The sequence below is a fragment of the Budorcas taxicolor genome, chromosome 2, assembly GCF_023091745.1.
Source record: "Budorcas taxicolor isolate Tak-1 chromosome 2, Takin1.1, whole genome shotgun sequence".
NCBI classification, from domain to species: Eukaryota; Metazoa; Chordata; class Mammalia; order Artiodactyla; family Bovidae; genus Budorcas; species Budorcas taxicolor.
Window position 1 is genome coordinate 133,992,784 of NC_068911.1, and position 51,191 is coordinate 134,043,974.

Genomic DNA, 51,191 nt, shown 5'->3' on the forward strand with positions numbered 1-51,191 from the left:
GTTATTTCAAATTGACTTTATTCAACACATTAAGGATACTGTAATTTTTAATCTATTAAAACCTCAACTAGGTATTTCATATCACATCTTGATTTTCTCTCAGCTGCCTAGAATAGAGCTTTCTGCATGGTAAGTTCTCAAAAAACATGAATTAACATGGCTTAACAGCAATTTGAAAAATTAAAGTGTGGGAGAATCTCCCAAGGGAGAAATGAAATAATTACAAAAAGCCTGAGAAAGTCATGTACGTGACTATCCCTTGGTTTTTAGAAGACACACATCTGTAATGAGGCAGACTCTCATGACTTGCTGTCGTCTCTGACAGCTACTCAGGACTAAGCCAAAAACCTGGAATGTAGAAAAACACATTCTGAACATGCTACTGGCTCCAGGTTTGAATTGACTGGAGCTGAAGTACAGTTGAGCCTTGAACATCGTGGGGATGCTGACCTTCTGCACAGTAAAAAATCCAACTGTAACCTACAGTTGGCTCTGTGTATGCTTAGTTTCCCTTTTTACATCCGTGGGTTCAACAGACCATGGATCATATAGTACTGTAGTATTTACTACTGGAAAAAATCTGCACGTAAGTGGACCCACACAATTCAAATCTGTGTTGTTCAGGGTCAACTGTAGACTTCTAAAGTTTTGTTAGTAATTGTTTTAAGTTAAGCAAAATCTATAAACCCTCCCTCGAATTGCCTGATCTTTTGTAAGAATGAAATATTCATGTATTAAAATGACAAATACAATACTAATAAAATGGCTAAAACAGGGCTAAAAAGGTACAGAGGATGCTGGACAGATATTTGCACTATGCAAACTTGGCATAATATTTAGAACTCTGCATAAGGAATTCAGTATTATGCCAAGTTTGCATAGTGCAAATATCTGTCCAGCATCCTCTGTACCTTTTTAGCCCTGTTTTAGCCATTTTATTAAGAGAAGCCAGAAGAATCTTTCAAGGTTTCAGGTCTGTTTAATATTGCCAGAAGCAAGTAACAGCAGAAGTTTGGAGCCTTAGCAGTCAAACTGATAAAGCTTAAGCTACACTGATGTTGAAACAAGTTAGTGAAGAGGATATAATTCTGCCAAGATCACTATCAGAGCTGTAAGATGCACTCATAAAATTTTTGAAGCACTTCAAAATATTTTTAGTAAAAAAATAGCACTTTATGGGACTTCCCTGGCAGTCCAGTGGCTGAGACTCTGTGCTATTAATGTAAAGCGTACAGGTTCTAGCTCTGGTTGGGGAACTAAGATCCTACATGCTGTATTGCATTGCCAAAAGGTGGGGGAAAAAAAAAGGTCCCAGAGAATCTGGGAGTTGTAAGTAACAAAACAGTACTATAAATGAAAAAAAAAAGTTCTATCCAAATTGCTTTATTACTAGTAGACTATTCACACATATTGCTTGCAAACAGTATAGACACAAAAAATATAAAAATAAACCAGTAGATAAATTTAAGGGCAAATGCAGTTTCACAGTAGGTCATTAAAGATTCTGTATACTTTTTTTATATTGTAAGTTATTATAAACTAAATATATTAAGCAAAAAGAAAAAAAAGGTGCAAACCAGCAAGTATCATATGCCACCATTTGTGTTTTTAAAAGGAGAAATATAGACAATTACCCTTAGATGTGCATAGAATACCTCTGGAAGAATGCTTAAAATGCTGTCAATGGCTGCCTAAGGGACTGGATTGGGGAATGGTAAGGAAACTCACTTTTTACTGAATATCCTTTGGTACAATTAAAACATTTTTGAATGCTATTCATGTACAAATTTGTTTAAGTATTGATCAATAATTATGGTTAAGACTAACCCCCCTTATACATGGATTTAATATAAAATTACTTCATTATATGACACGAAGAAATTATTTAAAAAATTCTGAGCATTTTGGGAAATATTTTCATAAAAGGGGTTTACAAGATAAGAAATCAGTGAAATGCTGATGCAGTATATTACAGTGACAGAGAATTTAACTTCCAAGTATGAAACATTTCAGGGAGTATATAAAGACTATCTGCTGACTCCAGTGGTCAAGGTTAGCCTTTTTTTCTTTCCTAAGAAAAAAGGGTTGTATATTTAGGAGGCTTGAAATTGTCACTTTAAGAAAAAATTGAAATGTCTTACAGTGAGTTTTAGGTGGGCCTACTTGATAGAGAAATCAAATTAACTTAAAGCCAGCCATTAATAAGCTATTCATCTGCATGTTATTCAAGAAAAGAAAAAAATGCATTGATATACAAGAACAATTAAATTTTTCTGTTGCCTTGGAAAAAAATGACTAAAATATAATTTCAGGATTGTGTTTCTCTAGCCTGGCTTCTCACTCATATCGTGAATGTGATGGCCTTAGCATTAGCTATCTCAAGGAGCATGATCTGTTATTGTTCATGTGCTTTCTGGGATGCGCGTACACCCTATACACTTATTACGTTTTTCCCACTTTCCCAACCGAATAGCATCATGCTCCTTCCTCTATTAGCATGTAGCCTAAATCCAAAAGGAGAAAGCTGAAAATCACCTACTTTCCCCCAGTCCTATACCTTTTATTAAGCCATTTCAGAAACAGTAAAAGGATGATCTGCCTACTCCATTATACGCTTCAGTTCTGACACGCAGAATAGCAAATAGAGCATTTACTTTATGCCACTGTCTGTAACTTTCACACTCTGGAACAAGCACATTTGCAAATACAGTGATAAAAGGCCCTCAAAAAAATTAGGAGCATCATCTCTGGTATAAAAGAATTCAAAAACATCCAGTTCCACAGTTCCCTGAGCACACTGTTCCTTCAGCAAGAAGTCTCCAGAGAGGTAATGAATGAAAGGCACGTTTTCTCCAATTTGAGGACTGCTGCATAGTACTAGGATGGTATACCAGCCAGGCTAATCCCGGTTCTAGGTGATGACATTACCCCTCCCCATTTAAGATCTGTACACTGATGAGTCTAATGTTGGATGTAAACACAACACTTTAGAGGAGTGGCAGCTGGGGTATAACTCTTCCACAGAAGATTCCAAGAGTACAGGAGTGCTTTACAACTCCTCTTCTTCCTTTTCCAGGAAATCAGTCAGTATTCCATTGTCAACAGGAATTAATAAATATTCCACTCCATCAGTTCCCTGAAAGATGTGAGAATACCTGAATGTTAGTCATTTGTAAGAAATGTATTTGAAATATACATTTATTTGAAATGTTAAACAAAAAATGGACTTGATTTCATTAATACTTTACCTGAATAAAGAAATATAAAAGACAAGGGCAGCCAAGGGACACACAGGGATATATAGCTATTAAATACACTGAGTTTATAGTTAAACCACTTTATAGTGGAAAAGACGACTAAGGAATGAGACGGTGGGTATTTCCTGCTCTTTCTAAAACACTACACCACTGATACCTCTGTTCTTTTATTCCCTTTTTAACTGGATCCTTCCTATTGGCTACAGGTTCAGGTATCTCCAATTTCAAAACAACCCTTACTAGACTCCTCATTTCTCTGCAACCATCATAAACCCATGGCACCTTTCCAGAAGAGCTGTCTATAAATGGTGGTCTCCATTTCCTCACTTTTCACTCAACCCAAGCCAACCGACCTGCCGCCATCGTTATCATGTCACACCAAGAGAGCTTTTGGTTAGGCCACCAAGGAGTCCCATTTTCCTAGATTCACTATGCATCTTCCGTCTTTGTCTTTTTGGCCTCTCAGCAGCACCTGACACTGCTGGCCTATGAATGTGCTTCCCTTCTCGGCTTCTGTGACATCTTGGTTTTCTTCTTGGCTATCTGGCTGTTCCACCCCTGCAGGCTTATCTTCCATTTGGCCATTAAATATCACAATTCTAGGCTTAGTTCCGGGCCTTCTAATCTCACTATATGTTCTCTAGATTGTCTCACCAAAGCCAGTTTCCATTATAATATAAATATGTAGGAATCATAACCTTTTATCTCTAGCCCAGATCTTTTCTCTGGTATCTTGTCCCAGGAATCCAAATGCCCAGCTGACATCTCCACTTGAAAATGTCAGGAGAACCTCAACTGGAGTAAGTCCAAATATACTAAGACCATGAACTCATGCTCTATCTCCCCAAAATGTTGCTCTTTCAGCTTCTCATCCAGTGATGCCACCATCTCTCTGGTTAGGGAGGAAAAAAACAGGCCAGAAACCAGGAATCACTCTTGACACTCTCTTTTCCGTTGGTTCCCATATCCAGTCTGTCATCAGTTCTTGTTAATTTTGAGTCCCAACCACTTTTCTCTTTCTAACCTAGTCCAGAGTGCCATCATCTCACCCAGGCTACTAACAGCTTCCTAGCTGGCCTCCCTGGAGAAGGAAATGGCAACCCACTCTAGTATTCTTGCCTGGTGAACCCCACGGATGGAAGAGCCTGGTGGGCTACAGTCCACGGGGTCGCAAAGAGTCGGACACGACTGAGCGACCTCACTTCACTTCACTTCACAGCTGGCCTCTGTGTGCTAAGGTTTGGCAATGCCCACCTTCCGCTGCCCCATCCCACTCTCCATACCATTGTCAGAACAATTTTCTCAATGACTTCTCATTATTTCAGAATGAAACAGGATTGTGTCATGCTGGCTGCTGTTTTGTTCCAGAGCCTCTCTACATGCTGCTCCTGCCTAGAACGCTCTTCCTTCCCGTGATGACTGTAAATCTCCTAGTCTTCCTTTAGGTCTCAGCGGTCTCTTCTGATACACATAATTAGGCCAAATCCACCTACTGTAATATGTCCTTTCAGAACCATGTCCCTCCTAATCACAGGACCTAACCACAATTTAAATGTTGCATGTATGTTGATTATTTGACAAATGCCCATCTTCTCCATTAGGACATTAAGCTTTATGTGCTCAATACACATAGACTGGATTACTGAATAGAGAAAGGAAACGGTTATCTGACTCATTTCTATTGGCCTGTTTGTTGCTCTGAACTAGAAGTCCTAAGTCTTCTGCTCCATGCTGAAGTGGAGTACTTCTACCTTCTTCCTACAGAACTCAAATGGCACACTGCCTAAATGGGTCCTTGTGACCCACCAAGGCAACCTCAGTTTCATAACAGGCATACTTGTCCTTATGTAAACAAGAGACGCTATTCCTGGCATACAATGTTATAGAGCAAAGTCTCACCTTCTTTGTTCTTATAAGCTTGTGGTCCCTAAATTCAGTTAACTGGGCCCGAAGTGTCAGATCACTATTGACAAGGAATGCCTCCCGACACTGCTGGTAAAAGTCTTGAAAACAAAGTCCTGGAGAGTTCAAAAGAAGATATGAACGTAAGTCAGTATTTAAGACATGACCCCATATATGCATACCCATGCTGAAAAACACAGGAAAAAAGTGCTATTACCCGAGTATGTCAGAGCAGTCAGTAAATGCTGAGTAAACACCTCTTGAAGAAGCAAAACTAGAGAATACTTGGTGTTATATACTGTGGCTTACGTTTTTTAATGAGAACTGATTGGTTGAAAGCAGTCAACTGTGGCCAAGGATAATATAATCTCATGGGCAATTGTAAACAGCGTGAGTAAAGTTGACTTTTTTAAAAGAGGGAACTAGTAAGTCAAGTGAGAGCTGAATTTTTTTTTAAACATTTTTTCAGTCTTTATTGAATTTGTTATGATATTGTTTCTATTTTATGTTTTGTTTTTTTGGCCACCAGGCATATGGGATCTTGGCTCCCCAATGAGGGATCGAACCTGAAACTCCCACATTGGGAGGTGAAGTGTTAACCACTGGACTACCAGAGGAGTCCCCTGAATGATTATTAAAATGTGTTTAACAGATTATTTTCATTCAAGTTAAAGAAAATCTGAGTTGCCCAGTATATGAAATATATGTAGCTGGTAGACACACATCCATAGTTAGCAGAGGAAATTTAAGAATTATACTGGATTTGTTTTTCAATTTGTATTGACAAATAATACAAATAGCCTGCTCAGCAGTGTATCTGTAGGGTTGCTTGAAATTTTTCGATATGGCAGACACAGTGATCAAGGAGCAAACCATCTATTTACTGCTGTGAAACACTGCAGTGCTATTATTAGATTCCAAGACAAAGAATTTATGGGATGCAACAAAGGTCACGCAATTTAATATCATAAATATTGGATACCAGTGTAAGAAGGGTTATCCTGGTTATCCAGCTGATACTTTATTAGTAGCCGGAAAATTCCCCTAAGGAAAAAAACAAAAACAAATTGAAATCCAGAATGTTAACATCCAGCCGAAAACAGTTAATAGTCAAGTACACAAAGACTGTGAAACACTCAGCCTGTTTATATTACCTTCCTTTCCTTTTTCAAAGAACATCATATCCTGGACTACTTAAAAAGACGCATTTTTACTTCCTTTTAAAGAAAATCTAGGAATACAGCTGGAATACAGCTCACCTTTGAACACCATGGGTTTGAACTGCATGGGTCTGCTCACATATGAAGCCTGGCATGCTGCAGTCCATGGGGTTGCAGAGTCAGACACGACTGAGGGACTGAACCTGAGCCGCACTTACCTATGCGTATTCTTCAACAGTAAACACTACAGTACTACACAGTCCCTCGTTAACTGACTCTGCAGATGCAGGGGAATATGGAGTGCTGACTATGAAACGTTAGACACAGATTAACCCCCATGTTGTTCAAGGGTCAACTTTTTGTTAGACTGGAGATTAGCTTACTATAGAAAACCTGGAATATATAATAAAAACTAAAGAAAGAAAAAAAAAACTAAAGAGAAAAATATTAATTCCATAACCCTAAAATTATAGCCACTAACATTTGATGTGGAGATCATATTTGCATATGCTGCTTTCTCAAGTCTTTGTGGAATGAAGTACTGTGAAAACATAAATTCATGCATTTATATATGGTATACACCATTTTAAACCATTTTTTCACTTACTTATTTTCCCATGTCTTAAAATTCTTCCTATCAGTTTTTAATGCCTGCTCATTTATCATACCACACATTTACCATTTTCCTACTGGTTTTGGATGTTCACATTACTTCCAATTTAAATTAATAAAAAATAACACCACATTAAATACAATTGTAATAAATATTCATTCATGTTTTTGGAACTGTTTCTGTAGGAGAGTGTACCAGGTAGAATTACTAGGTTGGAAGCAGTGTTATACAAAACTAAACTTCCCAGAAGTCCCTGGATATGGCAAAAATTTTAAACCTTTGCATTTTCATTTTTATTACAGTCTAGAAGATAATTTCTACAAGCACACTTTGGATCATCTCAATGACCACTTTATAACTTAGTACACAGCTGAATTTGGTGAAGATTTTTTGATCAATCACATTCATACCAAGTACAGACTAAATGTGTATTGGAGTGTAAAGGCTGAACCAAAGCAGCACCGGAGGCTAGCATATAGACATTTGGGAATGCCAAACTAAAAACAATTGCTTTAGAGCAGTCAGTGTCACGTTGAGAGTATTTGCACTGCTGGATTCCCAAGTTTATACGCAGTAACTTGCAACAGTCCATTAGGAGTAACCATAATAGTAAAATTGAATGAACACTTTTTCTATTCCCAATTCCATCAAAAATTCTGATTAGATATCCATTTAACATACGTGCTAAGTTGCTTTAGTCATGTCTGACTCTGCGACTCCATGGACTGTAGCCTGCCAGGCTCCTCTGTCCATGGGATTCTCCAGGGAAGAATACTGGAGTGGGTTGCCATTTCCTTCTCCAGGGGATCTTCCTGATCCAGAGATTGAACCCACGTCTCCTGCATTGGCCGGTGGGTTCTCTACCACTGAGCCATCTGGGAAGTCACTTAATACATATTTCATTGTTAATGCACTGATAATCTTTTAAGTGTACAGAAATAGCTTTAAAGAATAATAGAATTCATTAAAATTAGCATTTGAGGGTTGACATCACAAGGGAGTCTTGTGATGATAAAGCTGCATATCTTGACTGTGGTAGTAGTTACACAAAGTTACACATGTGACCAAACGGCACAGAGCTAACACACATATGTGCAAATAAGTGCACGTATCAAAACTGAAATCTGAATGAGCTCACACCGCTCTGCAGTGTGAGCTACTGGCAGGGGGTGGTTGGGAAAGAAATGCTCTGGACCTCCCTGTACGTTTCTCTGTGGCCTCCCTGTGAGGCTACTGCTGCTGCTGCTGCTAAGTCACTTCAGTCATGTCTGACTCTGTGCAACCCCAAAGACGGCAGCCCACCAGGCTCCCCTGTCCCTGGGATTCTCCAGGCAAGAACACTGGAGTGGGTTGCCATTTCCTTCTCCAATGCATGAAAGTGAAAAGTGAAAGTGAAGTCACTCAGTTATGTCCAACTCTTAGCGACCCCATGAACTGCAGCCTACCAGGCTTCTCCATCCATGGCATTTTCCAGGCAAGAGTACTGGAGTGGGGTGCCATTGCCTTCTCCAGTGAGGCTACTAAAAAGCCTTTTTCAACAGCTTAATTACGCAATTTATTTTTTGCTGGCTTATGCTATATACAACTTTTCTTAGCCTTTATTCACTAGCTCTTATTAACTCATATATGCAACTTGGTTAGGCTGCTGAAGGGTTTCACTGGAGACACTATATACAAAGATTTTCAAGGTTTAACAGTATGAGCTTTGGAACCACATAGATAGGAATCAAAATCTCTGTGCCCTTTACCATTCACCTTAGAGTGGTTATGGAGATCAGAAAAGCTATTTCGTGTAAAGGGCTCTGTGTCTGAGTCATAATGCTCAATATGTAATTAAAAATAACTATCACATGTAAGTAAAATCCATGAAAATTCTACTGTTTCCTCAACGATGACCACTGAGATGTTCTTACTCAGAAACAAAAAATCTATTAAAAATGCTGGTACCCCTGCTTTATTATTGGGCAATTTGAGACTACTATTGAGTAGTCTATCTAATGCATAACCCAGTACTAGCGACTATCATTATCACTGATAATATTTCTCTTAATCCTGCAAACTTAGTAAGGACTTTAAGCACTGCCATTCAAACCTAACAGGGCATATCTTAAAATGTGTAAAGTTTTTTTTTATAAAAAGAAGCAACAGTTTTCATTCTTACCTTGCATTCGGGGTAAGGCTTCGTAAGACATGAATTAGGGAACTAAGTGGTAGTGATCCAGACTGTTTAACCAGAAGAGAATTCTCATAGGAGGTTTCTTCAGTATAATGACTGTATGTAGTAGTTTCATACCAGAGCCAGTTATAAAGACTCTGCTTTGCATGATCCCACACTAGAATACATGATCAAAAAAAATAAGAATGACTAATTATTTTCATATGGTCCTGTTACTAGATTTCACTCTAGGAAAGAACAAGAAAGCATTAAATAAAAAGTGAATCCTGAAAATTTTCATGTTTGCTATTTCACCATCTAAATCAGTACCTTACAATCTAATTTCACTGTCAATCACCATCTGAATCTTTATGTGTATATTAAATGCAGGTTAAAATATATTAACACTACCAAGGCATTCCTTTAAAAAATTTAATAATTTAGCATTTTGTTTTACACGATTATCACAAAATCTCTGAACTAAAGGCATAAAATAAATATTGCAGTATTACAAAGAACAGTCAGAAAGAAACCAAAATAATAGTTGGGTCTCCTCTTCTTCAAGAAACTTTACCATAAAACATACCCTTTACTATCTAAATTTTTATTTCCAAGAATTATGTTCTAAATCAGATTGAGGACACCTATATTTTTGGCAACTGTGTCTTCAAACATGGAACAAAGGAAATGTATACGTAAAAACAATACAAATGCTGTGACTTACAACATTAAGACAAGTAATTTTCAAAGACTGTTACCTCAAGAAGAAAAAACAGTAACATTCAACTTACTGAGAGGAGCATTGAGGTGATCAATAGATGCTATAAGGTATATATTACGTAAAGATGATAACTGTCCAATAATTTGCTGGCTTTTGTCTCCTCTCAACATTTGGCTATCCAAGTTGTGAATAAGCAGAAAGAGTTCTAAAGAAGAATCTAAAAGGGAAGAGAAGTCAATTATTATTTTCAGTGAGTACTTGTAAAGACCCCACCACATGCAAGGCTTATATATTGAAGAACATATCAAAGTAATACAGGACAAAACAGCTATTGTTAGGGGTATGCAATTTATTTGAGAAGATATGTCAGTCACTCATAAAACAGGCAAGACATTATTATACTCTTAAAAAAATGAAATTCATTGAAAATCAGTAGACTATGAAGCAGTTAAAGACAACTGGAATGGTTAACACTTGAATCAGTCCATGAAGTAACCAGTTTTCATAAGGCATAGGAAATAAGGCAAGGTACATGTTAGATTGGGAGGTGAATCTGTGGATGTTGAACTGCAAGGGGGGAGGGATCCCCATCCCTAAAAGAGTTCACATTAAGCATTAAGAGAGAATATAGAAAACCTCCATTATCATAAAAGCCAAGAGACGAAAACAACAAGAGAAGGGGAGAGGCCTACGATATTCCTCAAGGCACAAAGAAGGTCAGAGAAGTAAAATATAAAAGCCAGTGAAGGTAAAATTTGAATAACTAAAATGTTTATGATTTACATAATTATAAATATATTTAATATAAATTATAGATTATATAATACAGATTATATACTACATATACACATTAAAAATGACTCAGGCACCAATTTTAATGAGCATACAAATAATATCAAAATCATCTATTAAATCATTCAGTTCAGTTCAGTCACTCCGTCATGTCTGACTCTGCGACTTCATGAATTGCAGCACGCCAGGCCTCCCTGTCCATCACCAACGCCTGGAGTTCACTTAGACTCACGTCCATCAAGTCAGTGATGCCATCCAGCCATCTCATCCTCTGTCGTTCCCTTCTCCTCCTGCCCCCAATCCCTCCCAGCATCAGGGTCTTTTCCAATGAGTCAACTCTTCGCATGAGGTGGCCAAAGTACTGGAGTTTCAGCTTCAGCATCATTCCCTCCAATGAACACCCAGGAGTGATCTCCTTCAGAATGGACTGGTTGGATCTCCTTGTAGTCCAAGGGACTCTCAAGAGTCTTCTCCAACACCACAGTTCAAAAGCATCAATTCTTCGGCACTCAGCTTTCTTCACAGTCCAACTCTCACATCCATACATGACCACTGGAAAAACCATAGCCTTGACAAGATGGACCTTGGTTGGCAAAGTAATGTCTCTGCTTTTGAATATGCTATCCAGGTTGGTCATAACTTTTCTTCCAAGGAGTAAGCGTCTTTTAATTTCATGGCTGCAGTCACCATCTGCAGTGATTTTGGAGCCCCCCAAAATAAAGTCTGACACTGTTTCCACTGTTTCCCCATCTATCTGACATAAAGTGATGGGACCAGATGCCATGATCCTAGTTTTCTGAATGTTGAGCTTTAGGCCCACTTTTTCACTCTCCTCTTTCACTTTCATCAAGAGGCTTTTTAGTTCCTCTTCACTTTCTGCCATAAGGGTGGTGTCATCTGCATATCTGAGGTGATTGATATTTTTCCCGGCAATCTTGATTCCAGCTTGTGCTTCTTCCAGCCCAGAGTTTCTCATGATGTACTCTGCATAGAAGTTAAATAAGCAGGGTGACAATATACAGCCTTGACGTACTCATTTTCCTATTTGGAACCAGTCTGTTGTTCCATGTCCAGTTCTAACTGTTGCTTCCTGACCTGCATATGGGTTTCTCAAGAGGCAGGTCAGGTGCTCTGGTATTCCCATCAAGCATAACCAATTACTCCATTTAATTGTTAGTCGCTCAGTCATGTGTGACTCTTTGCCACCTCATGGACTGTAGTCTGCCAGGCTCTTTTGTCCATGGAATTCTCCAGGCAAGAATACTGGAGTGGGTTATCATTTCCTTCTGCAGGGGGTCTTGCCGACCCAGGATCAAACCCAAGTCTAGTTATTGCAGGCGTATTCTTTACCATCTGAGCCACCAGGGAAGCCCCCAATTAATTGTTAAGCAATGACTAAAGGACAATTGTTAGGCCCTAAATAACTTTATTTTTATTCTTCTGAAATGCTTATATAACCAAAACATTCATACCAAAAGAACAATTTTTTTCCCATTTTTCAGATTTTAGTATATGAAATTATTCAAATGGATTGGTATTTCCTCAGGATAAAGAAATAATACTTTATAAACATATTAAACAATATAAAACTATGAGATACAGATGTTCAAATTGGCTGGAAGCACTTCACACTAGCCAAAAAAAACTGGAAAATTATTCTGAAGTAGAAGGTTTTGGAAAAAAAAAAAAAGGGCTTTGGCTATATAAGTTCAAGATAGCAGGAGCAATTCTTTAATTCTGTTAGTTAAGTGAAATTCACAGAAAAGGAAAGGAGAAATTATTTTAAAGAAATCTAAATCAGCAATGAGAGAAATATCATTATTAAAACTGCCCACATTTTTGTGTATACTAGTACACAAACAATAAGTGGATGCTCAGCTTCACCCTATAACTACAGAACATCTTCACATTACCTTCTTTAAATTTATTTGTTATCCACTCTAGCTGATCCAGCACACTGCGGAAAGTACCCATATGATCAAGGACTTCTGTTACAGAATTCAGGATCTATGTCATAAAAGTGCAAGAGATATATCAGTTATAACTTATTCTGTCATGTAGGATAAAAACAACTAGCAAGTCAAACCTTTTTTTAAAAAAATAAATTTGGATTTCCCACCAAGTTTGAAAAATTACTTCAAAAGTCCTACTTTTTAAGGTAAGTAGATTAAGTAGATCTAATTTATTTTTTTGCATAAGTTATTACTAAAAGGAAATAGGGAAGCAAAGGTGTAAAGATAATACAAGCAGGGTAGTAAAAATACAAAACAAACCCAACAATATGAGAAATATTATAAAACTATAGATTTATCAAATGAAAGAGGGTCCAAACATTTAGGACATTTTTAAAAAGGAGTATTATATTGGTTAATATCCAGAGCCCAAAAGGCTTAAATTCATTTTCAAATGATGAAGAGAAATGAGCATCTGGTGTAAAAATGATCAAAGAATGATAACTATTACTTAACTTTTCACTATCTTTAAAGTATCAAAGTGACATAAAAGCATAATGAAGTTGAAGTTTTCCATAATCTTATCCTTCAGAGAAGTGTTGTAGATAGTCAATGTAGTAAACAAAGCTAACATTTCCCTAAGATGTTAATACATTCTCAGTTACCAAATAGGAAATTCAAGGATGGGGATTCAAAGCTAGAACCCTCTGAGTCCAAACATGTGATCTTCAGCACCATGCAATTCTACTAGTGTAAAAACTAAAAACAAAAAATGAATGCTTCAGAATATGAAATAGCATTCTCTTTAACATGACGGTATGGATTGGCAGGGGATATGATGTTACTCCTTTTTAAAACATTTTTAAAACTTACTGATTTCACACTGATTCCAGGAAAGAAGCCATTGATGACAATATGTATGCAATCCTGCAGCATGGTGGTTCGAAATCTTTCTAGTAAATCTCTCTTAGAACCCAAACCATAAAGCACAATGTTGAACCCCAGGCTGTAAGAAAAAGAGCACTCACGAAATTGAAGTTCAGTACTTATTGCCAATTTTATAATCAACCAGTTTCCTTCATTTAGGCTTATCAAGAATACAGGAAGAACTGGCATGGCTAAATAATGATTAATATATTGATTCCCAACATACATAAAGAAAAAGCACAATTTTGTTATCTGTACACCAAGCTTGTAGTTTCAACTTCCAGTAGCTTTCTCTCTAGCTCCGATTGTGGTTCAGTGGCCAAGTCATGTCTGACTCTTTGCGACCCCAAGGACTGCAGCACACCAGGCTTCCCTGTCTTTCTCTATCTCCTAGAGTTTTCTTAAACTCATGTCCATTGAGTCTGTGATGCATCCAACCATCTCATCTACTGTCACTCCCTTCTCCTCCTGCCCTCAATTTTTCCCAGCATCAGGGTCTTTTCCAATGAGCTTGTTCTTTGCATCAGGTGACCAAAGTATCAGAGCTTCCTATAACCTTTCAAGTAATAGGAGGAAAGAGAGAACAAAGCACTAGGTATAAGAAACTAAAAAAATTTTAATAGGCTGAAGCAGAGTTTTAATTGAGAGATTAAACTGGAAAAGTAAGCAGGGACCAGGTCACAAAAGGTCTTGTTAAACCAACTAAGACATTAATTGAATTTTATTCTCAGGAATATGATCATTTAAAGTTAGTAGTCAGGTGTCAAGTGAAAGGTTTTAAGTAGGAAAGTAACATGATCTTTTTAGAAAGATTACACTGGCTGAGCTGGGGAATGGATAGGAAGGAGGGTAAAACTGAAGACTATGGACTTGAATTAGGTGTCATGGAGAAAAACACGGTGTCAAGAGCTTTATGGATCAAATCGGTTGGATTTGGAGAATGATTACACATGGAAGATAAGTGAAAAGGACTATTAAGAATAACTCAGTTTTTTGGCATTGGCAACTATATGATTAAGTGATATTCACTACCCTAGGTAGTCGGGGCAGGTGGAAATGATGGGTTTAAGATAAGTTAAATTTTATGTATAATGAATTAGTTATAGAACTTCTACATGGATACTTTCAATATAATTCATGTCTGCTGCTGAAGTGAATTTTGGCTGGGCTAGAGACACAGTTATGGGAGTTATTCACATACAAAGAGTAACTGAAGCCAAGAGAGTGGATGAGACAACCCAGAACATCAAGCATGAACGGTCAAGTTAAAGTTCAACTCCATGATTGTTTATGGAGTATATATGAGATGCTCTGCAGCAATGCAGGATAGCCTAGAAATAGAAGAAAAGAAGAGCTAAATCCCCAAAGGCAGAGATTAGCAAGGTAAAAGCAGCAGGAAAAACAAAGCAAGGGAATTCAGAGAACCAGCAATTCTACTGAAGTAGCTGACTATGAGGTCTAGGCTGGGAAGCAAAGCAAATCAAGTTATCAAAGTTGACATATGGGAAGAAAACTGGTGGGCTGTGGGGTAGGATTAGAGTGAAGATCTGCCATATAAATTTATAATGAACAGATACACAAATAGTTACTTAGAGGAGATGAGGTCCTAACAGGGAAGAAGATAATTTTCTTACTAGCATAATCCTTTGATTTATTATTGGCAAAAGAAAACCAGGATCAACTAGGGAAAACTGTGGCAATTTCTATGTTCTTACTGCACTCACATTTTAGCATATGTTTTAAACACTTCCTTATACTAAGTTTCTTTTAAATACAAATATAAAAACAATTATAGAAAAACATTTCTATATTTTAATTTTTACCATTCTAGGTATTTTAATGAAAGTTTAAAATTTTACCTTAAGTATTTGAGAAATGATAAAATATTCTAAAAAACAATTTAAAAATGGTAAAATAATATTTATAGACCAGATCTCATGAAATTTGAAGGTTTATAGTACATGTAAATAGAATGGGATTAAAAGAAAAATACATGTTCTTTCATTTTAGAAACTTGGCTGTGAAAAACTGAAGTAAAATCTGATATATTTATCAATTGTGACAAATTGTATTTTCAAATATTTTTATAAGTAATAGTTCATAATTCTAAGAAAGGCTATTTAGTTTATAAAAGCTTTCAAATTTGATCAAACTTAGAAAAGACACATTTTCTGTAAATTGGAATTTCTGAGAAGAGTCATATAATAATATGACATTTCTACATTTGGGTCATAAAACTGGGAAAACATCTATTTTTTCAAATTTTTACACATAAGTAAAAATGCATATCAAGGTCACTGCAAAAAGAAAAATTAATGTCTAACTGCTTTGATTTTAACAGACTTATGTATATATATTATTATGTAAATATATTTATTTTACAGAGGTTTGCAATGATAATAGTACTTACTGTAACTGTAACATCCATTTATGAAATAACTGTTCATGCTGTTGATTTAGTTGTTTAAGTTCAGCAGAAAAGGAAGGAGAAACCTTGCTCAGTAAGTTGTGCAAAGTTTGCTTTAAAAAAAAGGAAGAGGGCAGAAGAAGATCACTCTCAAGTCACATACATCAAATCAATTCAAAGTAAAAATATTCCCTTACAGGTCAAGGTTAGAAGAGGCTATTAGTGGTAATATTACTTTAATCAGGTTTGGTAATGAGTGCATCTACTGAATATACATAGTATTTCAATATTTGTTTTTGTAAAATGTTATATACTCTTACATACAAACATGTAAAACGGTAATGAATTTGCTAAGTTTTGTCTAGAACCATTTACATGACAATGAACTCCAAATGTAAGGCTTTAATTTCTAAAAAAAAACTGTTACCATCATGAGATGATTAAACCTGCTTCCCAGTTTTGACAACAAATCCAGACGTTCTGGTGACTAAACAAAGCTCACTTCTTGAAATGAAAACACTAGCAAAAAGCTGTATATCCCTTTTTACCTTGGCACTACTGTGCTTTCATCATGCTATCCTTTAAGTAAAATATTCTGTTAATACTGAAGACTAGTGCAGCAATCAAGATTCTAAACACTCTAGCCTATAGTTTGTATTTTTTGCCAACAGTTTTAATTTATTCACATACTTAAAGAGAAATAGGACAAATTCTAAGTGAAATGTTAAGCAGGTAGCTTTAAAAAATTTCTCTCTCCATCTGTGCCTAATTACATTACTAGCCCCAGCACTTGCCGCTCCCCTATCCATACCGTTTGCTGTGTGACTTTGCAATGCCTCCCACTCAACAAGTGAGTCTAGTCCCCTGCCCTTTGACTTTGTTTTCAGCCACGTCATTTACCATGGCTACCAGAATGAGGCAGAAGAGACAGAGACAGTTTTGAGCCCAGGTTTTACGAGGTCTTTTTTTTTTTCCACTTCTGTCTCTGACATTGTCATGAGAAGAACATGCCTCTGGTAGCCTTCCAAGGAGGTCCAACAAGGAAGACAGATATGTGGAGCAAATCCTAGATCGGCCAACTCCCAGCTAACTGGAAGACATGAGAAATAAATGCGTCTTGACATGTGCTACTAAGACTGTATCCATCAGCTATGTCTGCAATTTATGAAAGACTTTCCTTTCTTTCATTATCAGTAACAGGTGTTTCTTTCATTCTCTGAGAGATCTTCGTCTCTAGGTCCTGTGAAGTCCTACTCTGACCCTCCACTTTCCCCCACCCCCATGCTGCTTGTATAAAAACAGATGCACTAAGAAGATGTTAGTGCCATCTCTTCCTTGGAACAATGTGGTTTCTTGACACATGTTTTCAGCTAGTCTCTGATTTGAGTTGCAATACCAATGAGCCAGGTAGAAAGAAACAAAACACCCAAAAAAACCAACCACACAGCACCATGTCATTCAGGTCAGTGGTCTACCCAATAATCTCCTTTCTCTTTTCTATAGCTTGAAAACTCTGTCAAAAGTCCTGTATACCTTAGAAAATTGCACTGAATTCTACTTTCAGGAAATAATAAAATCTTGATTCTCTGAGTCAATAACAATCTCTTATTGACTTACATTATCAAGCCCACTTTCTATCAAACATTTTCTTATTCAGATGGTTCTGTGTCTTGTCTTAGTGAGGTACGAATAAAAGCCCTAAGTCTAACTGTATGGTATTTTTTATATGACACACTGGAACCATAGTATATAGTAACCCTGTTATCTTACTGTACTGGACAGGCTTTCCATAATATCAGAAAGCAGAATACCCACTACGTTTTGCAAGGTTTTTAACTCAGAATCAGGTCAGTGTTTTATAACCAATGTGAGGTTCAATGAATATATGGGTTAAAATAACAATAGAGATTAATGGCACATGGATTTCAAAGAAACTATGACCCTGCACAGGGAACTATATTCAGTATCGTGATAAACCATACTGAAAACAATGTGAAAATATATATATAGATGTATAACTGAATCACTTTGTTGCACAGTAGAAATTAATACAACACTATAAATCAAGTATACATATGTCAATAAAATAAAAAAAGAAACTATGACCCTGATGATTACTGTCGGTCCTGAAGAAATGACAAATAAGAGAAAAACATAATTATAGTACTCTTCAGATTTTGCTGCTTATGTAGTATATTTTTCAGCTCACAATAAAAGAAATTTAGAAGTAGCCTTCATTGCAACTTACCTGATCCAATTTAGCCCTCTTTAGTTTCTGCAGTGTCCTATCAGAGGTTAAAACTTTAGAACTGCTGTGGGCTTCAAAGTATTCTTCTACTAAGTGACTCTGAAAGCGGACAAAGCAAAGTCAGTTCTTAGTTTCAGATATTTGTTTTATATCAAAACTAGATAGTAACAGCAGTGTAGAACAGGGTAAGTGAAATTCTTTATTTGGCAGTCAGTATTTTCTTTTTGAAGCAACAACACTTTGATTAAGGACCAAGCAAAATCAATTCCAGTGATAAAACTAAGTAACACTTAGGATCATGAAAGTTGAAGAAAGTGACTAGTTTGTAGTAATCTGTCCAAAAACAATTCCTAAATTTCAACATATAATTCCCATTCAGACTTACAGAAAAAAAAAGGTTTTATATATTAGGACCTTTGTTTTGCCTCACACAGTCCTAGCAAATTCTTTAATTAGTACAGGTGAAGGACTGTGAAAATGAGAAAGATATCAACACCAAGGTTAAAATAAAAGACTTGCTTACTGTTCCAGTAAGATGACTGACCACGTATTCTATTGATTTGGGGCATGACTGACCTCTATGAAAGGAAGGAAGGAATGGAAAGCTATCAAGCAGTAGGCTCTGCTCTGAGTCTTTACAGAGAACGAGAGGATAATTAGCCCTTTCTCAGGCCATGATATGTGCAGTATCCCCCAAACAACTCAACCTGGATCCAGAGTCACAGCATTTATTATATATTTACACTAACCTGAGTATATCAACAGTGTTACAAAATAAAACTATATAAAAAGGTATATACTGAGAAGCCTTGCCTTCAATTATCCAACTAATATTTACTGAAAAGCTCTTTTTCAGTCAACTGAACTGCCAACTTTAGCATGCTATGGTATTGATATATGGATATGGAGAGAGAGAGGCCAGGATACAAAGTTCAGAAATACACATGTGGGAATTTATGTGAAAGGCTGAGAAAATGTAGAAAAGTAAAGTAAAAATATTGTGCTGATCCTCCCATTTGGATCTTTTAGGTAGCTTATCTTTGAGATATTACTAATTTTTCTTTCAGGTTAAAGTTCTCTCTTCACTTACTGTTTTCTTTCTCTTCATTTTCTTAGAAGGGGTTCCTCTGCAAACAGGACCTGAAACTACTCTATTCTGAGCTTGAATCTTTTGGCTCAATATGTCTTCATTAGTGTCCTCTTCATATTCCTGTGTGACCCCTTCATCATCCTCTGAGTTGGAAGCTGAATATTCACTTTCACTGTCAGAATGAGACCGTGGAACTGTGGGGGAAGAAGTAATTGGGAAAATTGGACAGCTTGACAAGAGAGATATTGTAGGGTATTAGGAAAGTGGGGGCATTGAAGTAAGAAACTGTGACTTCTGATTTTGCCATTACATGATGATGATCTCACCAGAGCTAGTTTTGTAGGTTTTATGAACACTAGTTTCCTCATTTATCAAATGAGGCTACCAATGCTTATTTAATAAAACAATGTGAAGATTACATTGAAATGCATATAAAGAACTAACAATGCCTAACACATAGGAACTGAGGCAGAAATTTTCAATCATACCTACTATGCTCTTTGCTTCTTCCTTGCTAATAGAATTCACTGTAAAATGTGGTAATGTGCTAAGGAATAAATAATCACAGTAAATTTAACTGTCTTTTCCTTTGCCCAATACATGCTCTCTCACCCTCCTTTGCTACCAGAGTTGGCTATGTAAACATTTAACTGATGAAACCTGAAGGAAAATTTGCTGGAAGCTTTTGGGAAAGATTCTCCTCAGTTACAAAAGGAAAGCCCCTTGGTAGCTAAGTGGGTAAAGAATCTGCTTGCCAATGAAGGAAGACGCAGGCTTGATCCCTAGGTCAGCTTCCTCTGGAGGAGGAAATGGCAATCCACTCCAGTACTTTTGCCTGGAAAACTCCATGGGCAGAGGAGTCTGGTGGGCTGCAGTCCATGGGGTCCCAAAGGCTTATACCCATAGCTTAAAGCTATGGAAGCCATTTTGCAATATAAAATATCAAAACTAAAGATGAAAAATGCCAGTGATAAAGCAAAAAGACAGGAAGAACAGGAAGATCCTTCATGATACTGTTGAGTCACTACATCAACCATGAACTGTGTATCTCTAGACTTCTTGTGATGTGAGATACTTCAACATCTTAAGCAATTGTTAAAGAGTTTTCCATTGCTGCCCATTGAAATGCCATCCTAACTGACAGAGCACTCAATATATGACAGTCACTACTTTAAGGACTACTAATACATAGGCACAATCCATCCCAGAGTTGATATAAAAGTTATATTTTTAAACAAACCAAAATGACCCCAACCACTCTCTAGAAATAATAAAGCTAGTTTTATAATCATAAAGTAAGGATAAAACTAGTTTTTATACTCAATAAGTATAAAACTATCATAAAAGGTTAAATTCCAAAAGAAATAATTTTAAGCAAATCACTATTTATTTTGAAGAGTAGATATACTTCAGAATATCCGGTCAGCATGTTAACAAATATAGATATTGAAAAAGAAAAAAAAAAAGGCTTGATTTTGTGGGCATATATAGCTTAGAAGATTCAATCTGTGGTGATTGCTGCCCATGGTGGATGCATGGGTTAGAAGTAGTAGGAGGTACCAGACAATGTCTTTATCCTATCTACATGAATACATCATACATGTTGGTGTATTTATTTGATGGTTATTGAGAAGGAAAAGGATGTTCACCTTCTCTCTAAAAAAGATTCTTTTGTGGAGTAAGGAGGAAATTAAGATGTGGGATGTATTTGACATAAAATAATAATAACAATTGCACATATAATCTTTTACTACTTTAGATATTCACTAATTTAGTATTATAAATTTTATGTTGATTAGAAATGTTGCATCAACTTTATACCTTGAAAAGAACGGCTACGAGGCATGGACTTAACAATGTCAGCTAATATTGTCAAGGAGTCAACCCCAAGAAAGGCACTGATATCTTTAGGAAACCAAGGTCAACAAGAAATCTGCCCCAAAGTTAAACATTTAAAAACCCCAAAACAGGGAGTTCCCTATAGTTCCAGTGGTTTGGGTTCCACATTTTCACTGCGGTGGCCTGGGTTCAATCCCTGGTCAGGGAACTAAGATCCTGCAAACCATACAGTGCTGCAAAAAAACCCCAAAAAACCCAAAACAAAAAAACCCCAAAACACTTTTAATTTCCCCAAAGGTGGGACTCATGTTTGTTTACTTGGCTTTGTATAGTATTCAGTATAACTGAATATTTTGAATTATTCCAATATAAAACTTCTTAATAAATCAACAGAACCATTTCTAACACTGTCTTAGGCAAATAAACCAGAAAGCATGTTATTATATTGAAGAAGAATTTTAACTAACCTTAATATCCACTGACTGTTATGTCAAAGACATGGTGCTAAGTGTTAAGAGTTAAAATATAAGATATAGTCCTTGCCCTTACGGGATTTACAGTTCAACTGAAGACGTGACCATATCCTTTCCATCATGGAAAGAAATAGCAGTAAGTAGTTATAATAATAAAAGATACTAATAGCTAACACCTGTTAAGCATATATCGTGGTCAAGCACTACTAAGCACATTTGACATTCTTTATTTCAATGAATCTCAAAATAACTCTGAGGCTGGTACCACTGTTGTCCCTACTTCACAAATGAGAAGAATTGAGGCACAGAGAAGTCCCTGTGACAGGCCAAAGAAAAAGTAAGCATTCTAAGGCTAGAACCTGTATATTTAACCATTATTGCCTCTTGTTTAGATGCTTTTTTTTTTTTTTATAAAAAACTCAGTGTTAAAAGAAATACACACCTATTAATCTCTTCCTTAGCCCACGAGGTGCTGTTGACAGAAATTCACTTTTATCATTGTTCTGTTCAAAAATAAAAAAGCAACATAGTTTTAAATAGTCAAATAATAATGATGACATGGAAATTAATGATGGATCTGGGTGCAAGAAAGGCTGGAAAGAAAAAAATATTTTGTTTTCAATAGATGACATTAGAACTAGAGGAGCTACCTCCTGGAACTAGGAAGACAATGACAAATGACTTTATTGGGGGAAAAAAAAGACTGTAACAACAAAAATGATACAAACAAATTCCAAAGGATTCTTAGAGCGATTCTATAAGTTGTATTCCAGACATCTGTAAAGTATGGACTTCTATTATTATGTAAAGAAAAAGCATAAATTTATCAGTGTTTGAACCATTCTTCACCTATCAGATTAGCAGAATATTTTTTTTTAAGAGGTAATACTGTTCAGTGATGATGAGTAAGCAAATGGGATTTGTTTAAATGGGATTCCTAGAGGCCTGGCGTGCTGCGATTCATGGGGTTGCAAAGAGTTGGACACGACTGAGCGACTGAACTGAACTGAACTGATACTTATGGCAATGGGCCTTTTAATGCACAAAAAATTTACTGGTGTTAAAGTAGTCTGTGAGGAGTCTTCCCTGGTGGTCCAGTAGTAAAGAAATCTGCCTTCCAAAATGCAGGAGACATGGGCTGCACCCTCTGTCGGGGAACTAAGATCCCACATGCTGTGGGGCAACTAAGCCTGCACGCCCCAACTAGAGAAGTCCAGGCCCTGCAACTGGAGAGCCTGTGTGCCCCAGCAAAGGCCCAGCATGGCCAGAAGTAAAAACAGTCTGTGAGGACAGACACAGAGGTTTCTACTTCTTGCTTCTGTACTCTTAATTTTTTTAAACATCTATAGCGATATAACACGTTTTTCTTTTCTTTATAAAATCTAATACTTTAACACTATTCAATTTCTGCAGAATAAAATGCCTATGGTTGTATACATGGTAACACTATTGATGATAAAAGATAAAACACCCTTTTTTTTTTGGCAACATGAATATATGACACAAAATATAAGTCTGCTGTCTTGTGATAAGTCGATGGCACTAGTTATAAATATAATAACTAAATTTTGATTCAGGATATTAATAGTAGTATTATAATAGCTGATCTGATCCACGGGTTTATAAAATATATCATTGTATATTTTAAACTTTTTTGATACAGATCCTTAATTTTTTAAAAATATTTGGCCACCTTGATCCAGTACACATGTGCATATATACCTGAGTTAAATTATGATAATACTTATAATACAGAAATTTCCTGTTTTATCCTATTTCATTTTTTAAAAATTGTAGATCATGTCCTACCAAACTGATTTCTGGATTGAGAACTGAGACAACCTATATCCACAGAGCTTATTTATCAGGTCTGAGGACATCTGTGTCAAAATAATCATTTCAGAAAATTCTTGCTAAAAAAGGTAAGGCTATAAACTAGTAAATAACTTGACTGTTTCCTACAGAAATTTCTGCGAATAATTTATCTTGACAGTTTGCTCATCTGGGCAATCTATTCTCCCATTAGGATAGCAGATTACTAACCAGGGCAAACAGCTTGCTTACTTGTTTCTTATCAAATGCTTGTTTACTTATCAAAACTCAAATTTTGATAAGTAAATTTCAATTATTGTCTGCTACCCTGGACGAAACTCAGTTTAAAACCCTCTCCTCACTGTATCCACTAATCCTAAAATATTATGCCATGAATTTTTGTCTAATACAGATCAGTTTTCCATCTTGACAGATGTGCCTTAAAACCCTTGAGGCCAGATCCGATCCTCAAAGCCCTATACATATTCTCTCCCGATTGACCCCTTCTAAGACAAAACACTAAGACTCTCTCAGGGTGATGGTCTCTTACTGTGGTGGGTATAATACCACTGGTTAACAGGTTTTCTGACCATGTTTTAGGGAATCAACAAGATCCACTAAGTTGTGATCCACAACTTGAAAAAGAATGTGCTGATTTATCTAAAACACTGACTGGATTGTGAAGTGAAGTGAAGTCGCTCAGTCATGTCCGACTCTTTGCAACCCCATGGACTGTAGCCTACCAGGCTCCTCCATCCATGGGATTTTCCAGGCAAGAGTACTGGAGAGAATGAGCTTTATTCTTTTATAGTTATACAAGATATAATATGGGGGAAAAAAGCATTATCAAAGGCACGGGAGGCTCTGACATGTCTAGTCTCACACCTATACTTGCCTAAAATAGGACATTTCTGCACAGGCTATAAGCATGGCCCTGAATGTCTATACTCAAAATTTTATGAGGGGTTCCCAGAACTGAGCCGGTACACAAGTCCAGACATGTCTAAATCTATAGCCACCTAGGCCTGGAAACACTCACCACTCACATATTCATTATCCTGGATTTATCCATGCCTACCTGGGCTTGCCCACATCTAGGCAGGGCCACTTGACGAAGTATTATGAAAGAACAAAACCAGAAAAACACAAAGGAGAGGATAAACTTTTCATTACTGTCTGCTACCCCGGAATGAATTAACCAAAGCCAACTTAGGTTTCAAACATAAATGGTAAGGGGATAGATGAATGCATTTAGTGGATTTGGGGATTAACCCCCACCCCCACACACACACCAAAAAAACACATTATATATAAAAGCAACACCAAACCAAACCGTAAAATTTCCAAGCCAACTCTGCTTGATGAAAATACCCAGGGATAGTTCTGACACAGAATAGGCAGGACAGTTGGGGCCAGCAAACCTGGCTTCATTTTCCAGCTTGTCCCTTTCCTAGTTTGGTGAGTTTAGACAAGTCACTTCACTTCTCTGAACCTCACATTCTTCATCTATAAGTTAGGTATTTAATTAGCAGATACTTGTAAATGATAAAGTACTATCTAAATTAACAGGTGAAACGGTTAATTTTCATGTCTTACTTTATAACACTATGGTTTTTGCTTATTTTTAGTCAATTGCTTACCTTCAACTGAGATTTGTCTGAAGCAGAATGCCCTAAAGAATGAAACAAAAAGCCATTACTCACTACAAATACTTCATGTTCCATAAAAACCTAGTTTCATTAAAAGCAAAGTTGCAGGTTCTATCCAGAAGCCACTATATTACTGAATTCTCAATTAATTACATCTCCACTAGAGGCTGAACTGTTCTTATTAATTTTATGATTGCTCTCATTAATGACATTTCTGTAGCATTCATGTAACAAGAAAAACTACATCTTTTCATTGTTTATTTTATTTTTATTTATTTATTTTAGCCATGTCATGTGTCTTGTGAGATCTTAGTTCCCCAACCAGGGATCAAACCCAGGCCCCAGCAGTGGAAGTGTGAAGCCCTAACTGCTGGACCATGAGGAAATACCCAGCTCATTACTTTAATAGCACACTATTTAATCTAGTTGGAATGGGCTATTCAAAAACAAGTGCTCCACAATTCTCCACAAACTATAAGACTTACAAATCCCCAAAACCTTATTTCAAATAGCATTTGCCAAAGCAAATCTTCCACAAACATCTGGCTAAACTAGGCAAATGACAACAGTATTTATTGTCTCTATCAATTTGTATAAGTTCAACCCGCACAGATCTTTTTGCCCTTTACTTTTTGTATTTTTGCTAAATACACTAAAGCACATAGGTTGGGGTATTAACTGCATCTGCCGAATGCATTTTCAGAACAGAAAAGAAAATATATAAACATGCACTTAGACCAAAAATAAAGTGGTATACTTCAATGCGGGAGACCCGGGTTCGATCCCTGGGTTGGGAAGATCCGCTGGAGAAGGAAATGGCAATACACTCCAGTTCTATTGCCTGGAAAATCCTATGGACAGAGGAGCCTGGTAGGCTACAGTCTATGGGGTTGCAAAGAGTCGGACACGACTGAGCAACTTCACTTCACTTCACCTCATACTATAATTTGAAGCAACTCTGAAAGCTCTCCTTAAACAACTGAGGTAAAATCTTACCCTTGCTACACTGAGGAATGTCTATTGTAATTTCAGGATCATTCTTCATATTGAGCGAAACACTTTTTCTTGGTGTTTTCGCTAGTTCGGAAGCTGTAAATAGACAAAAGAAATACATAAAAATTTTTTTTTAATGTATAACAGATTAAGAGGGAAAGTATCTTTATTTCACTTACATAAATTAAAAAAAAAACAACTCGCTGCTACTATTATCAGAAAGATAAATAAACCCAGCCATGTTAAGAGTAGAACTGCTTTCACCTTTACTCACTGTTTTCCAAGCATCTTGAAGTCTTTCTTCAAGGTCTTGCCAAAAAAAAAAAAAAAAAAAAACCACAAAAGCAAATAAAGAGCTAACTTTGACCTTGCTGGTTTCTCTAATCATCATATTCTCTCCCTCTCCTCTCCACTGACAGGCCTATAGTTCTTCCATTTCTCTACCATTATACTTAAGGAACATCTTTGCAAGGGCATAGGAAAGAATGGCCAGAAAGTGGGGTTAAAAGTTAAAACTGTAAAGGTTTAAAATTATACTAATTTTAAAGCTCTTAAATCTCCCCAAAAGCATGGTTTACTTTATTACTTATGTCTAAAACTCTATAACACATATTAATAATGTATAAAATATGATATAGCATTAAACAGGGCATTTCTTCAACTGAGCATCAGATGAAATACCTGGCTTCTTACAGCAGGGGCCATTTAAAATAAAAAATACAAATGTTAAAGATGGTCACATTCTCTCACTGTAATAGGCACACAGGAACTGAAGGAACAGATTTACATTTCCCCAATAACACACACTGGAACACTGTTCACTGAGGAAAAAAGTATACACTATTTAAATTATCTTTTTTTTTTTAAAGACAAAATATAGTTGGATTTGTTAGGTTAAAACCATTTTACTGACTCAAACTTTTTTTAACCTAATTCACACAGCTTTATCCTCCAATCTTGGAACTGACCCAAGATATTTATGCAGTCCCCACAAATGCACTGGCTACTTTTTTCTTAACCTCCTCGGTCCTCTGTATCACTCATTACAGTTTACAAAATGTTTCTTTGAAATTATTCCTCCATCTGGATTCCATGGTTTTATCCTGCTCCCTGGCTACTGTTGGTAGCTATTCCATCTCTTCTCCACTGTCCTCATTCTCCCAAGCAATCTACCTAAGGCTCAGGCCTTGCCTTCTCTTTACACCAGAAAAGTAGCCCAAGTTTGCATTAAAGGCTGCTGATCCACAATATAGGAAAAAAAACCTTCACGTCAACAAAAAGCCACAAAAGTACACAGTAACTTAGCTGAAATAGTTTTGGTTTTAAAACATAGAATTTCTCTGCTTTTAAATAACTTTAAATTAAAAAAGGAAAAAAGGAAGAAAAAGGAAGAATTAAAGAGGAAAAGGAACAAGAGAGTCACCCATGTGTGGATATTAATTTCCGTAATAAAAAACTGGGGGATATATTTTATTTAATTTTCATTTTTCTTATTCATTTGTACTGTATATTTACACAACGAGTGGTCTGCAACATAGTCAAAATTTTTAAGTAAAATTTCTCTTTGGGACTTACCTGCGGGTGCAGTAGATAAGAATCCACCTGCCAATGCAGGGGACATACGTTCAATCCCTGGTCTGAGAAGGTTCCACATGTCCCACAGCAACTAAGCCCATGCACCACAACCACTGAGCCCACATGCTAGAGCCCTTGAGCCCCAACTACTGAGCCCGCGTGCTGCAGCTACTTAAGCCTGCACTCTCTAGAGCTCGTGCTCTACAACAAGAGAAGACGCTGCAATGAGAAGCCTGTACACCGAACTCAGAGAAAGCCCGAGCACAGCAATGAAGCCCCAGCGCAGCCAAAAATCAATTAATTAAAAAAAATTCCTCTCTGCCTAAAAATAACTTCTCATCAGATTTTATCTGATCCTATCTGAACAAACTAATTTCAATTTCGCAAGTGTTCTCTGTAGTTCACAAAGCCTTCTAAACTAACTCCTACTCAATTTCTAGCCCAACTATATCTTGGTTAGTGCAATTATATTTAATCATCTTTTATACTCAGAGTAATATCGATTTTCTGACCGATCACTTATTTAAAAATATGAAGGCATTCTATTTTATCGATATGTTTAGATGTAAACCCAATCAGCAACAATAGTTAATGAGTCAAAGAGCATCATAACTAAACACAGATTTTTGGAAAGTATGATCAGTCATATTATCCAAAAAACTATCTTTTCATGACTGCATATTTCTTTCAGATGTGGTGAGAGAAATGCCTATCATAACAATACTTAAGTTCCTCACAGTGCATACAGATAGAAGACGTGTATCACTGCAGCTTTGTGGATATTAAGTACACACTCAGGGAACTTCTGCTTGATGACTCCACTGAGGTTCCATTATTCTTTCCACTATTAGTTCTCCTCTTTCTCCAATGCCCCACTGGCCTTAAGGTTTCATTTTGGCTTTAGTGTCTATCTGCTGCTGCTGCTGCTGCTAAGTCGCTTCAGTTGTGTCCGACTCTGTGCGACCCCATAGACAACAGCCCACCAGGCTCCCTTGTCCCTGGGATTCTCCACGCAAGAACACTGGAGTGGGTTGCCATTTCCTTCTCCAATGCATGAGAGTGAAAAGTGAAAGTGAAGTCGCTCAGTCGTGTCCAACTCCTAGCGACCCCATGGACTGCAGCCTACCAGGCTCCTCCATCCATGGGATTTTCCAGGCAAGAGTACTGGAGTGGGGTGCCATTGCCTTCTCCGTTGGTGTCTATCTGATCTTTCCTCTAATAATTATTTCAGGATTTTCCTCTGGTTTCTCAGAGATCCAACATAGAATTCAGTCATTTTTACAGATCAAAAAAATTTAAATTTCTTTTGCATTGAAGTACAGTTGATTTAAAATGGTGTGTTAGTTTCAGGTACACAGCAAAGTGATTATTTTCTATTTCAGATTCTTTTCACATACAGGTTATTACAAAATATTGAATATAGTTTCCTGTGCTATAAGTCCTTGTTGTTTACCTATTTTCTATGTATTAGTGTGTATCTGTTAATTCCAGACTCCTAATTTATCCTTCTCCCAACTTTTCCTTTTGGTAAACATAAGTTAGTTACATTTCTGTTTTGTAAATAAGTTCATTTGGTCTTTTTATTTTTGATCATCTAGGGTCTCCTAGAACATTAACTGTGTATTTAACTTACATCATGAACAGTGCAGAAATAATTACATACTTATGGTCATACCAAGTTTCCCTTCACCTGGCTTGCTGGCAAGGATGCCCCTGAGGATACTGAGTATTTCCTCTACTATAGGTTAGTACCTATTTTCTTTTCAGTTTTTTGGCCTAATTGTACAGCATGTGGGATCTTAGTTCCCCAACTAGGGATTGGAATCTGTGCCCCCTGCACGGGGAATGCAGAGTCCTAACCACTGGACCACCAGGGAAATAATAAGTTTATTTGTATAAATTTTTAAAAAAATTTCTTGATGTAGATAATAAACTCTAAGAAAAACATCAATTAGTGTAAATTATTGTATGTGCCATGTTAGAATCAAAATTAATGATGCATGTAGTATCTTTCAGAAAACTGAATTTTGCAAATGTTTAAAATTTTATTATGTTCAGAAGCACAGGTCTTACCAATATAATTACTTTTTATATGTCCCTCATCAGTTTTAACACTCAACATGTGTGATTTAACCTTGAATGTTTAAATGATCATTGGTTACAATGACTATATAAAAATATGCCACCTAAGACATATACATATAGATGTTCTACTATTATAGATTATAAGTCTTTTTATATTAATACAAACAACTACATTTTGCCAGGCAGTTAATTATTATCCCTTTGCTCTTAACTTTTTGGTATTCTCAAGCTTTCATATACTTAATGGACCGCCTTAATTTTAAAGTGCTTTCACATGTTATTTCCTTTCCTCAAAACAGTCAAAACTGATGATCCCTCATGCCATAGGATCTAACTATAGTCTAGTTCTCTGAAACTCAGTAATTCACGTGTAATTAGTGTAAGTGGTAACCTGGGTAAGAAAACTATTAGAACAGCTCATTCCTAACAATTTTATATAAATAAGTTTCTCTAGTACAAACAACATTTTTCTTCTACATATAGTGTAAATTTCTTATTTTCAATAAATTCAGAATATTTCTGTGCAACTTAAGTCACTCACTTAACAAAAGAAGTAAATGTTAAGAACCTGTGCTAGATGTTGTGGGAAGTAATCTAAGACAGGGTTTCTATAAACTTAGAACCTAGCTAAGAACAGAAGACATCTGAGTATGAAAAATACTAATGACTTTAAGTATGCCTGAATATGTAATATAAAATGACATCCCTCATCATTCTTTTAGTGAAAGCAATGGGGTGATAACTGTGGGAAATGTGGTTAAACACACCTTCTTAGAAAAGATGAATAATCATTACAGAAATCAGAAAAGCAACATACCTAATTTAGCCATCTTTTCAGGGTGTTTTCTGTTCTGAAAAGGATAAACTTTATTCCCACCATCTGTAGCAGAGCCATTTTTCAAGGATTCTGAAAGAAAAAAATGCAACATAAAAAAAGAATGCAAGAAACATGGGTAAGCTTAATTAGCAGAAAAAAAAGGTAAAATTTTACCTAAAAACTTAGGATATGTACCCCTCACTGTCTTATAAAGGTTCAACAATATGTGTTTATAAATAAAATGTTTAAAATACACAATAGACCGTGATACTGTTTAAATTATAAAACACAGAAAACATGTTATTCACAGATACACAAAAATACACTCAAAAATATTCATATGATAGAAGTTCTCTTTCTCTCAACAAAGACCCTGACTTAATTTCATTCTTTAATTTTCCCTTTAAAAATAACAACTGCTAAAAGTGTCAACTGTCTAGTTAGGGACACTTTTATGACAATCTACCCTGCCTGCTAAGCCTACTGAGGGGTGGTGGTCATTTTTTGCATCATGTCATTTAACACTGGGAAAAAAAAATCCAAAAGCAGTATCACTCAAGAACAATGACCACTTACAAGTCAAGTGTGAGACAGTAAAAGACATGCACATCAGGGAGGCAGGTGGCATCGACAGGACAGAACTGGCGCACAGAGATGACATGGGGGAGACCAGAAGACCCGAGGCAGCAAAAACCCTGCTCCTAGATCCAATGCCCCTAGTGCCCAACAGTACTGATTTTGTTCCTTGATCATAAATTTTTTTTAAGTCAACTTAAGTAGGTCCATGCTCCTTGCACTGGAATATAAATCTGTGCTCTTTGAGTCTTAAGCAAATTATAATTCAAGCCTAACATTTTAAAGTAAATTATAACTTACTTAAATTTTAAGTAAACATTTTTAAGTAAATTATAATTCAAGCCTAACATTTTTAAGCATAATCTGGCAGGAATCTGGCTTAGGTATAAAAAAGCATAACATTAGCATGCCTAGTTGGAACACATTACTTCTTGGAATAATCCTTCTATCTCTTTCTGTAAAGATGATCAAGGTAATAATAAAGTGACTTGTTTTATGAAATTATTTCAAATTAGTTGAAAGTACAAATATCTTTTAAAAAACATATTTAAAGTGCTAGGTCAGTAGACTGTATCTTTCTTAAAGTAAGAACAAGTCTATAGTAGAAACTCAGTGCTTCAATCTTTCCAACTGCAGAGAAAGAATCTGAAGGAATGCTTTTCTGATGAGAAATAATATAGCACACCAGATAAAAGTGCTTTGGAGGTGGACAATGGTGATGATAGCACAATATTATGAATATATTTAATATAACTAAATTGTACACTTAAATTGGTAAAGATGGCAAATGTTGTTATTAGCATGTGTATTTTAAAATTTAAAAAATTGGGAAAAAATTGTAGCAAAATGTTACCTAACCAACAGGACTACTTTTATGTAACCTGCAGAGCAATTTCAGCTACCTGCAGAAATTTGAGGGTACATTCCCAACTCCACCACCCCTACCCTGCAAATACCTTGAACATCTTGTCCTAAAACTTCAACATAGTTCTGATCTTTTAAAACTTCCTGGTCATCTTCCTCCAACTCATTTTCTGGCTTCTTTATTATTTTTTGTGTGTTGACCAAAAGCTGGGCTCGCTCCTTTTTTATTTTAGGTCCTATATAAACATTCAAAGAATTAGAACATGACAGGTATGAATTCTTTTAAATGTAAACATTACAGTTAAATAAATAAACTACACCATTTCATTGTCATTATTTAAAAGCTGAAAAAAAAACTCGGTGTTTTCTCTTTGATTCAACAGAAATCACAGTTTGTGTAAGTTTGTGTAAGTTAAAAAAAAAACCTTGAAATTATATATTTTGGGGGCTCAAACTAACTATACATTTTCATTACAGTAGACAGTTATCTTATCACTTAACACCATTGCTGAACATTTCATATGAGGTGAGGTTTTATTATTTTTAATTTTTTTTAATGTTTAATTTTTTTAATTTGTATTTTGGGGATCTTAGTTCCCCAACCAGGGACTGAACCTGGGCCCCCTGCATTGCATGGTAGAATCTCAAACACTGGACCATCAGGGGAGTCCCCCTATTTTTAATACAGTTTTAATAGAATAAACTAAAAATTAAGGTAGTATTTACTTGCAGTCTTACTAGATCAAATACTTTGTGCTATATTTTCAAAATAGATGATTAGACTTTTAAAAGTGAAATAATACATAATTATTAAATAAACATCCCTTCCATTGTATAATCATTTAGTACCTCCTTCTCTATCAAGAATGTGATTAAGAACATCATCATCTCCCACAAATTGAACTTTCAGCATCTTGTCTTCCTTTAATTCCAGCGTGCTCGTCATTGCTAACCTAAACAAAAGCAATAAAGTACTCAAAAGTGATGAAAAATTCCTATCAACAGTCAAACATTCACATAATGAATCCATATATTTGCATAATATTTTTAAAAGTCTGTAAGTATGAAGGACACATTATTCATTATTGTATCAATATTATGTTTTTGATAAGTAACTCAATTCTTTATCTGAAAAATGGAAGAGATGACAAAGTGCCTGAGATTAGGAAAAACCCGAGCCCAATCAAGGCAACTGAAATATAATGACAGGAAAATTCTGTGGGTAAAAAAACTCTAACCAATTTATAGGATAACAACATTAATTAGAAGGGGGAGATTAATACATGAGCTTAGAAAAAGAGTAGCCAAACAAGGAATGATAGTTTGGTGGATTTTAATATCTGTTCACTAGAAAGATACAGTCTATGGGGGAAGCCTGCAGACATCACTGTGTCCAAACCTGGATCAAATAATCCTCAAGGACCTCCCTTTACTATTAAATTGCATGCTCCCCAAACAACTTTATAATTATGAATATGGCTTTCTAGGTATCTCGGTAATTAAATAGTAAACATGAATCCTCCCAATACTTTATGGTCAGCTCTTCACTGAATAAATTTCAGAGTTTGGCAGGCAAAAGTTTGATCAACTCTTACTTCGTTGACAAAATTTAGTTTCAGAACTTACAATGCTACTTATTGCCTGAAACAAATTAATAACTCCACCTAGCTGTCAGTTAATCAGCAGTTTACTCAAAAAAAGACTTTTTTCTCTCCTGTCTCTGATAAATCCTATTTATATGCTTTCCCTGACAAGAGGATCATACTGCTGTGTCCCCCATGAGTCAGTTCTTTGCACGCAGATAACTGCCGTCTATGGGGCTGCACAGAGTCGGACACTGAAGTGACTTAGCAGCAGCAGCAGCAACAACTTACTAAATGTTGCCAAGTTTTCTTTTGTAACTAGCACACTAAATGATTTTGTCTCAGTTTTCATTTACCTTTAAAGGTACTACATATTCTTCAGCTGGAAAATTCAAGTAGAGTCACCTGTTTTGGGAAAAAGACCTCAGTCAGGCCAGCAAACAGGAAAATGAGAGCAACCAAAGAAGTTCATGAGTTTTTACAAACAAGATGAATAAAGGCAGATCTTACAAAGCCAAAGTTACTATGACGACACAGTAAAGGGCAAAATGACCATTACCATTTTGGCCAGGAAGCCTCGGAGACTGAGAAGATCTAAATTGCAGAAGCAGGTGGTAGAGAGAGGCCAAAATTTTGAGTACTTATTATGTGCTAGACAAAATTTTTGAATGTATGTATTTCCATTTCATCCTCATAACAGTTCTATTAGGATCATACTTTGTGTTCAAAGATAATAAGGTAGGAGACAGATGGGCCCCCAGGCTGGACAGCTGGTATTTGTCAAATGGAGTAAAACTAAAGTTTTGTCCTAAGCCAAAGAATAAACCTGATTCTCTTTCTCCATGGAAATGGAGCAAATAAACCAGCAATGGGGAATTTGTTACAACAGAAATGGGAAAGCGTGATTTTTTAAATGCTAACAAACAAGGGAAACAAATTCAAAGGCTATAAAAACCCCAAGAATAGGTCCGTGGGAGTTAAGCAATCCTGGTTTTACTTCAGCTGTTTCTAATCTAAAGTGCCCATAACAAGCCTTGTCCTTCATAAAATAATTCCTTAGTTACTCTCTATGTAAATTATATCTTGCACCTGGCCTCCCCCGCTCCCCCTGCCAACACCCTTGTAACACTCCCTTGTAGCATTCATTTCAGAAAGGTCATAAGCTGATAACCTTGGAGGACCAGATCCAGTGTTGAGGCCATTTGAAACTTTGCAGAAGACAGAAGAATGCAAGACTGCCTTAATCCTTATCACAAACCCCTGACCATGAGCCCTGAAGACCTCTCCCTATTCCCCAGAGAAGGGGGTACAGTTGTTGAGGTGTTCCCTCTTTGCCTGGCAAAGAAATAAAGCTATACTCTTTCATTCAAAATTCTGTCTCTGTATTTCTATTTGACATTGGTGTACAGAGAGCTAAGATTTTGGCAACAATAATATTTCACCTATAATTTATATGACCATAGTAACGCTAGAGACCTAGTAAACAGGGAAGAGATCAAGAAGAGACGGAAAGAATACATAGAAGAACTGTACAAAAAACATCTTAATGACCTAGATAACTACGATGATGTGATCAGCCACCCAGAGCCAGACATTCTGGAGTGTGAAGTCAAATAGGCCTTAAGAAGTACTGCTGTCAATAAAGCTAATAGATGCAATGGAATTCCAGTAGAGCTATTCAAAACCCTAAAGAATGATGCTATCAAAGTGTTGTACTCAATATGTCAGGAAATCTGTAAGACCCAGCAGTGGCCACAGGTCTGAAAAAGGTCAATCCTCATCCCAATTCCCAAGAAGGGTAGTACTAAAGAATGTTCAAATCATCGGACAATTGCACTCATCTCCCAAGGTAGTAAAAAAAAAAAAAGCACAAGTGCTCAGTCGTATACGACTCTGCAACTCCATGGACTGTAGCCACCAGGCTCCTCTGTCCCATGGGATTTTTCCAGGCAAGAATACTAGAATGGGTTGCCATTTCCTTCTCTAGGGGATCTTCTTAACCGAGGGATCAAACCCTGGTCTCTTGCATCTGCTGCATTACCAGGTGGATACTTTACCAGCAGTACCACCTGGGAAGCCGCCATGCTAGTAAGGTCATGCTTAAAATCTTGCATGCTAGGCTTCAGCATTACGTGAACAAAGAACTTCCCGATGTCCAAGCTGGGTTTAGAAAAGGCAGAGGAACCAGAGATCAAACTGCCAACGGATCAGAGAGAAAGCAACAGAATTCCAGAAAAACATCTACCTCTGTTTTATTGACTATGCTAAAGCCTTTGATTGTGTGGATCACAACAAACTGTGGAAAGCTCTTGAAGAGACGGGAATCCCAGACCATCTTACTTGTCTCCTGAGAAACCTGTAGTGGTCAAGAAGCAACAGTTAGAATAGTATGGAACAACTGATTAGTTCAGGATTGAGAAAGGAATATGACAGGGCTGTCTGCTGTCATCCTGTTTATTTAACCTATATGCTGAGTACATGCTGGCCTGGATGAGTTACAAGCTGGAATTAAGATAGCAGGAGAAACATCAACAACTTCAGATATGTGGATGATACCACTCTAATGGCAGCAAGCAAAGAGGAACTAAAGAGCCTCTTGATGAAAGTGAAGGAGAATGAAAGAGCTGGCTTAAAACTAAATATTGAAAAAACTAAGATCATGGCATCCAATCCCATTACTTCATGGCAAATAGAAGGGGAAAATATGGAAGTAGTGACAGATTTCCTGGGTACTAAATTAGTGCAGATGGTGACTGCAGCCATGAAATCAGAAGACAATTGCTTGTTGGCAGGAAAGCTATGACAAACCTAGACATTATGATGAAAAGCAGAGACATTACTCTGCTGACAGAGTAGTCACCTATGGCTGTGAGAGCTGGACTGTAAAGAAGGCAGAGTGCCGAAGAACTGATGCCTTTGAACTCTGGTGCTGGAGAAGACTGAGAGTTCCTCAGATGGCAAGGAGATCAAACCAGTCAATCTTAAATACTCAATGGAAGGACTGATGCTGAAGCTCCAGTATTTTGGTCACCTGATGCGAACGGCTGACTCATTGGCAAAGTTCCTGAAGCTGGGAAAGATTGAGGACAGAAGAAGAAAAGGGCATCAGAGGATGAGATGGCTGGATGGCCTCACTGATGCAATGGACATGAACTTGGGCAAACCTCAGGAGATGGTGAGGGACAGGGAGGCCTGGCGAGCTACAGTCCATGGGGGTCACAAAGAGTTGGATACGACTGGGCAACTGAACAACAGCAATACAGATTTTGGCAACACTAATATTTCATCTATAATTTATATGGCCATTGCCAGTAGAACATATTCTTTTGTTCTCTGCCAACTTTCTAGTCATGATACTGCTTCTTAGTATGTGGAATTGGATTTATTAGAGAAAAAGTTTAACGCATCTATGTGACATTTATACAAAATTAAGAAATATTTTCTTTTTATCTGTACAAAATAGCTTTCTGAGGGGCTGTTTGTTAGGCATTGTATAAGGCACTTTTATGCATACCAGATCAGTAAATCCTCAGACTCCCTGAGGTAGTTAAAATATATATAACTCTCCCAACTTACAGATGAGTTAAATGAGGTTAAATATTAAATTACTCACTAAAATTCACAAATTAGAAAGTATATTAGGGCTGAAACCCAAGTTTGACTAATTCCAAAGACCCAGATCATTTTATTAATTGACACACTTCTCCTGCCATTAAATACAAACCTGTTATCCTAAATGCTTGTCTTGACCTCTGGAAACTATTCACAACATGTGTAGTCATTTTTCCACACAGTGGTTCAAATATCCAAGGACTGCTACAGTTCCTCTAGGTTTCCAATTCACTAGGTTAAACATCAGTAGTTCTACCAAGCATGCTTTTAAGAGCAGCATTCTGTTGTTTAGTCGCTAAGTCATGTCCAACTCTGCGACCCCATGAACTGCAGCAAGCCAGGCTTTCCTGTCCTTCACTATCTCCCTGGGTTTGCTCAAACTCATATCCATTGAGTCAGTAATGCCACCCAACCACCTATTCTTCTGTTGCCCCTCCTCCTCTTGCTCTCAGTCTTTTCCAGCACCAGAGTCTTTTCCAATGAGTCGGCTATGCTGTATAGAGGGTTTGAAGCAATGACAATAAACAATGCAATAAAACAAATGATAAACTATAAATACTAACAGGGAATCTGGATCAGGGAAAATAAAAGAGAAAGAAAGCGAGAAATTAAAACCATACAAAGAATTTTTAGCTCTGAGCTTCCTCTCAATCAAAAGGATTAATGTCAGTTACATAAATCTTATTAGCAAAAGTTTAGTAGTTCCTTCACGGGGGAGGGGGGAAGACTTTTAACAAAAATGTAAAAACTAATATTGTAGATAACTGAACACTATCCCAGGCAGTTTCCCTATGGTATTTTACGTAAGAATTGTCTGGGCAGAAGCAGCCTAACTTAGTCTTGTCTGTAGCCAAATGCATTTATACATAATTCCCTTTTCTAGATTTTAAGGCATCTTATTACATAGGACAGAATCACAAAATGGAAATTTCTACAGAAACCTACCAAAGGAGCCTGGTTTTGCAACTGCTTTACAACCCCTGGCCCAGGGTGACTGTGTTCAGTTAGGATTCATTTGGTGCTTCCAGGGTGGGATGACATCAAAGTGTTCCTGCTTCAGTGGTACTTTTGGGACAAGATTCCTTCCTCTGCAGCCCTCACTGTACATGCTCCTATCCCAGGACACCTTACTACTTTCTTTACGGATTTTTACAGTTCTCTCTGCAAGCAGAAGGCTCCTCAAGCCGGGAAACAGATATTCTGGTAACAGACATCCTCTGAACACTAGATCCATCACTGCTGGACAGAGCAACGGTCTTTAAAGAAGGAGCCTCTCACCCCAACAAGTATTTACTGATTTCGCTCTGGGCCTCGCGCAGCCGAGGGTTCTCAGGCCAGCGAGGCTGGAGGCAGTCTGGCGAGCGCAGAGAGGGAGGCGCAGCCACCTCGCCCAGGGTGCTCAGGCGAAGGCTGGGGACTGGGTGCACCTGGACTCACCTCAGAAGCCCCGGGCAAAGCAGGAGAGGGAGGCAGGCTGTCCCGCCGCCCCACCACGAACTGCCAGGTCTCCACCAGGAGCGGCTGCGGCCGCCTCGTGCCAGCCGGACGCTACCCGGCTGAATGTCGCCGCTGGGAAGAAGGCTTCAGCCCTAGCAAGAATGCCAAATTCTTGTAGGCAGTGCAGGAGCAGAACCGCAGGGTCACAAGGTCGACCAGGAGAGCTCCGGGAGCCAGAAGGGGGGATGGGAAGCTTCCCTGCGGCACACCAAATCTCCCGCCCTGCTCAGGAGGCGGAGCCCCGTGTATCCAATAGCACGTGGACTCGGCTGAGAGCGACGGTTCTGCTCACCAGTCAACGTCGGTCTGATGGCCTCGCCCACAAGAAAACTGAGGAAAAGGAATCCCCAAGCTCTGGGTTCTGGGCTTTGCTTTTGCTCTTTCCGTTTCCGGGGAAGGGAGTAGGAAGCATTGCTTAGATTTGAGGAAATTGAGTGAACTCTGTGCAAACGCAGTCTTCAAAGTGTCATTGGTTTCTCTGGATACTTTCTTTTGAGGGAAAAGATAATGGAATGAATTGGGGTTTATTTATTTTTAAACAACCTCATTTGGCGTGAAAGGTAGGACCCCGTGCATCTCAGGGATTTGGGGTAGGGAGGAGGGGAGCAGTGCTCTCTGGTATGAAGAGAATTAGGGCTGGGGCACTGAATGTGGAGATCGGAATCAGACTACTGATAGGATGAAGAGAGGAGGAAAATGGAAGGAATGGACGCAGAGAGAACTAATGAGGAAAAAGGTAATGAAGAAGAAAAGGAGTGAACCTGCTGGAATAACAGTATTACCCACTAACTACGATTTCATTTGGATTCATTCATTCATTCAAAACAAAACCTGCATACTAGATAATAACGTTACACTATTGAGCTAGCGGAACCTGCTCTCTGTGCTCACAGTAGCCCTTATAGAAGATACTGAATATATGGGAAAAAAATGCTACGATTTTGGAAAGCCCAGTGTTTATCGAACCACTGGCAGAATTATCTAATTAAAGGACAGAAGGATTCAGAAAAAAGTTTCTTTGGAGGAAGAGATATTTAAACTGAAACCTGAGGATTGAATAGATTTAAGCCAGACAAAAGGAGGGGTAAAGTTTTCCAGGTGGAAGGCCCAAATCAACATAGTGGGTGTATAAAGGGTCAAGAGGCAAGCCCCAAAGTTAAGTGTGCTTTTATGAGGGCTAGTTTGGCCCTTAGGCCACTAGTCACATTTGTATTGAAAGATCATTCTGGATAAAGGTGGTAAAGAATGGAGCCGAGGGAAGGAAGAGACAGAGTTACATCATTTTGGAAACTGTTTAGGAAATCTGATTGGGAAAGAGAAATAGTCATAGCCTGGATACCTACCTTAGTATTCCATTTTGGTTAGCAGAATTTAAGAAAACAAAAGAGAAATTAATTTTCTCTACATTGGAATCAAAAACAGAAGTTGGGGGTTGAGGAGGGAGAAGGAATATAGTCAACAGTTAACACTGAAGTGCTTGAAGAGTTCTTAAAAAATGTGACGATCTGATACTACTACTCAACTAATAAGTTATGTTTCTATGATGGAAACTTTCTTCCATCTCCCTCTCAAATCTTCACTAGTCTTCTGCAGACTTAGTGTGAGTGGTGGGTTTTAATTGTTTTTATGGTATATGTGTGGGAAATGGGACTTCTCAGGTGGTGCGATTGGTAAAGAATCAGCCTGCAAATGCAGGAGATGCAAGAGACTTGGATTCAACCCCTGGGTTAGGAAGATCTGGAGAAGGAAATGGCATCCCATCCCAGTATTCTTGCTTGGGAAAATCTCATGGACAGAAGAGCCTGGTTGGCTACAGTCCATGCATCACAGAGTCGGACATGAATGAGCATGCTCGCACGCATATGTGGGAAAGAGACAGAAGGAGCTGAGTTTCCCTTCTAGATTGGTGCTGGGATAGATTAAAAACAAAGGGTCATACCATTCAGAATGGAGATCTAGAATTCAGGAGTGGCAGGAAGTTGAAGATAGAGATGATTATAAGATGGCAATTTCCTCATGTATTCCACACACAGTTTGGGTAGAACATTAGACTTTTCCAAGAGCAAGAGAAGACCAAGCCAATTTTGAATACATCTTAAGTGGGTAGAGATGCCAGCAGCTAATTGGGTTATAGTTTGAAATTTATGGCCAGGTTTTAAAAGTCTCTGAATTTAAGAGTCTTTAGAATTTGAATAAAGAATCTGCCTGCAATGCAGGAGACCTAAGTTCGACCCCTGGGTTGAGAAGATCCCCTGGAAAAGGAAATGGTAACCCACTCCACTAATCTTCTCTGGAGAATTCCATGGACAGAGCAGCTTGGTGGGCTATAATCCTTTGGGTTGCAAAAAGTTAGATATGACTGAGTGACTAACACTTTCACTTTTCAGAATTTGATTAAAGATGGCTAATTGAATACTGTCTTGAAATGCCACTAAAATAAGAGTCAAAAGAAAATTTTAAATATAAACATACATACATACAAAGAAACAGGAAAAGAAGTTGAATAATTTAATAAAATTTTGGAAGATGTATAGTGATCAGGAAAAGCAGAGTAAGCTGAAATGCAGGCCAAGAAAGGATGACGACAGTGTCTATTCCTGTCACAGAACTCCAGTTAGTCTCAGGAATTCGTCTATAGGAACCTCTAAAGTCCGAAGAGCAGACTGGAACAGAGCTGGAGGACTGGTCAAAGTCTGAAACAAGGACCAATTAGATCCTAGATCTCTTGTCATACTTAACATAATAGCAGGAATTTACAAGGTGAACCAGAGGATCTGGACTCAACAGAGTAGAAATGAGAAGGCATACTGAGTTTGGCTAGTGTAACAGGATAGATTATGTGGGACACTAGGAATCTCCTTGTTTGGCTCCCAGACCACTGGCAACTGTCTTTATTTAAACATTTCTTTTTCAGAAGACTAATCAGAAGAGGAGGCCCCAGTTGAAAAAGCCAGTTCATCTACTGATCCACCTTGAAACCCAACAGCTGATAATCCTTGCCCCTGTGGGCAGAGTTTCCAGTCAATTTTGGCTTCACCAACTTTTTAATAAAGGCTCAACTCTGAAAGAGACAATACAAATAGACCAAGAGCAAAAGGACTATTTGGGAATCAGAAGATTTATTCCAAACTGTAATTAAGAATACCTCAGAGACAAAGATCTTATATCTGTAAAAGAAGGAATATAAAAAGAATGTTGGTCATCAAATTTAGATTCTAGAGAAGAAATAAAGTTTTAATTAATATTTAGACAGCAGATTGCAGCATCAAGATGTCAGCTGCACATTTTTCTTCACCAATGACTTCATTTGTCAGCATATCAGAATGTCTTTATAAATTCCTTTCTCAGTAAGATAGTGAATTTAAAAATGTGAAATTAGTTTTTCAAGTTTTAATTATTTTCATATTCAAACAAAGGGTTTTACCCAAACTATATTTTAGATCAAAATATGATATAAAATGACCTAGATGCTATGCATTAAACACACTCGATAAGGGTACAATAGGTCTAGAATGTCAATGGCAGATGCCTCAGAGATTTTTAAAAATATCAATAATGCTCAGGAAACAAATGTGATTGTCTGTCTTAGAATCCAGAGAATATAGTAACCAGAAGCTATTTTATCTCTAGTATTCTCTTGAACCTGGGATAATGAGGTCTTCATAAACCACACACAGATTAGCAGTGAAAGATTTGGCAGAGTAAGCTCTCCAAAATGTGTACATAGTAATTCACATTCTGAGAAACTAGTTATAGAATATAACCTTCAATTCAGAAAGAATTTCACAGTGTAAAATCATTATTTATAGCACTGGATAATGTCTATAGATTTCTTAAAATACTGTGATTAATCTCTTTGAATGGAACTGTATTTTAGCTATAGGTATTTCAGAACGTTAAGTCTGTACTGATTAACATAACCTAGCCATAAAAAATGTTTTCATTCCTAATGTGTATTAAACATTGTTCCCTAAGATAAAGTGACAAAACTAACTGACCCTTCGTGTTGTAAAGTCAGTATCACCCCTTTCTGATGTAACATTTGGAACAAAACTAGGGCTATTACCACAGATTACATCCAACCTATTTGAATTATGACCCAGGGCCACATTTAGATCTTTAGAGGTCCTAAACATGAAAGACTATTTCTACCCTCTCCCATGCAGTTAAAAATAACATTAAATTACAAATAATTGCAAATAAGTCCAACTTCCTAAGCTGCTTTTTCCCAGGGTGGCTGGGAGGAAGGAAATAAATTTTTTAAAGTTTTGTATTTTGGGAGACTCCTTTTCTTTATGAATTGTCTAAACCAGCTTTTCTAGATGCTCGTCACTCATCAGAGAAATGCAAATCAAAACCACAATGAGGTACCATTTCATGCCAGTCAGAATGGCTGTGATCCAAAAGTCTACAAGCAATAAATGCTGGAGAGGGTGTGGAGAAAAGGGAACCCTCTTACACTGTTGGTGGGAATGCAAACTAGTACAGCCACTATGGAGAACAGTGTGGAGATTCCTTAAAAAACTGGAAATAGAACTGCCTTTATGACCCAGCAATCCCACTGCTGGGCATACACACTGAGGAAACCAGAATTGAAAGAGACACGTGTACCCCAATGTTCATCGCAGCACTGTTTATCGCAGCACTGTTTATAACAGCCAGGACATGGAAGCGACCTAGATGTCCATCAGCAGATGAATGGATAAGAAAGCTGTGGTACATGTACACCATGGAGTATTACTCAGCCATTAAAAAGAATACATTTGAATCCATTCTAATGAGGTGGATGAAACTGGAGCCTATTATACAGTGAAGTAAGCCAGAAAGAAAAACACCAATACAGTATACTAACACATATATATGGAATTTAGAAAGATGGTAACGATAACCCTGTATGCGAGACAGCAAAAGAGACACAGATGCATAGAACAGTCTTTTGGACTCTGTGGGAGAGGGAGAGGGTGGGATGATTTGGGAGAATGGCACTGACACATGTATAATATCATATAAGAAACAAACCACCAGTCCAGGTTTGATGCAGGGTACAGGATGCTTGGGGCTGGTGCACTGGGATGACCCAGAGGCATAGTACGGGGAGGGAGGTGGGAGGGGGGTTCAGGATGGGGAACCTGTGTATACCCCAGATTCATGTTGATGTATGGCAAAACCAATACAATATTGTAATTAGCCTCCAATTAAAATAAATAAAATTAAAAAAAAAAACCCAGCTTTTCTCAACTGAGGTTCCTCACAGGAACCATAGAAAGACTATTTTCTCGTTTCTCCAGTCACACATGCACTCTGGAGAAATAAGAATGGGATATAATTAAGGACAGTAGTCAACTGGAAACATTATATTGGATTGGCCAAGGAGTTTATTCAGGTTTCTCTGTAACATGGAAAAACCCCAATAGACTTTTCAGCCAACCCAACATATGTAGGAGAAAAGTTAATTTAAAAATAACTATGGATATCTAGGGTATGAGGACTTGATTCTTTCAAGGGTTTAATTTGCCTTTTAGTAATCTAGCTCTACTGAGATCCAAACTCCCCTTCCTTCCCAGCTTCCACAGGGCCCTTGGCCTCAGGCAAGTGAGAACAATCAACATTACATGCAGCTGTATCTTGATGGTTAAGTGCAGAAGTCTGTGAGCCTGAATGTCTTGAGTGTCTCTGCTCTATCACTTACTAGCTCGGTGACCTAGTTGTTCAGTTGCTAAATTGTGTCCAACTCTTTGCTATCCCATTAACTGCAGCAAGCCAGGTTTTCCTGTCCTTCACTATCTCCCTGAGTTTGCTCAAACTCATGTCAATTGAGTCAGTGATGCCATCCAACCATCTCTTGCTCTGCTGTCCCCTTCTCCTCTTGCCCTCAATCTTTCCCAGCATTAGGGTCTTTCCCAATGAATCAGCTCTTCACACCAGGTGGCCCAAGTATTGGATCTTCAGCTTCAGCATCAGTCTTTCCAGTGAATATTCAGGGTGGATTTTCTTTAGGATTAACTCATATGATCTCCTTGCTGTCCAAGGGACTCTCAAGTCTTCTCCAGCACCACAGTTTGAAAGTGTCAATTCTTCGATTTTCTCTGTGTCCAACTTTCACATCCATAACCTGATTACTTGAAAAACCATTACTGTATAGGTTTGACTATAAAGACCTTTGTCAGCAAAGTGACATCTGGTTTTCTTTGTGGTTTTTTGGCTTTTGCTTTTCAATATGCTGTCTTGGTTTGTCATAGCTTTTCTTCCAAGGAGCAAGTCTTTTAATTTCATGGCTGTAGCCACCATCCACAGTGATTTTGGAGCCCAAGAAAATGAAATCTGACACTGTTTCCACTTTTTCCCTGTCGACTTGCCATGAAGTGATGGCACCAGTTGCCACAATCTTTGTTTTTTGAATTTTTAATTGGAGGCTAATTACTTGGGTTTTGCCATACATTGACATGAATCAACTGTTTTAAGCCAGCTTTTTCGCTCTCCTCTTTCACCTTCAAGAGGCTCTTTAGTTCCTCTTCATTTTCTGCCATTAAAGTGGTATCATCTGCATTATCTGAGGTTGTTGATAACTTCAGATGAAATTTCCTTTTTTTATAAAGGAAGAGTAATAGTACCTATTGGGGCTTCTCAGGTGGCTCAGTGGTTAAAAAACCGCTTGCTAGTGCAGGAGACACGGGGTTGATCTCTGGGTTGGGAAGATACCCTGGAGAAGGAAATGGTAATACACTCCAGTATTCTTGCCTGGGAAATCCCACGGACAAAGGAGCCTAGAGGACTACAGTCCGTGGGGTTGCAAAGAGTTGGACACGACTGAGCGACTACATCACTACCACCATAACAAACAATACCTATCAGACACTTGTATTAACTGAGAACTGAATAGTGGTATTTTCTGTAAAGTGTTTACAATGGTGCTTGGCACATCCTACCACTGAACAAGTGTCATTTTTAATTCATCTTTGGACCATAAAATATTGTGTCCTGGACCAGAGTTGTATTTGTGTGGAAGGATACTGCCTCCACTACCTTATTAATATTCACTATTACAGTACCTTAAAGTGACTTTCTCCTTTGTACTTTCTCTGTATTTTCTAAGGTTTTCAAACAAACAAGTAATATTTTGATTCTTAAAATTTTTAAATTTTTTTTCCAGGCCCTGCTGCATGGTATGGAGGATCTTATTTTCCCAACCAGGGATTGAATCTGCACCTCCTGCAGTGGAAATGCAGAATCTTAACCAATGGACCACCAAGTAATATATTTTTAATGAAAGGAATACTGAAACTGTCAACTGGTAAAATGCATTCTTCCTAACTGATGGAGAACTAGAGTTGAGGGAAATAAAAAGGTCTGGTGAGTTGCCTTATATCACTCTTCTGGAACTGCTAATCTATACCAGCAATTTTGCATTAAGGCATAACAAGATATAAAAGGGAAGAGAAAGCTTTGGCTTGTAAGTAAGGAATACCAGGCATGAGGAAAAAAGGTACAGAAGAGATTTTTCTAGAAAATGCATGTAAAAGGAAAGGAAAAGGCAGCCTGGGGGCTCAGGCCTTTGTTAAATCCATGTTCTAAGAGAAGGTTAAAGTATCTTTAGAAAGACAATGTAGCATCGATCAAGAAGTTTAATGCTAGAGAACAAACTGCTGGTAAGCGTATGAGAAAAGCACTTTCATACATTACTGAAGAGCGTAAATGGCACTGTAATAATGGTGGCTCCAGAAAAGAAAATTAGTTCTAATGTCTCAGTACTAGAAACAGTTGTGCTTCACCTGAGAAACTGATTTAAGGATATCTCAAAATCACATTGTTAATCTCTCTCTCTCGTTGGCTGCTTTAAAGCTCAGAGATAAATATGTACCTCAACAGTAACATAAATGTGTGGCACACGTTTTATGTATTAATTTCACTCCTGCCTACATGTTATTTCTTATTTTGGGTGCTATATATATATTTTATATATTGCCTTAATTTTATAAATTTCCTTAATAGGGAATCGTATAAATTAAAAACTTCAGACATACGTGAATAAAATTACATGCTTTGAAAAATGCAATGAAGGGCCATTTTAAGCTAAGAAACCTAGGTATGATATAAATTAACTCAGGAAAATCCAGTCAAAAGCCAAATAAAGCTGTATTTTATACTGTACAAAAGAAAATTTACATCCTTAATGTAACTAGACACATCTAGGGAAAAATTACACATCTCTCAAGAAACACAATATTTAACATCTTAGATATGATTCTGCATTGCAGACTGATAATGAAGTTTATACATCTTTATTTATAACTTAAAATATTTTTTCATCTCTGGCAGATATTTACAAGGTCAACAGTGACTACATTTCACATTTCAACAATCAACAGCATTAACCAGTTCAGTAAGACAGTTAAGATAATGGCTTACATGCACCAATAAATATGATCTTAAATGTGCGTTTCTTCTTCAGCTCTGAAAAATGTTTTCACTAGTCCTAGTTTGAAAGGACATCAGTCAATAGAGATCATATTTTCTTCCTATCATATTTAAATTTTAACCAGCGTTATTCTCTGAATACTTGGCAAGTTTACACCAAGCTATAGGTTGATCCTGGTTAAGAAACAAAAATGTGTAAGAGCTGACCTATTTAACCTGTATCCTTTTATGAAGCAAACATGTGAAAGTAGGATATTTCCTGTATACTTGTCCATTGTGACAGAGATCAGATACATGATGTTACAGTAGTAAAAAACTCTTCAGAAATTGTAGGTCAGGAGAGTCAAATTATGATGACCAAGTGGGAAAACTATCTTTGCATCATAAAAACTGTTTCACTTAACCAGTTAAACTGAATGTAAAGCCAGTATAAGTTTTAGAATAAGAATCAAAAACCACCACTGTAAAGCAGTTAATGAACTTCTTACAAATATTTTAAAACAACACAAAGAACATTTAGCATATGTCTCAATTCAGTTTGGATGATAAAACTTAAAAAACCCACAAAAACCGAAGTTCATAACTGTTAGAAAGCCAATCTTTTCTAAGATAGCAGATCAACACATTCATTACTTTTTAACTTCTATCTGATATAAAAAAAATAATACACAGAGCCTGTTTGGGACATCAGGTAATATACAAATTCATATCCCCCAAATCATTATTTAACAGTTTAAGTAAACTCTTTAGTGCTTACTGAACTGTTTTAAAAATAAGTGTTTTAACTTTTCTTAACCCAATCGTTGTTTTTCTGCGAAGAAAAAAAATACCCAGAATGATCGAGTACATAAATTATGTAAACATAGTTTTAGCCAATACCATACTTACTAGAAATAACTGACATTGCTCACTTAAAAATACACATTTCTATAATTTACCCTCAATTTTTTTAGAAAGTCACAATATTATACAGTTTACCAATTACAGAAATTCTTCTCTCTCCCCCTTTTATTTAATACTGATGAGCAAAATCCTTAATTTGAATTAAGGAGACATGAAAATTTGCCATAAGAAATAATATTTGGACTTAACCCTTAACTGGTACTTTTGCTGGAAGTATAAATGTTGACATTTTACCAACACGATAAGAAAACCTCAAAAGGAATCTTGTAGGTTCTGTATATCTGTTCCACGTGGAAGAATATTTCCCCCAGGGCTAGAAATCAATCCTTCATGTTAAAGGGGCCTCATTCCTTAACAGTTAGGTACTTCAAATTTTATATTTGGTTGATTCATTTTCTTTGGTAACTTTTGTAGTTTATGAAGATGTGAAGAATTTCCTCTGATATCATTAACACTACACTTTTGACACTCAAATACAGCAAACCAGATTAATATGAATTCTGTAGTTGGGAATGGACTGTCCAATTAAGTTCATTATCTTTGAAAACAGAAGACTTTCTTTACTAAACCTACCTTCAGATACACAATTCTGAAAAAAAAGACATTTATACTTTAAGCTATGCCTAATTCTAATTTTGGGTGTAAAAATCTGTATTAACAGCATAATAGCAGACATCTGAATATGACTTAATTTGTAAACATTTTCAGAAAATCCAGAAACAAAACATAGAACTTACGTATCTGTACTATGCTGCCAGTTATTTCACATCATTGCCAGCTATCTGCTAACTTCTATCCTAAACTGTTTGCTCTTCTATTTCTCATGTGACTAATGGCTAAGATTATAAACATACTGAAGAGACTGAAGTTAAATTTTGTGGTTATGTGGTCAGGTTCAGAAGCAATGTACCTACATGGGCAGGGGAATGTTGGATGATTATATGACTCCTCTAATTCTAATGGCTTGGGATCACCACACAAATTTCTGGCACCACCAAAAATCCAATAGTTTAAGTGCACATTGGTTGACTCTACAAATAGTATTTCCTATATATGTTCAGTGCCAATATGATATACCCATTAGGTATACAATGTAGGTTAATACTAAAATTTGTCTTACATTATCAACACGACCACCTTGGCAATGGAAAGTTTTATCAATCTGGTGACTCATGGTTTTTTTTTTTTTAGCACTGTTAACAATTTTATACTGCATTCCATTTTATAATCTGGCAAATATTCTAACATTTAGAGTTTAAGCTATCAATTATTTCTAGCTGATTTTCAAACAGCTTGTTTCTAAAAAGCACTTTTTTAAAAATTATTTTTACAAATAAGTGTCTCAACCGACTTAGTGGTTTGAAACATGACAATAATCATTCAACTTGAAAGATAAAAAGTCTCAGGTTCAGAATGTTTACATAGCCATAGTATAGAAAAAATTGCTCTAAAATTGTTGTAGATTTTCTGACCACTGTCATGACTTATTAAACATTTTAAAACTAAAAAACAAGTATGTAACTGAAATCCTGATTTTTAAAAAACAAAACCATAAAACTTACTTTGTAATTCCAAGATCAGAAATGGAGAGAACCTCCTTGCTAGTGTCTGTATAAATAGTGTACTACCCACTGAAGATACGTACTAGTATTTTTATTTACAGATGAACATGCAGAGAATTAAATGAGACTGACTGATTGTCAACAATTAAAAGCACTCAAAAATGGACCCATACTAACTCGTCTGAGTAGGAAAAATACCGCAATTCATTAAAATATTCACAAAAATGGTGCAAACAAAACAACTTAAAAGGAGTTATTCTCAGTACTTCAGTAAAGCTACCAAGTGGAATTTGAGAATGTAGCTTGGAAATATTGAGCTTATATAGCTGGGACTACTGCATTTAAAACATTTTATACCATATATACACTTTAAATGACATGGTTCACCATTCTGCTATGCAACCATAAGCTTCACTATAAATCTTTTTCAATCAAAGAAGGAAATAATTGCTTGTTATCTATCTGCTCTGAGCACAAGGTTCAATCTCCTTACATTAGAAATTATGGAATCAAATTTATCTTTACTTTGCAATACTACATTGTGCAATACAGTTAACCTGCCACCTAGGTGACTGTGAAAGCTGGCTGATTCAAAATTACTTAAGATAACTAGAAATACTGATTAAAGTCATTTTCACTGGGTTTATTTTTGCATTTAAATAAATTCCCAGAAACATAATAAACTATAAAATGGCAGCATACAATTGTTAAGTGGCAGAAAACAGTAAGGCATAAATTAGAGTAAGAAAAATGTATTATCCTTCCCCATCTATGTTTATTACTCTACATTTTTCTCTGGATTTAATACTTTTCTTAATGTGCTATATTCACCACTACTAGACCCAAACTGTAAAGAAACTGCAGAATTGGAGAGTGTTCCATACCACACTCATCATATGATGAGTGAAAGGAGGCAGTGGGGTGTTAACATGCATTTGACGGGAGACAGGAGTTTGACTCTGGCTCTGCTTCTAAGTTATGTGACTTTGAGCACATTACAACCTTTTTGAGCCTCAGTTTCCTAAGAATGGATATGAAGTAGTGGGTGCTGGGAGACTCCTAGATTACCTCTATGGTCTCTTTAGCACACAAAAAAATTGACTTTATAATAAACAGGCACAGGAGAATCACTGGGAAGATAAGACTAGTGGTAATGATCAGGATTTCAAATTACAATCATCACGCTCCCATGCAGCTTCTCAAAATATTTTCGTATTTAAAAATCTTACTTCTAAGCTAGCTTTCACTTTACACTTCATTTGTTCTAAAATATATGTGTTCTAGTAACCTGATTTCAAATTAACATCATAGAGAAGAATTCCCAAAACTGGCAGATAATTTCCTTGTATTTCTTAATTGAACCTGGCATAGATAACATCAATCAAATTGTTTTATTATAGAAAACAAGTATTTTCACCCTAACTAGCTTGTCCATAAATGAAAGAACTTTTTAAACTGGAAGTTAGGAAGTATAAAAACAGAAAGTTTTTAAAGGATAAAGCATGAATATTGCTGGCATATATTTGTAACAGCTGTATATCTGAAAACTATTTTACATTAAATGCAATGATGCAAATGAATATTAAAAAATCTCTTTGAAAATGTGACTATGGTTTATGACTGACTCACTCCATTTTAACTGTATCTTGCACAGGAAATCTGTTCTAAGACACCAAATGCAAAATTTGAACTAAATGAAATGTTTCTTCTTT

The 51,191-nt window shown here is 36.9% G+C and overlaps 1 protein-coding gene across 1 annotated transcript; it reads right to left on the reverse strand.

The window, feature by feature from the left end:
• Positions 1 to 2,808: 2,808 nt before the first annotated feature.
• ORC2 (origin recognition complex subunit 2) lies at positions 2,809 to 32,853 on the reverse strand. The gene is made up of 16 exons (XM_052635763.1): positions 32,757 to 32,853; positions 32,000 to 32,143; positions 30,468 to 30,557; positions 25,994 to 26,086; positions 24,989 to 25,020; positions 21,979 to 22,039; positions 19,225 to 19,418; positions 18,135 to 18,233; positions 15,890 to 15,999; positions 13,426 to 13,558; positions 12,514 to 12,607; positions 9,879 to 10,025; positions 9,094 to 9,265; positions 6,142 to 6,203; positions 5,157 to 5,275; positions 2,809 to 3,136 (listed from the first exon to the last, which is right to left on the reverse strand). Exons 1-16 carry the CDS (start codon positions 32,851 to 32,853, stop codon positions 3,050 to 3,052), a joined length of 1,734 nt encoding a protein of 577 aa, XP_052491723.1. The 3' UTR covers positions 2,809 to 3,049.
• Between the last annotated feature and the right edge of the window lie 18,338 nt (positions 32,854 to 51,191).

Excerpts from the sequence above, each read along its gene's own strand:
- ORC2 (XM_052635763.1), bottom strand. The coding sequence starts at position 32,853 with ATGACGAGCACGCTGGAATTAAAGGAAGACAAGATGCTGAAAGTTCAA. Across the intron at positions 19,419-21,978 it reads GCTAAGGAAGAGATTAATAG|TTCCACGGTCTCATTCTGAC; the intron begins GTGTGTATTTCT and ends CTTCCCCCACAG. Across the intron at positions 18,234-19,224 it reads AAATGAAGAGAAAGAAAACA|AGTCACTTAGTAGAAGAATA; the intron begins GTAAGTGAAGAG and ends GTCCGCTTTCAG.